The 72,089-nt window shown below is 35.6% G+C and overlaps 4 protein-coding genes and 1 long non-coding RNA gene across 11 annotated transcripts; 1 reads left to right on the top strand and 4 right to left on the bottom strand.

Moving 5' to 3' along the window:
- The first annotated feature begins 11,699 nt into the window (after positions 1–11,699).
- LOC122036318 lies at positions 11,700–14,050 on the top strand. 4 transcript variants are annotated; one of them, XR_006127358.1, is made up of 7 exons: positions 11,700–11,923; positions 12,055–12,122; positions 13,036–13,097; positions 13,188–13,249; positions 13,341–13,424; positions 13,575–13,667; positions 13,828–14,050. It is a non-coding gene; the product is annotated as an uncharacterized LOC122036318 (long non-coding RNA). The 4 variants fall into 4 exon arrangements; XR_006127361.1 differs by lacking the exon at positions 12,055–12,122 and having other exon boundaries at positions 13,541–13,667; XR_006127360.1 differs by lacking the exon at positions 12,055–12,122 and having other exon boundaries at positions 11,701–11,923; positions 13,566–13,667.
- A 3,915-nt stretch (positions 14,051–17,965) lies between these two features.
- LOC122036299 lies at positions 17,966–36,309 on the bottom strand. The gene is made up of 5 exons (XM_042595581.1): positions 36,166–36,309; positions 30,831–30,903; positions 30,434–30,754; positions 30,258–30,352; positions 17,966–18,221 (listed from the first exon to the last, which is right to left on the bottom strand). Exons 2-5 carry the CDS (start codon positions 30,879–30,881, stop codon positions 17,966–17,968), a joined length of 723 nt encoding a protein of 240 aa, XP_042451515.1. The 5' UTR covers positions 30,882–30,903; positions 36,166–36,309.
- LOC122036298 lies at positions 31,056–34,611 on the bottom strand. The gene is made up of 6 exons (XM_042595579.1): positions 34,051–34,611; positions 32,980–33,930; positions 32,347–32,867; positions 31,854–32,135; positions 31,298–31,767; positions 31,056–31,210 (listed from the first exon to the last, which is right to left on the bottom strand). The coding sequence occupies exons 1-6, from the start codon at positions 34,609–34,611 to the stop codon at positions 31,056–31,058; spliced, it is 2,940 nt and encodes a 979-aa protein (XP_042451513.1).
- Positions 36,310–37,335: 1,026 nt separating the features above from the next.
- LOC122036297 (zinc finger protein GIS3-like) lies at positions 37,336–38,085 on the bottom strand. Its single transcript, XM_042595578.1, has one exon. It carries the CDS (start codon positions 38,083–38,085, stop codon positions 37,336–37,338), a length of 750 nt encoding a protein of 249 aa, XP_042451512.1.
- A 16,651-nt stretch (positions 38,086–54,736) lies between these two features.
- Positions 54,737–58,912, bottom strand: LOC122036316 (proline-rich protein 36-like). Of its 4 annotated transcripts, XM_042595608.1 has the most exons (8): positions 58,756–58,909; positions 57,402–57,428; positions 57,234–57,314; positions 56,998–57,066; positions 56,579–56,905; positions 56,316–56,498; positions 56,143–56,217; positions 54,737–55,898 (listed from the first exon to the last, which is right to left on the bottom strand). In XM_042595608.1, the coding sequence occupies exons 3-7, from the start codon at positions 57,264–57,266 to the stop codon at positions 56,152–56,154; spliced, it is 678 nt and encodes a 225-aa protein (XP_042451542.1). In that variant the 5' UTR covers positions 57,267–57,314; positions 57,402–57,428; positions 58,756–58,909; the 3' UTR covers positions 54,737–55,898; positions 56,143–56,151. The 4 variants fall into 4 exon arrangements, with proteins under 4 accessions (XP_042451542.1, XP_042451541.1, XP_042451544.1 ...); XM_042595607.1 differs by lacking the exon at positions 57,402–57,428 and having other exon boundaries at positions 58,756–58,912; XM_042595610.1 differs by lacking the exon at positions 57,402–57,428 and having other exon boundaries at positions 57,234–57,302; positions 58,756–58,910.
- Positions 58,913–72,089: the final 13,177 nt, after the last annotated feature.

Genomic DNA, 72,089 nt, shown 5'->3' with positions numbered 1-72,089 from the left:
TTAAGTAAAGAAAGCAAGATAAAATTTGGCACAATCACATCTCAAATTCAAGATATATATACAAGTCACGAATGAAATCAAGGTGTCTATTCCGGTGTTCTCGGGAACACATTTCAAGTATACCTTTGTGAGTCTCGATTAGTTACTGTTTCTCTGAAATTCGTTAATCAGTGATTAGCTCCTTGATTCTTTCGTGTAGATGAGCAACCGTTTTTGCTTCTTCAAGTCAAAGATTGTTTATTTAGTTACGGAGCAAGTCTCATTTTGCTAGTTTCGCCTCCGAGGTTCCTTTGTGTAATTCTAGATATTTTTTCTAGAGTTCTTTAGCCAAGTCATAGCTACCGATTCTGTTTACTTCTTGGGGAGGAAGAACAATTAGCAGATAGAATTTTGTTTTGCCATTTGCTACGAAATCAATTTGCTCCTTTTTAGTCCATAGGTATTCCCCATGATAAGTGAGGTGAGTCACTGAAGGAGAGTGATCTAGTGCGGACGAGTCCCAATTAAGGACTTTAGGTGTTGGTCCGGCTTAGATCCATTTTAGAAGTCTAAGTTGAGATCATAACTAGATCCTAGTCTCAGGAAGATAGAATCTAATTAATAGTCATTTTATTTTATTGTGATAACTCTGTTTTATAGGTTATTTTTTGTTATTTGTGCTAACATACATTGTAGGAGTTAGTGTGCAAAAAATTAGCCATGAATGAACAATATCTGAGGCTCCTCGAAAGGTCAAGGAGGCGCCTCGGAGTGGCGCGGAGGTGCCCTGCATCCAGCGGAGGCACCTCGCATGGATGAACTTTGAGGATAAAGTTCTCACGGTGGGGAGGCGCCTTGGAGTGCGCTGGAGGCGCCTCGAACTGCATTAGAGGTGCCTCGGAGCACCTGGAAACTTGTGGGATAATTTTTGTAGCTGAAGACGCCTCTGGAAAGACTGGAGGCGTCCTCAACACTCCTTAAAAGGGTTGTTCGACCAGTAGAGCAATACAATTCATTTTCAAGTTACTACGACTCTTCTGCTACTCCTAGCACGTTGTACTGCCGCTGCGCTACTGCTCCAAGATATCCAACCGCTGTCGACAGATCGGCATCAACACACGAGCTCTAAATTTCGACAATCCAGTGTTGGTAAATTATAATTAAAGTTAGTTACATTGTTATTATTTAAAAGACCGTGTAGATTGTTACACTATTCTTTATTTTTGTACTCGTTTCACTCTTCCGGTAGTTCCAGAAGAGTTTTTTGGTAGATTACCGATCGATACAGTCCGAGTCATCGTGAATCTTAGAGTAAGAGTCAACAGAGATTCCGAATCAAGTAAAAAAACTACTGGTGTTCTTTTTCTTTCGTTCTTTCTTACTTAGTCTGTTTTTTCACTGCACTTTAATTCAAAAAGTTAAATTTTTCTAAAGACACGTGATTCATTCCCCTTTCACGTGTACCGATCCTGCAATATTGACTTTGCCTTATCGATCTCGTGAGCATCGTATATACTTCCACCACTTCGCTTGCATTAGTATTGCATGTTTATGAACAAATCTATAATCATATGCCCCAACATATATATCGAAATTAAACATCTTAAATATTGCTAGATTTACATCAAATAGAGGAATTATAAATTTTTAAAATAATAAATAGAAATATCATAAAAAGAACCATAGCTATCCCTATTAGTAGTGTACTCTCCGATTACCATATTCCAAATTCAATTGTTTCAATAAATTTCAAGGCAACAAATTTTACCTTTATTTGATCCAGTATTATTAAGTCAATCAACAAATCCCTCGGTTTATTCCTCAAAGCATTTTTCTTCATTTACGAGAAAAACTGCTTCTTGATTTGCATTATTATTGCATGTTTCCAGACCTATTTAATTAATTTTAATTACAGTTTATGATGGCCGAGAACTGAAATTTGATTTGCGGTTTTAGTCATGCGATCAATAGAAAATGATAAGTATATATAAATTTTTCTACTGTTCTTAAATCATATATATATCAGATTTATTTCAGTAAAAATAGCTAGAAATTAGAACAGAACCAATAGAAAAGCAGACATGCATAATTATGGAGCCAACCAACGTAACGACGAGTCTAAAGTCTAAGTGTCAAGTCAATAAAGTTGGACGAGTCTCCTGGCTTCGCGTTCGAATATGATCCTCCGCCTTCCCCCCTATCCATTGCCTCCCGATCGACTCCACTTCGAGCTTAACAGCCGGCGCCGGAAGTGCCAGCACTTCTCTCCACGCTGCAGGGTAGGACCGCAAATATCCGTTGGGGAGGAAGAACAATTAGCATATAGAATTTTGTTTTGCCATTTGTTACGAAATCAGTTTGCTCCTTTTTAGTCCGTATGTATTCCCCATGATAAGTGAGATGAGTCACTGAAGGAGAATGATCTAGTGCAGACGATTTCCAATTAAGGACTTTAGGTGTTGGTCCGGCTTAGATTCATTTAGTAACGACGAGTCTAAAGTCTAAGTGTCAAGTCAATAAAGTTGGACGAGTCTCCTGGCTTCGCGTTCGAATATGATCCTCCGCCTTCCCCTCCTATCCATTGCCTCCCGATCGACTCCACTTCGAGCTTAACAGCCGGCGCCGGAAGTGTCGGCACTTCTCTCCACGCTGCAGCGTCGAACTGCAAATATCCGTTGTGGCGCCTGTACAACAGCCCACCTGCAGCGGCGGACGCGGCCGGAGCACTGAGGTACGACATGTGGGTCACGGAGCGCACTGGTACGTCGAGCCTCCGGCCATCGTATTGCAGAAATTCCGTGGCGACACCTCGCATGGCCAGATTTCGCTCGCGCCTGTGAGCATTCTGATGCCCACCGAGAGCCTGAGGGCTGGAGAACGTCCTAGAGCAGTAGTTGCACGAGAACACTCTCGGCTCGCGCCTGTGAGCATTCTGATGGCCAAGGAGAGCCGGAGGGCTGGAGAACGTCCTAGAGCAGTAGTTGCACGAGAACACTCTCGGCGCGGGTTCTGGCGAAGCGGGCTCGTCCTTGATCGCTCCGAGCTTGCTTAGAAGGTCGAGCTCGAGGACCGACGACTTCGGGTACACCCTATCGCCGGCGTCCTTGACCCCGGTCATGCTCAAACCCAAGATGTTCTTTCCGCGGTTGGCATTCATCTTCTCCTCCTGAGCCTTGTCGTTCCAGATTGGTGTAGATACAGATACGGGACGACGATTTATATAGAGAGAGAGGGACAAGGCAGGAGACGACGATGAAGGTATGAAATCAAAACGATAAGAGCATATCTTACAATGGGATTTAGCTATTAATATAAACCCATTTATTTCCTTTGTTGATCTTTTCCTTTTCATTAATTTTTAAATTATGGCAATTTTTATTACTCCAATATTTTAAAACATGGTATATGAAACCATGATTGATTTCTTAGCTATTAATCTAAGTCTATTAATTTCCTTTGTCTCTTTCGTTTTCACTAATTTTTTAATTATGACAATTTTGATTACTCTAATATTTTTTCTAAAAAAATAACTATAAAAAATTGAGAATGCAATCAAAGCTTAGCATGTTGCATGTAGTGGTGAGTAAAAGTTTGACTAAATCGATTAAATTTAAAAATTCAGTTCAATTCAGTCGGAAATTCAATTTTTTTCTCTAAAAAATCGATTAATATGATTAATTCAATTTGGGTTCAATTATAAACTTTTTATTCGATTAAATCGAATTGACCGAATAGATTGAATTTTTTTATCAAATCGATTTTTTACATCATAAATTTTAGATCGAACTAAATTTTTAGAAAAAATCGATTTATTCGGTTTGTTCGATTTGATTTATTCGGTTTTATTGAAAATTCAGTTTGGTTCGATTCGATTTGGTTTTATCGAAAATCGATTCAATTTAATTTGAATTTGTTTGAAAAAAATCAATTCGATTCGATTCAATTAATTCGGTTCGATTCGATTTTATCCGAATATTCATTCGAAAAACATAGTATATGATTTTTCATCGAGCAAGTTTTATCAAATTTGGAGAGAAAAGAGTGAATAGAGCGTGCATGCTATAATTGCAAGATTCTTGTACGTGTACAAAAGCAATCTGTGTTAGATGTTTAATGTGGAATATATGATTTTTCCATTAGAGAATATTAAATGCTTTTCTTTGGAGTTAAGGTTATTCTTAATTATAATTTGAACTTATGTAATTTCACTAATAATATATCCAAAGGAGGGGAATTATATTTGTTATAATAAAAAAAATGATAATTCAGTGATAATATAGATGTCTTACTGTGGCACATGAGAGGATTATATTAATTATAAGGAATATATTTCGTATGAACCGACCGTTGACAAATTTTCTTAGGTTGGATTTATAAGGCAAGCTTTCAATGATCGCCAGTTATAAACTTTATTAGACCGACTTCTTCGACACACAATGACCAACATGCATGCATAATTTTCACTTGCATATATCTCGATTAATTTCAACATGTTTTGGAGGATTTTAAGGACTTTTTTTTAAAGTTACAATCACAAAACTCAAGCATTTCATTGAAGGTATGAAATCATTAGCTTAAATGGAGGACACTTGCGTAAGAGGGATTGGAAAAAAAAGATAAGAGCATATCTTACGAACTTAGCTATTAATATAATCCCTTTGATTTCCATTGTCTCTTTCCTTTTTACAATTTTTTTAATTATGTTAATTTTGATTACTCCAATATTTTTTTCTAAAAAAAAAATAACTAACCAGAATTGAGATGCAAACTAAGCTTGGCATGTTGGGGTGAGCAAAAATTCAATTAAATCGAATAAATCGATTGAATCGATCGAATTTAAAATTTGGTTCAGTTTATTTAGAAATTCGATATTTTTTTCTTCAAAAAATTGATTAATTTGTTTAATTCAGTTCGGGTTCGATTTTGAATATTTTTTATTCGGTTAAATCGAATTGATCGAATAGATCAAATTTTTTAACCAAATTGATTTTTTATACCATAAATTTTAGCATGAACTAAATTTTTATTAAGTCAAATTAAATTTTTAGAAAAAATTGATTTATTCGATTTGTTCGGTTTGGTTTATTTGATTTTTTTTGAAAATTTGATTAGGTTTGATTCAATTTTTATTAAAAATCGATTCAGTTCGATTTGTTTGAAAAAAAATTGATTCGATTGAATTCGATTAATTTGATTTGATTTGATTTTTATCAATTAGAAAAACATAGTATATGATTTTTCATCGAGCAAGTTTTATTAAATTCGAAGAGAAAAGATTGAATAGGGCATGCATGCTATAATTGATTGTTTCTTTTCCTTTCATTATTTTTTTAATTATGACAATTTTGATTACTCCTTAAAAAATATAAACTATCAAGAATTGAAAATGCAACCTAAGCTCAGCATCCGATCCGATTGTTTGAAAATATTCACGTAGGTCCACCTAAATAATCAGTCAAAATTAAATTTTTTAGACCGTAATTTATGATCCAGAAAATAAATCATATAAGTTGATTAGTTGATGAAGATGAATTTTATTATTTAATAGATAGAATGCATCCCATCAACTAATAAATATAGTGGTATCCTCTATCAAAAAAAATCTGCACTCCTAAATAATCAATTTTCATCCAACATGAGAAAAATCTATTTAAATCTTAAATATTTAATTAATAGTTCAGCATACTCAATTGGCATTTGAATCAAACGTAAAGGATAAACAAATAAATAAATAAAATCAAAGTTTTACTTTTGGGTTGTCTCTAGAAGATTTCATGTCAATAAAGATATCATACGTTCTTTTAATTTCATGATTTTTTTTCAAATCTTTCTAATATGAGATTTTGATTAAATCCCAATAATCCTCCCCACAAACGAAAGACTACCATTATTCTCTTAGTTTAGGCCTTTCCGTGAGCATCCAGTCACTTTTGATCCATTTCGGATCTCCCTACGAGCGTCTGATTACCCTGACCTACTCTAGGTCTCTCTACGAGCATCAATCACTTTTGATCTACTTTGGACCTCCCTGTGAATATCTGGTTACCCTGACCCGCTCCAGGCCTTCCTATGAGTATTCAGTTACTTTGACATACTTCGGACCTTCCTCGCGAGAATCTGATTATCTTGACTCACTCCAAGTCATCCCCGCGAGTATTCGGTTACCCTAATCTGCTCCAAGCTTATCCTCAACTTCGTTCAAGGCCATATATCCCACATTATATCTAGTCTAGAGCATACCTTTGATACTAGTTGTTGTGCTCAAAGGATATCCACATATCTTCACAATGACATAATATTGTCCACTTTGGATCTAAACCCTCATAACTTTACTGTTGATCTCTTTCTAAAATACTTCATACCAATAAAAATATCCTACATTATTTTAACCCCATAATTTTTTCTAAATCTTTCCAATATAAAATAAATCCCAACACTCTTTCTCCTCTTCCTCTTCCTTTTCATTCTCCTCCTCCTCCGCTTCCACTTTCACTTCACCTGACGACTTCTGCGATCGTTGCCCTTGAAATAAAATAAAATAAAATAAAGAAATAAATGGAAATTAAAAAGAAAATCAAAAGTGAGAAGAGAAGTATGTTAAAAGACACTACACATTAATCTTGTATAATGATTAATTTTTTCTTGCTATTTATATTGATCAAGAAACATACCACTATAAAATGATGGTTAAACTTATGAGCTCTTTTATTTTCTAATTGCAAAATCTAAATGAAATTATATAAATCGTATTATGTAAGTATGTTAAGTACATTTTATTGACCATACAGCAGTAGCATGTTCATATAATCTCTAAACATTCACGATAAAATATTTATATAGTCTCTAAACATTACGACTCAATTTTTTTTTCTCCAAATAAAAATACTTCAAAATTATCCTTTGGTGGCATCGAACTTGTCATCTCTTATAGAACTATTGACATTTTATTTATTATTTGCTTCAAGATTTTTTTGTAATTTTTATTTTATGATTTACAAATAAAATATAGAATAAAAATGGAACATAACAATTCTATATTTATTAGAGTAGATTGGTGTGAAAAATGTTAATCACAGCCTTAACATTTCTTTTATCGGTGATAACAATTAAGTAGGGGTTATATATATATATATTAAAAAAAAGTTGATGGTGTTATTGGATTAACATGGAGTAGATTAAAATCTAAATGGAAAATTAATTTTAGTTATTTAAGTATTTGAATATACTAAGGTGGAGAAGCTATTTGGCAATAAGGACAAGGAACATTATAGAATTTAACATTATAATAAAAAATTGATATAAAATTCATTAATAAGCATTGAACACGCACATTAATTGCGAAAAAAGTATAATGTTCATGACAACTATTTTAGATCTACTTGCTAAAAGTATAATGTTCATGATAACTATTTTAGATGGACTACATACAATATTAATGCATTATCAAATGGAAAATTACTCTCTTTTGGTATAGAATTAATGGACAAATAATTAAGTGAAACTCTTAAGCATGGGCTTTATAATTTTACAATTCAAACAAAATATTAAAAAAAAGAGTATTGAATACTAAGGATTTATGCTATCTAACTAAAAGAAGACTATATGGTACCTTGAAAAATTCTTCACGGTTATTAGTAAAGGATCAAATGCCTTCGCTATAAGCATGGGCTTCATTCCGGTTATATATAATTGGCAGTTCAATATTTGATGTCCTTGGTATGTGCATGAATGTTTAATTCAATGTCTTGGCCATTTGTACTAATGGTTAGTAGTCACCCGTGATTTATCTCCTCCATATTGGCCTAGGGATGGGTTGGCGGGAGCGCTGTGGGCGAGCGAATTACCTTTTACCACATGAATGTTTAATTCAATAAAATTTGGAGTTAATTTTTAAATTGTATAAAATAATTTATTAGGTGTCTAATTTTTTTCGATACAAAGGACCATATCTTTCGTATTTTATCTGTCTTTATATTTTAGTGTCAGTGTAATCTTACAGTGATATCATCTTTTACTCTTTATCTTTATATTACAATGTCAGTCTAATCAATGATATCATCTTTTACTCTAATGATTAAAAGTATATTTTTTTTTATCTATTTCTTTTAGAATAATTCATGTATTCAGTTTTGATATCTCTCGTAATTTTCTATCGATGAGTAAATTGGGAAGCGTTTGCAGAGATCCATCCAGATGGCAGTGTTATTAGAGTTGTCATCTCACTAAAAAAAAATTCCAATAGTGTAACGTAACTAGGATTTGATCTTTAGATGTCTGATTAATCGCTTAAACAATCTAATTATCACCAGTGCATTCAATGCTTTTTAAATTACTTTGCTCATTCCAATAGGCCTGTCAAACCAACTTTCTACTTACGCTACAAATATTCATCCCGTAATAATCAACTATAGATTTTTGATTTATCTCCTCACAAATAATCATGGACCAATTGTATGAAATTGTCAGGAGCGTCAATATTAATTGTCACATTGTATTAACCACTTGACTCGACTCCAAGGATACTTATTTTTTAAAAAATAAACATTTTAAAATCTAAAAATGATTTTAAAATAAAAGAAATATAAAATTATAATGTTATAAAATAAAGTATTTTTTAATTTAAAATTATCAATAATATATTAAAAATAAAAGAATAATATAAATTTAATCTAATTTTTAAGAGCAAAAATACTATTAAGCTTGATAAAATAAAAAACTTAAGCTCGAAGCATAGTTGTTTTGAAAGATCAAAGGATAGTTAAGCGAAAATGAGTTAGAAGTACTTATGTTATAGACATTTGGGATGACAGGTAAATGTTAATTTATCCTATAAAAATTTAGTGTTTTGCAGCAAACAAAAGATTTAATTTGTTGAAAAGAGAGAAACGTAACAATATATATTATATAGATAAGTGTGATTCTTTGTGATAGTTTTTTTGGGAAACAATATATACAATAACATAGTTAATTTATCCTTTAAAAAGGTATTGTTATTTTCTGAAACAAAAAATAATAAGGAAGTAAAACTAATATTTTAAACAGGCCTGTAATTATAAACTCCATTCTAAAATTTATCATTCATAACGAAAAACTTTAATAAAATCAAAATTGCAAAGAGACGATCGACTTATTAACGTAGAAATAAACACCCGCTGGTATATTAGAAAATTGATCACCCCTCACAGGAGCAGGTTGAGGAATTCCGGATTGCTAGATGAGACCTAAGGAACAGCAGCAGCCGCAGGAGTGGAGGAATAAGAAATCCAAACAGAATCAACTGTTGAAATAACAGTTGCACTCGTTTCAGTCTCATTTGATTAGCAACACTACTGTTCTCTGCCTGCTCTCGGGCTAGCTAAAATCAAAATGCGAGTAAAAATGATCTTATCTGCTTATATAAAGCCATGTTTAGCGATATATTGGCGTAAAACTATAACAGGATAAAAATATATATCAGATGAAATAAAAATGAAAAAGCTAGCTAAAACCTTAGGATCATCAGGAATTGCCCATTGGGATTGCTTTGTGGCCTTGTTATAGTAGTATCTACAACAAATAAAAATTATTTTACCACTGGAACAAAAACAGCAGTTCTCGATTGATGGAGGAACTTAGAAGACTAGAAGAAATAGTTAGAGCGAGAAATCAGTGCATACTTTTGACCATCTGAGGTAGTTAACTCCCTCCAGTCAGTGGATGCCCTCTGATAAAAATAAAAAATAAAAAATAATGTTACTGCAAAGACTACTGAGATTTCCAATAAAAGAATAAGTGAGGAGCAATAAATAAAGACCAATAAAAAATTATTTAAAGAGTAAGTTCAACCAGATATATTTATATTTAAGTAAAGAAAGTAAGATGAAATTTGGCACAATCACATCTCAAATTCAAGATATACAAGTCACGAATAAAATCAACAAATGTTTGAGGGCAGATCTAGAAGAAGAAGGATAGAAACACCATGCGTGCCTGATCATATAAAACGGGTAAGCAAACACCATGCTTGAGAAGAGTTGTACTTTAAAATAGGAGGCAAAGAATATATATCCTACTTACAAGCATAGTACGTCTTAGTCAAGAACACTTAGTGACAACTTGGTTAATTAATTATAGTACAATCAACGTGTTATTGGCCGCAGATGTATGACAAGATACGTACCGACAAATTAAATACTGTAGAAAATAATCATGTAGAGAAGATATATACCTTTGTGTGAGAATTTTGAAAAGTACAAATGTGATAAACTTTAAAATTAATCAAGTAACTTTATCGATATGACTATGCTAAACTTTTTATAACAAGGCAAACATGAACCTAAAGAGTTAAACCAAATACAATACAAAAGAGTTAAAGTGAGGATGTTGTGTTTAGCAAACCTCGCAGATATAATTAAAGACCACCTTAATTAGCAATATAATAGATCTTTTGTATAAATAAATATTTCTCGTTGGTCACATCAACTAGATGATACATATAACACACCGAAAAGGTGTCGCATATGTCAAACATGAACCAGACTAACCAAATTAACCACGATCAAAAAAAATAATTGGTGTGATATGAAGTCCGTACCAAAAATAACAAGAATATCAATGTTTCGTAAAATGACTTACCTCAATAGGCGTCATCAATTCAAAGGGTTTCTCTCAGACAGATTGCCTAGTCTTCTTATTATAATAGTATCTGAATCATAACAAAAAGGAATAATATACAAAACCAATGAAAGGACGACAAAGAATATATACCATGTACTAATATGAGACATAACACACCACTGACATTTTAATTAGTGGAACATTGACGGACGTCGATGAGAGTAATTTACCTCTAAGTAGCAATCGCAATCATAAATAGAAATAGCTAGTAACTTCATAAAAGTAAAACATAAAATAAGCATAATTACTCAATGCGCACCTTTTTCCATCGGTAGCAATGTGCTCTTGCCAGTCAGAAGATGCTTGTTCCGTAGAATTTGAGTGTACAGTTTGTGTCTTTTTTCATCAAAGGTAAAAAGTTAAGAAAGGAGATTACAATATTCACATGACAACTTTATCACTGAAAAATAAACAAATAAAGGAAGAAAAATGTAAAAAAATTAATAATAAAATAATAAAAATATCACTACTAGAAAAGTTAGTTTTAACGACGAAAATTAACGACGGTATCAAATACCGTCGGTATTGGTGGTTCAATAACGACAAGATTTTGTGCTCGTCATTGATGTATATATATATTTTAATCACGATATTTTTTCCCGTCGTTAATGCTTTGTCATTAATGATGGTATTTTATGTTTCGGTCTTTAATATCATACTTTTAACGACGGGATTTTCACTCGTTAACCATGATTTTTTTTTCTCATGAAAAAATGTTACTTTTTTGATGTTTTTTTATTGAACTAGAAATTTAAGCTGATTTTTTTTAATGGGCTGAAGTCTAAATTTTTTAAAACATAAAAACACGATTGTTTTCTAAATTTTTATTTTTATTTATTTATATATAAATTTAAGAGTCGGTTGACTTAATAAAGCTAGTGCACTAAAATAAAAATAAATATATCAATTTTAAAATTAGTGATCATTTATCTCTCACTTTTAAAATCATTCAAACAGGGGAATTTTGAAAAAAGAAAATTGAGGAATTTGAATTTAGAAATTTGAATACACAAAGACTTTATTCAGTCAATATTGATCATTAAATTTTTTTAATATATGTACATATCTATTAGGTTGCCCTAATCAACTTTTTTTCCTTTCCCTCAAATTTGCTCCTTTTCGTATCCGAGCCTCCTTCACTCGAACACGAGGTCGCGCGGCGAGGGCGCCCGGGCGACCTCACATGGCGATAAGGACGGTTACGGCGGCAAGGACGCTCGCGACCACTTCAAAGCCTCCAGTGCTCAACATCTCCACCTTCTCCAAGATCGAAAGCGACCAAAACAAGGTGTTTTTTTCCCCAAATCGCATTACAGAATCTAGGTTTTTAAATCCTAATCTTTTTTTTTTTCACTGATTCACAATGATTGCAATACTTGAGATGAGGTTAGGATCTAGGGTTTTGTTCTTATTGCATAGGGTTTTTTTTTCAACTGTCAAAGATGAGGCTATCTTCTTCAAATCGATCACCACAATACCACAAGAAGGTAACTGTACTCTAACAGCCTCACGTGAGGTTTATATGTTTATTCAAGAGAAGATTTGATAGCTATCTTCCACATCTGTTGTGTTGTGAATGTTAGAAATGGAGCAACCGAGTAACTAGCATGACATCTTCACTTTCTGATTTGTTGATTGATATTGCCTTTTGACTCTCAAGTTTATATTATTAATTATGGTTTCGCAAAGAAGTACAGGCATTTCCAAACTCATAAGCACATACCTTATAGGTAATAAAAACTTGATCTTGATATAATAATTCGGTGTTTTTTTAACTTCATAGCACGTTTGGCAAATTCTTCTTTGAGGCTGATGTTTCAATAGTGACAAGTATGCAGAATCTTAGATGAATTTGTATTGTTTCTCTTAGTTTATAATTTATTAATTTTTATAAGTTTCTTCATGTCCATACTAGCCACTGTTTGTGAGACTTTTCAACCCCTAAAATTAATCTGTACTATACATGCTTTTTTATGAGCAGCTTGACAGGAAGGGTAAAGAGTGAAATGGAGGGTGAAAATAAAATTTGAGATGTTTGCACAGTTTTTTTCTGAATCAAGAATATTTGATCAATTTCAGGGTTTTTGTCATTTCTGAAAGGAAATGATTTCTTTTGGGGGTTGAGTTATAGTAAACAATCAATTAGGCATAACACTTTAGGATCTTTGGTGACTAACGAGAAATGTACAAACTAAATTGAGTAGAGAATTTTGTCTTTTCCTAAGCAAGTTTTGTTTTATGACTATAAATTGACTTTTCTTTGGAATCTTTTTCTTGTTTTTATTTACTCCATCCAGCATAACAAATTTTGTTATATTTTACATCTTCCTACCATGGGATTTTGTTGAATTGTTTTATAGGCAATGTGTTTTTGGTTTCATATAGTGTATCCTTTTACAGGGAGAATAAGAATCGTACAGGAACTGCAAGCTATGCCAGTGTTAATACACATATATTGATTGGTGAGTTCTTGATCCTTAAATATTAATGTAAATATTATGTACTTGACATTGTTCATTTGTATTTATTAATACATGATTGTTTACCTACAGAGCAAAGCCAAAGATGATTTGGAATCTCTTGGTTACGTTCTTATGTATTTTTTAAGAGGAAGGTTAACATCTGTCCATCTACCGTCTTTCTTTTCATTTTTGTTTCAATTGGATAATTAATATGATATCCCTGGTGGTTTTATTTTGCTTCAGCCTTCTTTGGAAAGGGCTTAAAGCTATCAGTAAAAGGCAAAAATATGACAAAATTAGTGAGAAGAAAGTGCTTACCCCTTTGAGGTAATTCAAAATCCTTCTTTTACATACTTGAGAAAAATTTAGTCAGCCACTTTTATTTTTATTTCAATTTGCATAATGATTGTGAGAGATTTTAGATTTTTGATGATGTAAACCAGGCACTTTGTAAGTCATTTCCTTCAGAATTTACAGATTATTTCCACTACTGTTGATCCTTGAGTTTTGAGGACAAGCCGGATTATTCATACTTAAGGAGGCTATTCCGTGAGCTATTTATTCGAGAAGGTTAGCAAAATTATAATTATTGCCTATTGTTCTTATTCTTTTTTATTGAATTAACATTCCACTTTATACTCTGTCCATGTTAATGTGGTATACAAATTTGGTCCTTAAGAATTCTAAGTTCTAACACTTTTTTTTTTGTTTTTTTGTATATTTATTATAGGTATGGGAGAGTTGAAGCGAAATAGACTTGGAGCTTTTGAGAACGTCAACATTTTGCATATGAAGACTTTAAAGAAATGAATACTTAGCTTTTGATGTAAATAGATGTTAATTTTACTAGATGATTACTAACATTTGATATCTAGTTTAATGATGTGTAGAAATAATTGTCATAAATTACTGGATGATATTTTAATATATATGGTGGGGTTTAATTTTTAATATATTCTGTTTTAATTTTTATTAGTATTCATTAATATATTTATTAAAAATATATATATTTTGACAGGTCTGAATTAGTGATATTATCGTTGTCATTAATGATGGTATACTAAATTGTTCTTAAATAATTAAACGACATTAAATTATTAATAATGATACGTAAATCGTTGTTATTAATAGCGGTACATTTTATCGTTGTTGTTGTCATTAATGATGATTTTCAAATCTGTTGTTATTATCACCAACGACAGTAGCGTATACCATCGTTAATTAATTCCCAACGGGAGTTTTAACTATAGGAATTGCCCCTTTAACGACGGGAAATACCGTCGTTAAAGGGTCTTTTTTTAAGTAGTGTATACAATTGACATTATTACCATGTCCTTTCAATAAAATAGACTATATATTTATTTTGTTTCATTTGTTCATCTTAATTGTGGGATTGTAACCATTTGCCCTATATATAGGTCTATATTCATGATAACATACTTCATCACATCAAAAATAAACAAATAAAAAGGAAGAATGCAAAAAACAAAAAAAACAAAAAAACAAAATATACAATTGGCATTATTACGATGTCTTTTCAATAAAATAGACTACATATTTCCAATCTTCTTAATTATTAATATTACCACGACTCTTTTCCGTGCTCTACATTGGGCTGTACCAGTACAGCCTATAAAGTATAAGAACCAAGCAAAGAAACTTCCATGGAGAGAGATACACAAATCCTAAGTGGGAAAATATATAAATGTTAATGAAATGACATCGTGGAAATTAATCTTAATAGATTTATATATAACTAGAAGACAGGAAATGACTATTTAATTGCTTGGCACCATTAGTTCGCATACTTTCCTTCTAAGAGCATCCATAATGAGAAAATTACTTTGTTTGCTTTTTTTTTTTATAAAAAAAATGTCCGGTGATTTCAAATATCTCTAAAATATCCTCTTCCAATATGGGATATTGAGATTGATAGATATTAAGAAAAATATCCTTTCTAAATACTCTCTTACTAGAATTATGGTTAGAATATATGGAAATTTGAGTAATGATTTTACAAAGAAAAACAAAAAAACTTATTATATTTTATTTATACTTTCCATCTAACAATACTTTTTTGTGCATATTAATTATATAATAAAAAATAATATTTATTTTGTCTGCAAGAGACCACATGGGAGGTCACATCTAAATATGGCTTAAAATGACGACATAAGATAGTTTTTAAATTTGCCGGTGAAATGGGAGGCCACATGTAAGTGCAATTGTCAAGAGTGTAAGAACTCAAATTTACAGAACTTAGAATGACTTAACTCTTACTCAGCTTGAACTAATTAACTCAAAATGGAGTCCCTCGGGCCAAAGTAAATCAACTCAAATTGACCTTTGCGTTTAGAACATGTGGTGCTAGCATGATGGAGTTGTATAAGCTTAGCCAAGGACGGCCATATAATGACTATCCTAGGCACTAATTCAGCTCATACTCAATTGCACTTCTTTAATGGTGCAATCGAAGAAGAAATTTGGCTAAATTTAAGATTAGCATTAAAGCCCACTTCTTATTTAGCCCAGCCCTTCCATACCCCAAATGTCGATTGCACTTTTAATTCTTGAATCCATCCTTGAACGTAGCCTAGCTAGTGACCTCGGTATGAAAAAGCCTCCTAAAGCCGATGCGGTAGTTGGAAGTATTCAAAGCCGAGTTATAACCACAACAACATAGGCTTTTATGAGTCTGATTTTTGAGGCTTGTGTACTAATTAGTCAATTTTGTAATATGTAATATGCTATATATGAATAAGAAATGGAAAAAATCATATATATTAAATTAACTTATTTCAGAGAATTTGACACTAAAGCTTTGAGCTAAATATTGGAAAGGGTAGCTTCTTCCCTCGGTACGAAAGAGATATCTACATGTTGACTTTTGCTAATAGAAGAATCTCTTAGTTGGAGAGGAAGAGCTCTTGCGAGTAGCTAGACCATCAACTACCCTTATTTTAAGTTGATGAAAACATTTAAGGTTAGGGTGAACCCTTTACCATATATATATATATATATATATATATATATATATATTATTACTAATTTTTTTAATTTTTGTAAAAATCAACATAATAATTATCTTTTACTTCATTGCTATTAATATTTTATAATAATTAATTGATATCCTACCTCTATATATATATATAGTTTTGTTATGCTACGGACTCTATCCTACGGATTGCTACGGACTTTGCCATGTCTTTTTAATTTTAATTTTTTAAATGCAACTTTTCCTTTTTTTTCTCTCGCCGAAACCATGAACACCGTTCGTGTGCCAAGCGCCTCCTCGCTGCTCACTGTGCTCACCGCGCCTCCTCGCGCACTCGCCACACGCCCTACCACCGGCCATCTGGCCACCGCCGGCGGCCTCCGGCCGCCTGGAGACACCCATACTATAGACCAGAAGGTGAACCCGTCGGGGATAGCGTTCGGAATCCGGCCACATCTCTATTCCCGCCGCGATACAGGCGATTCCGAAAGTGTAGGGCAGGCGACTGTATTCCGGCGCAGTCGCATCCGGATTCCGGCCGTGATTGCGCCGGAATCCGGACACGCCTTCGTCGGAATCCTGACGCGGGCGCGTCGGGACGCCATCGCGACGGAGGCAGGTGCGGTTGCGATGACGATGGCGCGATCGCGGCCGGAATCCGGTCGCTGCCAGACTCCATCCGATTCCCGGCCGGATTTCAACCGGAATCCGGCAGAAATCTGGCCGCGTTTTGGCCACCACGCTAGCGACCGCAATCGCGGCCGGATTTCGACTGGGATTCTGGCTGCCGGCGGGTGGTGGGCGGCCGGAGGCGAGGAGGCGGGGTGACTGGTGGGTGGTGCCCAGCCGGCCAGCGTCGAGGAGGGCGGCGAGGCTGGCACATGCACACGGCGACGAGAGAGAGGAGTACGAGGAAGGTAAAAAAAAATTCAAAAATATATAAAAAAAAAAACCAAAATCTGTAGGTGCGGATGAGTCCGCACGGAGAAGTCCGTTATTATATATATATATATATATATATATATATATATATATATATATAATAACTTTAAAATATGTATAAAAGATGATGGCTCAGTCAACTAACTAATATATGTTTTTAATTTTTTAAATAAATTTAGAATAGCCTTTTTTTTAAAAAAAATTATTTAATTTGGAAACAGATCTCTCATTAATAAAAAAAATCCAATCATCGTCAGGGGTGATTCGGTACGATATACCGAACCACCAACTCCCATATCGTTACCATACCAAAAAATACAATATAAAATTTTTTTATACCGATACCGTACCAAAATTTCGGTATACCGAATTTCGATATACCGAATTTTTAATATTCATATCGTTTAGAGTAAATTTTCGGTATCGGTACGGTATACCGAAAATTTCACTAAAAATCATATACCGATACCGATATCAAAAATTTCGGTACGGTATTTTATCGTATCGAAATTTTCGAAATACCGTAAAATCGGTATAGTTCAGTCAATTCCAATACGATATTTGCGGTATACCGAAATTTCGATATTTTTTTCCACCCTATTCATCGTCATGCATGCATACATCCACAGAGCTTCATTGCTTCTTAAATATATATGAAAAAAAAACTACATCAAACCCAAAGCAGTGTAGATTGCATCTTCAACAACACCGTAATATCCATCACGGCGCGCTACCGATAGAACAGACATAACGATACCAAAAATGAATATCAGAAGAACAATGATCGGATAAATTACTTTGCCAACTTAATTCTACATAAAAAAATATTAGAAATATATAATCCAAAAATATAAATTATAATATTTTGGATTGTATTTATGTCCTTTAACAATGATAGTAAGGTATAATAAAAGAAAAGTATTTATGTCCTTTAATCCATCTTGGATTGTAAGGTATTTTGTGAGGAGCCTGCGTCCGAGGTAAAAACAGCTGAAGTGTTTGTTGCGGAGGCATAAGCATTAAAGGAGGTAAAAGTAGTCAAAGTGTTTGCTGCGGAGGCATAAGCATAGGCGGAGCCTGCTGTGGAGGCAAAAACGACGACGGAGCATGTAGCGGAGCCGCCGGCGGAGAATGTAGCGGAGCCGGTGGCGGAGCATGCAACTGAGCCGACGCAGGCTCCGCGTACTCTGCTTTATGCGTGAGGGAGGAGAAACATCGCGGTTACGGCACGTCGGTTGGGGAGAACGACGAGAAGGTGAGGAGAAGAGATGACTTTGATAGGCGGAGCATGCAACACTGCCGACGCAGGCTCCGCGTACTCTGCTTTATGCGTGAGGGAGGAGAAACATCACGGTTACGGCACGTCGATTGGGGAGAACGACGAGAAGGTGAGGAGAAGAGATGAGTTTGATAGTGTCGAGGAAAGGCAACGGGGAAGAGAAAGGGAAAAAGAATTTATATATATATATATATATATATATATATATATATATATATATATATATATATATATATATATATAGGTTTAAATTATTAAATTCTAAGTTGATTTCCACAATCAACTCCCACTAATTAGGTTTTCCCAAGAGGCTACCGCTTAGCCCATAATTTCACCCCATAAATTCGTCATACAAGCTCCGAAAAATTTTACGAAAATTTCTAAAAATTTCTTAAGGTTTTATTTAGGTGTCGTATTTTACATTTTTAGGGATACTTAACAAGAATTATTAGTATGCTAACATATTTTAGATATAATTTTTAAAAATATTCTATCTCTACTAATTAATCTTCTATTTCAAAAAATAATAATTTAGAATTATGTTTAATTGTTAAAAAAAAATAATTTGATTTTTTTTTTCTAGTGAAGCAGAAATATCTAAAGATGTAAAAAAAAATTCATGAAATGATGAAATTGACTTAATCGGTAAAAGTTTAAAATTTTTGAAAAAATGTTTAAAAATACTTTCAGGATATGGTCTATATGTTTGTCCCTACTAAGCTTACTATATTATACCTAGCTCAAGTAATACTTCCTCGTTCTATAGATTCAAATTACTCATACATGTGTACAACAGTCTCATACTCTTAACATATGATGCTTTGGCTAAAATCTTTGAATAATAATCCTAATGAGTGGTCATATGATACACGTCTCCTCACTATGAGTGGTGAATCCTCTATGGGTTATCAAAACACCTTCAGGCACTTCGACTTATACCCAATCATCTCGGGTCCACACCTCCCTCCAACCAAAAAAATAATAGTCTATCACACCTATTCAAGAAAAGCAAAAGTGGTAAGCCGATTGAATCAGTATTCATAGAATGGGAGATGAAAAAAGAACAACTAACAAGTTTGGTCAAGATCTGCTCAAGCAACACAATAGGATGGTACGGGATTCGAAGGAGAAGGATCGTGCTGTAACACCCCAAATTTCCTCAATTAGAGTCCTAAAAGTAATTTAAAAATATTTAAAAATGCTATAGAAATATTCTAGGGATTTTTAGAAATTTTTAGAGTATTTTTATGTAATTTTTGAAGGTCGTTTGGTATTTTTACTAAACGAAGGAAGTTTCGACTAAAAATGTCCAAGCCGAGAATTGAACCCACGAACTTTGACTTGGTCAAAACAGAGCTAACCAGGTGTGCAAACAGATTTTTCTGTTTAAAAAAGGTAGCGAATTTATTTAAGATAGTTAACAGAATATTGGATTATAAAAGGGATAAGTTGATCTTGGATTTGTTTGTTTAGAAAAGGTAGCGAATTTATTTAAGATAGTTAACAGAATATTATAAATAGGGATAAGTTGATGTTGGATTTGTTTGTTTAGAAAAAGTAGCGAATTTATTTAAGATAATTAACAGAATATTGGATTATAAAAGGGATAAGTTGATGTTGGATTTGTCTGTTTAGAAAAGATAGCGAATTTATTTAAGGAGTTAACAGAAATATTAAGTTATAAAAAGGGATAAGTTGATGCTCTTTTTTTTCCCGTGACTTAAACCATTCTCTCCTTCTCTTCTGTGTACGATGGCAGAGCTCGGGCAGAAAACGAAAGGGAGTAAGGGCATCATCTCCGGCAGCCGGCCAAGGTCCTAGAAGCTCTTTTTGTTCGGTTGTGAGTCTAAGAAGAAAGGTAAGTGCTTCTCACCTACAGTAGGAGTAGTTTCGGACCTTTGTTCTTCTTAAATTCGAAGCATGAGGAGCGCTTATAGTGCAGATTTTTAATTAAGCTCATATGCAGATTTTTATATAAGCTTATAGTGCAGATTTTAATTAAGCCTATAGTGCAGATTTTAATTAAGCTTATAGTGCAGATTTTAATTAAGCTTATAGTGCAGATTTTAATTAAGCCTATAGTGCAGATTTTAATTAAGCTTATAGTGCAGATTTTTATATAGGCTTATAGTGCAGATTTTAATTAAGATTATAATGCAGATTTTTATGTAAGCTTATAGTGCAGATTTTAATTAAGCCTATAGTGCAGAATTTAATTAAGCTTGTAGTGTAGATTTCTTAGGGCTTAAAATGCAGATTTCTTTAGAGCTTGTAGTGCAGATTTCTTAAGAACTTATGGTGTAGATTTCTTTAAAGTTTATAGTGCAGATTTTTGGTGGAACTTGTAGTGAAGATTTTTGGTGGAATTTATAGTACAGATTTTTTGTGGAACTTTTAGTGCAGTTTTTAAAGAAAAAGATTATAGTGCAGTTTGGTTAAGTATTATAGTGCAGAATTTATGTTTGCATAGTATGCAGAAATAGTGTAGCATAGAATGCAGAATCTTGATTAGTATAGTATGCAGAATTTTGATTAGCATAGTATGCAGATTTTTGTTTATGCATTTCAAAGTTAGAATTTGTTTAAACATTTCAGTTTTTAAAGAAGCATTCTTTTATTAGAGGTATTAACAAATATAAGAAAGATAAAGAAAAGAAAGAAAAAGGCCAAGGCCTTAAGTAGATCCCAAAGTCAAGACTTTAGGGATTTTGCCACACAAGGTGCTCGTTAAAATGCCGAGGCATTATATATTAGAAGTATTAAAAGATAACAAGTAGTTTACTTTTATCAGTGGCACTGTACTGGACTCTCAGTAGTTCTTGGGCTGGGCTCCCATAGTCAGTCCCTAGGTTTAGATAACCTAGTATGCAGGACTCTCAGTAGTCCTTGGGCTGGGCTCCCATAGTCGGTCCCTAGGTTTAGATAACCTAGTATGCAGGACTCTCAGTAGTCCTTGGGCTGGGCTCCCATAGTCGGTCCCTAGGTTTAGATAACCTAGTATGCAGGACTCTCAGTAGTCCTTGGGCTGGGCTCCCATAGTCGGTCCCTAGGTTTAGATAACCTAGTATGCAGGACTCTCAGTAGTCCTTGGGCTGGGCTCCCATAGTCGGTCCCTAGGTTTAGATAACCTAGTAACCCTACTAGATTCGGGACCAACTATCTCGGGTCTAGTTAGGGATGCGCGCATAGCAAGTACAGTTGCCGGGCCCAAGAAGAAGTTGATTATTATTTTGAAGTATTATAAGTATAAGTTTTTGAACAAAAGAAATAAGTTTCATATAAGTATAAAAGTATAAAAGAATAAGCTTAGAACAAATGAATTAAGTTTCACTTTGTTTCAGAATCAGCAAGTTTAGTTCCCTTTTATGCTAGCATGTTATTTAGATTAGCTTACTGTTCCTTGATATTAGAAGAGCATGAGTAGCTTTACTTGTTTCGCACTTCAGTATGTTTGTTTATTCACTAGTAGATGAGCATCAGTAGATTTCCTTTTGAGCATTCAGTTTTAGATTTCTGTATACATGCATATTCGTGTTTTTGTGAGTTAGATAGCGCTTATTAAGCAAATTTTGCTTATAGTTGCATTTCCTCTTACTGCAGATAAAGGAAAGGAAAAGTTATAGCAAAGGAAGGCGACAAGGAGGTGCGGATGGATGTGTGATGCCTGGACTATAAAAGCCTTGGGACCTAGTATAAGAATTTATTAAGATTGTCATTTATTAAGAATGTATTAGATGAGTCATTTAGTCTTCCGCTGCTAGTTAATTGTATGTTTTGAGTTCTCCGAGAGTTTTAGGAATTTCTATCAACATGTGAACAAGGATAGTTAAGTAAAGTTAGTAGTCCAGTAGCGCTCCGCCCTCACAGTCTAGTAGTGAGGAGGGTGGGGTGTTACACGTGCCCTAACTACATTTGTCAAAAACTACAAACTCAAATTCCATCATGGATCTGGTTATTATTGTTTGCTTAGAAGATTTTCATGAAATAACTTTACTTCCTAAAGTGAATACATATCCACTAGTAGACTTTGAGTCTTTTATTTCAAATATCCAATTTACATCGCTGTATCCTTCATTCACATATCTCATATAGTGTAGTCTATATTCACGAGTATTACTTAAATATCTCAATACTCTTGTTATCCCTTTCTAATGCTCAACACCAGGATTACTCATGTCTCCACTCAGTTTAGTTACTGCATAGGCTAAGTCTGGTCGTGTACAACTGATCAGGTATATCAAATTTTCAATCACTCGTGAGTAATCTATCTAAGAGATACTTTCTCCTCAATTCTTTGATAGATGTTGACAAGTATCTATCGGTGTTTGTGTTAATGCAATATCACTCTTCGTAATTATTCAAGAAGTTTGTCTATGTAATAAGACCGACTAAAAATAAGTCCTTTTGTTGTTCTAAGAATCTTGATTCGTAGAATCATATCAGCTAAACCTATATCTTTTATGTTAAATTTGAAGGACCAGGTAGGCCGGCTAGAGAGGGCTGAGATGCCTGAAACACTAAAACAAAAGCACCTTTCTTGACTTTCAACTTAGATTAACAACAATAGCATAAAAATAAACAATATGAAACTAAAAGAAAGAGACTCAGAATTTACTTGGTTACAACTGAGGTGGTTGTTAATCCAAGCTAAATGATAGTTCACTAAGAATCTTCTTCGGTGAAGGCGGACAAACCTCTTACACACTCAGACTATTGTTAGGAAATGAATACTCAAGTTGTTACGTCTTTCCTAGGTCCAGGGGTTTTTTTATAGCCCCTGGAAAAACTTATCCGTAGGCTGAAGGCGCCTTCCATAGGACTGGAAGGTACCTCCAGTGAGGCGCCAGTGGATAAAGTTTTATCCACTTGAATGGCTCAAACCAGCCTGGTCGAAAGCGCCTTTCATAGCCATGGAAGGCATCTTCCATAATGAGTTGAAGGCGCCTTCCTTATGAAGGCTTGAAGGCACCTTCCATGCACAGTGAAGGTGCCTTCCAGCAAAAGGCTTCAGCTTATTTTCTTTTTCCTCTCGCTCTTCCACTTGAGTGATTTCGGCCAACCGAAATATGGCTCACCCGAACCTAATTTCGGCCTTCTCCTTGAACAGCCTTCCTTCCCGGCTTCTCGTTCCTCAAGCCGCCGCGCACATCCTTCTCATCCACCCGTGTACTCTTCTGCAGCACCTCACCCCTCAGATGCATTGAGTCCGTCATCTCTCTCCCGTGTCGTCCTTCTCGCTAACTGCATCTTCTGTTCGACTTTTTGTGCTCCTAAGCTCCCGCACACTTAGACGCAAGGATCAAAATATAACAGAACCTAACCTAAATTGGTTTATCACACCAAAAACAACCTTGAGGTTCCGACAATCTTCCTCTTTTTTTATGTGAGCAACCTAAGTTAAGTTAGGGTAAACTAACCATAAAGTAAAGATAATAAAATTGCAATACCAACTAAAGATAATAAAATTATAATTATGTAATAAAGTGTAAAAATATTTTTAATTTTAATTTAAAATTTAAAATTTAAATTGAACTACTTTCCCCCAGACTTAATCTTTCCTTCTCCCCCTTTGATCACATAAAAAATTGGAGTACAAAAAAAAAATCTAAGGGTAAATTTTTCAGAAAAAAATTAAAAGAACTTATCAAGTTTTTGACATAATTTTGAAAATAATTTTAAAATTTTTGACAAACTTTAAAAATAATTTTGTTAAAAAAATAGCAATGTCAGTATTTTTAGAAACTTTAAATTTTTTGTTAAAAAAAATATAAGTAATGAAATTTTTAAACAATTGACAAAGATTAAAAATATTATCTTAATTTCACAATCTTACAATTTGTCAATTAAATATTTAATTCAGTAATTGACTTCTAGACTGTGTCGAGGCACTAGGTTTTCTTGGTTATTGGATCATCAATCACTTCTAGACAAAGCCTCTTAAAGAATTTAAACATTTAACTTTTCTGAAAGCTCTAAGTCCAATTTTACTTTAATTTATGCAAGTTTTTTGGAATCCAGTATAAGTTTCTTCCTATAGGATTAATCAAGAATTTTGGGGGCACATAACTTTTGAGAATGTTTCTAATTTGACCCCTGTGAAATCTAAGATATCAGCTTAGTCTTTTAAAATTTTGAGCTTTAATAGTTAAACATATATGATTTTCTAAGTTTTCTACTTGTGTCCTTAATTTATCATTTTCAATTTCTAATTTTTCAAAATCTTCTAACAGACAAGATTTGACCAAAATTATTTTTAATTATTTGTTTTCTTTTTTAAGTTTACAATAGTCTTTAGTTAATAATTTAACAAATTTAAACAACTTATCAGGTGGAAGAGATCATACCTGACTTACCTTGTCAATCTCATTGTCCCTAGCTCCCTTGAACTGCTGTTTTCTTTTTGTTGACGCTCCCCCTTCATCGATGCTCATTTCAGACAAGCTTGCTTTGTCTTCTGGTAGGTACTCAGCTATTAGAGTCGTTCTGACGATTTCCTCGGTTTCAGATTCTTCTGATGATGACTTGGTGTTCATCGAGGAGTTGGATTCGACTTCTTTTGGTTCTTCATGGAGCTTCAATAACCTTTCCCAAAGTTCTTTTGCACTTTGGTAGTCGTCGATTTTGTCGAGATCTTCAACCGATAGTACGCTTAAAAGATGAAATTCAGCTTTACCATTTGACGTAAAATCGTCACACTGCTTTTTTGTCCAGTGGTATTTTTCTTTACCTTTGGTTGCTACAAAACCAAACTCCATTATTAAAAATAAATCGAAATCAATTTCGAAAAATACCTCCATCTTCTTTTACCAGTTGGCGAACTCCCCATCGAGCTTTGGTGGGTGAATGCTTGATCCGGCCATTTCGTGTGTTTCGTTCGACGGTTAGTCCTCCTGAAGCTGTTTGACTTTGATACCACTTGAAGGATCGGGTAGGCCGGCTGGAGAGGGTTGAGTTGCCTGAAACACTAAAACAAAACACCTTTCTCAACTTTCAACTTAGATTAGCAGCAATAATATAAAAATAAACAATACAAAACTAAAAGAAAGACACTCAGAATTTACTTGATTACAACCGGGTGGTTGTTAATTCAAGGCAGATGAAAGCTCACTAAGAATCTTCTTCGGTGAAGGCGGAGAAGCCTCTTACGCACAGTGAAAGCTCAGACTATTGATAGGAAATAAATACTCAAATTGTTACGTCTTTCCTAGGTCCAATGGTCTTTTTATAGTTCTTGAAAACTTATCCGCAGGCTTAAGGCGCCTTCCATAGGGCTGAAGGCGAGATGTGGCACCGCTGGATAAAGTTTTATCCACTACAATGGCTCGAACCAGTCTAGTTGAAGGCGTCTTCCATAGCCATGAAAGACGCCTTCCATGCGTAAGGAAGGTGTCTCGATCCAACAAGTGGATCACATACAAATTAACTTGGGATATTTAGAATCTCTCCCGTTTTAATATGCATCAACCCGAGTTAAGTTAGAGTTAAAATAAAGTATTCTAATTAAAATTGCAATAGATATATCATGTTATTACAAATATGAAATGTACTAAAATTAATACAATGAAAAGCAATAAAACCTCCCCTTAAACTTAGCATCCATGTATTTTCCTTCTTTTGATCACATCAAAAAAAAAAAAAAAAAAAGAATAGGGAAAAAATAAATAAAAAAAATATCAGAAAAGTTTTCATGGGTGTTCTATACCAAAATTTCTATATTTTTGTATTGTCATTAAAATTATTTTACAGAGAAATTTTGAAGAATTAAGTCTTAGATTTTGTAAAATTAATTTTAAAAATTACTTTAACTTTTTGAAAAATCATGAAAATTGCTATCGCGGTCAAAGATGGGTTTCTGATCAATGCAAAAATGTTCATGAATAAATTAATAATTTTGAGCATAAAAATACATATTTTGAGATAGAAATATATATTTTGATTAAAAAATGGTTTTAGACTTTGAAAAGTCATTTTAATTTTTGTGAACATATAAGATATGATGTTTATCTTCAGAAAAATTAAATTTTACATGAATAAAGTCTTAATCAGTTTTAATAATAAAAATATTATTTTCTATAAAATATTTAAAATAATTCAGATGATAATGATTGGAAAATCTCGAAAAAATTTCTTGTGATAGGGAACATATAATAAAAAAAAAAATCAAAAATAAATCAAATAAAGTTTTTTAATTTAAAAATATGTTTTTCATTGAAAAATTCATAAAGAAATAATATAACCGTTATAAAATTTCAAAAAGTTTCATGTTACAGATAATATAATGTTTATCATTGAAAAATACATTTTTTAAAAATAGATCTGTGAAACATTTTTTAATTTTAATAGTATGAATTTCATTAAAAAATTCAAAACAAATCATATAACAGTTAAATATTTTGAAATAATTCTCTGTTAATAGATCAAATCATCAGATAGCATTGTAAAAAATTTTAACTCGAAATATTAATAGTAAGAATGATAAATAATTAATTTGTTTAAACAATGAGAAGAAAAAACACATTAAATTTTAAAGCATGCATAAGATTAATTTAAATTATACTAAGTATGATTTGAGAATCCAATATAAATTTTACTTATTAGATTTATCAAATAATTTTTAGGAATATAAGTTCTAGCTATTTGTGCAATTTTGTTTTTGTGAAATCGTAAATACTAATTAAGCCTAATACTATATCTAACATTTGAATTTCGAGAGGTATTTAAGCATGAAGAATTTTGTTTGAGTAATTCTATTTCTTCTTTTAATTTTTAATTTTTGATTTTATCAAATAATTGTAATGGACATACATTAGCTACTTTTATTTTCAAATCAATATTTTCCTTTTTAATTTATTATTCTTAAATTTTAGCTTATATAAAGATTTAGAGATTAATGCTTTTTATAATAGAGTTGATCAGGAGGTAGAAGGTGTACTTCACTTACCATATCAAACTCGAAGTTGTATACTCCCCCTTCTCTACTACTTTCCTCAGATGTAGCTTCCCCTTTATCGATACTCTCATCTTGGTGACTCGTCATGCTAGTCCGGCATACTCTTCCAGTTTGGACTCTGATGATTACTCGTCCCACATTGTCTTTAGATTTTGTGCTTTGGTTTACTTTGCCCTTTCTTTTTCTCTTTCTTTTTTGGTTTCGGGTAGTCATCCTTGATGTGTCCTTCTTCTTGACAGTTATAGCATCTTATTTTTATTTTCTCGGAACAAACTTCTTAGCCTGCGATTTGTTAAATTTATTAGATTAAAAAACTTAGAAAATTTTCTTACCATGAAAGCTGCTTCGTCTTCGATGAGTCTGAATCTGGTCCGCTCTTTTGAGCTTGGAGTGCTAGGTTCTAATTTAGTCCCTTTCTTTGTCATATACACTGAGACTCGTATAATTTGAAAGTAAAAAAAGATTTTCTAGTGTACTTACTTTGAGGTCCTTGGAGATATAATAGGAATCTACTATAGACGTCTATTCCGGTGTTCTCGGGAACACATTTCAAGCATACCCTTGTGAGTCTCGATTAGTTACCGTTTCTCTGAGATTCGTTAATCCAATGATTAACTCCTTGATTCTTCCGTGTAGATGAGCAACCGTTTTTGATTCTTCAAGTCAAATATTGATTATTTGGTTACGGAGCAAGTCTCATTTTGCTAGTTTCACCTCCGAGGTTCCTTCGTGTAATTCTAGATATTTTTTCTAGAGTTCTTTAAACAAGTCATAGCTACCGATTCTGTTTACTTCTTGGGGAGGAAGAACAGTTAGCAGATAGAATTTTGTTTTGTCATTTGCTACGAAATTAGTTTGCTCCTTTTTAGTCCATAGGTATTTCCCATGATCAGTGAGGCGAGTCACTGAAGGAGAGTGATCTAGTGAGGACGAGTCCCAATTAAGGACTTTAGGTGTTGGTCCGGCTTAGATCCATTTTAGAAGTCTAAGATGAAACCATAACTAGATCCTAGTCTCAGGAAGATAGAATCTAATTAATAGTCATTTTATTTTATGGTGTTAACTCTGTTTTATAGGTTATTTTTTTGTTATTTGTGTTGGATATAATTATCCCTATTTGGTGGGTTTATTTGTAAGTTGTACACGTGAATACGATCCAAACCCTTTAAAGTGATCTAACTTATGTCTAGTGGATTTCGGGCAATTGGATGTGGATCTCATATGTGTAGAACCTATAGTCCCGCATCTATTATCATCTATGGGCTGATAATAAATGTGCACTATATAATGGGTTGGTCCCCAAATAATTAGGGTAATCTTGAGACGTTTCTTCGTTCCCCATTGACGAAGAGAATCTGGCGCCGTCAACCCTAACTCCTCCGGAAGGCCAACCTTCTTCTCCTCTTCTTGTTCCGCAGGATTATTGGATCGACGAGCTTTGCACGAAGAACCATGACAATTCCGCTGCATTCAAGTTCTTTGTAATTACATTATTTATTTTCTTATGTCGTATTCTCGATGAAACGAAAATCCATGCTCATATGTTCTTGTTTTCCTATTCAAATTTTTACTTTGATTGTCTAGAATTCATGCGGTTTAGGTTTTACGAGAACCATCAATTTGGGATAACATACATTGTAGGAGTTAGTGTGCAAAAATTAGCCTTTCATGAACAGTATCTGAGGCGCCTTGAAAGGTCAAGGAGGCGTCTCGGAGTGACGTGGAGGCACCCTTGCATGGATGAAATTTGAGGATAAAGTTCTCACGGTGGGGAGGCGCCTTGGAGTGCACTGGTGTCGCCTCGAACTGCATTAGAGGCACCTCGGAGCACCTGGAAACTTGAGGAATAATTTTTGTAGCTGAAGATGCCTCTGAAAAGGCTAGAGGCAACCTCAACATTCCTTAAAAGGGTTGTTTGACCACCAGAATAATACAATTCATTTTCAAGTTACTACAATTCTTCTGCTACTCCGAACGCTGTACTGTCGCTGCGCTACTGCTCCAAGATATCCAACCGTTGATGACAGACCGACATCAACACACGAGCTCTAAATTTCAACAATCCAGTGTTGGTAAATTTTAATTAAAGTTAGTTACATTGTTATTATTCAAAAGACCGTGTAGATTGTTACACTATTCTTTATTTCTGTACTCGTTTAACTCTTCCAACAGTTCTAGAAGAGTTTTTTGGTAGATTACCGATCGATACGGTCCGAGAGATCGTGGATCTTAGAGTAGGAGTCGACAAGGACTCCGAATCAAGTAACAAAAAAATATTGGTGTTCTTTTTCTTTCGTTCTTTCTTACTTAGTCTATTTTTTCATTGCACTTTAATTCAAAAAGTTAAAATTTTTTAAAGACACGTGATTCATTCCCCTTTCACATGCACCGATCATACAATATTAACTTTGCCTTATCGATCTCGTGAGCATCATATATACTCCCACCATAGTAATACTATACTACTAAATTTGAAGGCAACAAATTTTACCTTTATTTGATCGAATATTATTAAGTCAATCGACAAACCCCTCGTTTGTTCCTCAAAGCATTTTTCTTCATGTACGAGAAAAATTAATTAAATATTTAAATATTTTTGAGTTCCTTCGCTTCTTGATTTGCATTAGTATTGCATGTTTATGTACAAATCTACAATCATATGCTCCCACCTATTACCGAAACTAAATATCTTAAAAACTAAACATCTTAAAAATTGCTATATTTACAAAATGGAAGAATTATAAATTTCTAAAATAATAAATAGAAATATCATAAAAAAGACCCATAGCTATCCCTATTAGTGGTGTAGTATTACCATATTCCAAATTCAATTATTTCAATAAATTTGAAGGCAACAAATTTTATCTTTATTTGATCGAGTATTATTAAGTTAATCAACAACTTGTTCTGCATTTTTCTTCATGTATGAGAAAAATTAATTAAATATTTAAATATTTTTGAGTTCCTTCACTTCTTGATTTGCATTAGTATTACATGTTTATGTATAAATCTACAATCATATAATCATATATGCTCCAACAAATTTGAAAAATTGTTTTCTTTTCCCAATCCTCAACTTTATAAGTCATCTGCACATTTAATAACACAAAAATATGTCTACATTTTGTTATAAAAATGGAAATGAAAAATTAAGTAACTAAATATATTACCTGAAGGCAACTCCACATCCTATCTTTCACTTCTTCATCAATATCACTCCATCCATCTAATGTATATGGCACAAATTCCTTTATCATGCAACCTAGGAAAGAAGCGTACTTCACTGAATTATCTCCAATCGGCTGACCAAACTCATTACACTCCAGCTCTTTGCACTTGTCTTGGCCACTAACCATTTTCAACTTTGACGCACCTCGTCCTTTTTTCTTATCAATTTTCTCATCAGCAATTGGTTCTTTACCATGCAAATCTTCTGATGAATTGGCTAAATTGTTAGAGTCCATTCTCGATAACTTATTAGTTATATTTTCCTGTTAAATAGCAAAAAGAGATATTGAAATGTCTTTAGTAAAATAAACCAAGATTTAAAATATAATACAATATCACCTGAATTTCAGCTACAGATCCTTTGCCACGTTTTTTAACCATTTTACTCATCCTTTGAAAGCTATGTAATGACCTGGTCAAATATATAATATGACATGATGCATTGCTGAAAATAAATAAGCAGACAAATATATTGAAACACTAAATAAAGAGTTATGCAATTATTGATAAGAACATGTATCAATCAAAATAAATAACTATAAAATATATAGTTGAAAATGTCCATCATGTCTCAATCACATCAATTCCCTCACACTCATTCCTTGAGTACGGTTCTTTCTCAGTAATGTTAATCTCAAGTTGGGATACATCAAGAGGTGTTGATGACGTATAAGCATCTTCTTCAAGCACGTTCATGTTATGAATACCTCGAGGCGGCGCTTTTAGCAACACATACCAATTTGATTCATCATTATCCCTAGAATAGAATACTTGCTTTGCTTGTGATGCTAAAATGAAAGGATCACTTTCAAAAGTTTTTAGTCCTTGATGTAAGTTGACCAGTGTAAAACCATCTTCAATTTTGATACCAGTTCCAGGATTGGCCCAATCACATCTAAAAACAGGCACTTTAAAAGAATAGTAATCTAGCAAAATAATATCTCGAATAACTCCATAGTATGATAATCTTCCTACTGTATGTGAATTGTCATTAGTATTAGATTGATAAATAGTATCGACTTCAATTGAAACACCACTATCTTGTGTCGACCTTCTAACATCAATTGTGTGGAACCGATATCCATTTACAATATATCCTGTATAAGATGTAACGTGCTTTCTAGGACCATGTGCTAGCCATTGAATTCGACCTGAAGAGTTAACAGAAACCTGTTTTGATAACCATTCGGCAAATGTTTCCATATGTTTCTTTTGTAACAATGTTTCATTACTTGAGAAACGATGATTTGTTTGTTTAAGCTCGTCAATGTGCATCCTATTTAAAATCATTGAAAGGAGATGTTAGAATACATAAGAAATGTAATAGATCAAGACTAACAATATGAAATTAACTACACTCACTGTAAGTAAGGTTCAACTTCTGCACTATTGAATAATATATATCGATGTGCAGCTTGCAACACGTGGTCCTCTAAAATCTTTTCTTTCCCTTTAGAAATTGGGCGACCTTCTAATAATCCATCTTCCAAATCATCATTCCTATTAGAACGAACACCAATACTATAAGCCTTTTTTATATAAGCACTACAAAATATCATTCGTTCTTCTGCGCGGTAACACTCAGCTATGCATCCTTCTGGTCTTGCCCGGTTCTTCACATACCCTTTTAGTGTTTTCATAAATCTAAATCACAAAGCAAAATTCAAATGAAAGAAGTGTTTAATAAAATATAAATTATTTTATAATATTAAAATTATCAAAAATAATAATAATAATTTATTACCTTTCAAATGGATACATCCAACGGAATTGGACTGGTCCACACAAACGAGCCTCTCTTGCTAAATGAATTGTTAAGTGAACCGAGATGGTAAAGAAAGCAGGTGGAAAATACCTTTCCAACATGCATAGAATTTCAGCAATATTCTCCTCGAGTTGTTCTAAACGGTTCCGGTCTAATACTCTTTGACATAATTCATTGTAAAATGCACCCAACATAAATATAGCATTACGTGGACCTTTCGGTAGAAGATTTCTCAATGCTACTGATAGCAATTGTTGCATTAGAATATGACAATCATGAGATTTCAGCCCAATAATATTATGATCTTCTACAAAAACACAGTTATCAATATTTGAACTATATCCATCGGGTAACTTTATTTTCTTCAACCTAGAGCAAAACACATCCATTTCTTTTCTAGATAATGTGTATGGTGCAGCGGGCAAATGATATTTATTTTCTCCTTTTTCTTGAGGATGTAATTCTTGTCTAATTTTTAAGTGTACCAAATCTTTGCGAGCATTCACACCATCTTTGGATTTTGTCTTCAAGTTTAACAATGTGCCTATGATATTCTCGCAAACATTCTTTTCAACATGCATCACATCTAAGTTATGACGTAGTAAGAGGCCCTAAAGGTAAACATCAACATGATTTATAGTTAGTTCAGAATATTAGAACATAATTTAGGAACAAAAAATAACAAATTGTAAAAGCTAATGAATACAGTGAAAAATAACTTACACTCCAATATGGTAGATTGAAAAAAATTGACTTTTTCTTCCACCTTTGAACTGGTTTTTGTACCACTTTTGAACTCTCATGTTTCTTCCTCTTTTTCCTCAAAGTGTTGACAGTCTCACCCTTTTTCTTTTTACCCCAGTCATTTTCAATATCTTTCAATACATTGATAATTTCTAACCCATTCAAAAGTCTAGGTTTCCCTTTACTCTCCTTTTCCCCATTAAACCACTTTTTTTTCTGACGAAATGGATGATTAGGAGAAAGAAATCTCCTGTGGCCTAAGTATGCAAACTTTCTACTATATTTAAGCCACATAGAACATGTGTCTTCACCACATATTGGGCAACCAAATTTTCCTTTTGTGGCACATCCAGCTAGATTTCCGTAAACTGGAAAATCATTGATTGTCCACATCAAAATAACCTTCAGGTTGAATATTGACTTGCTAAATGCATCATATGCCTCCACACCTGTGTCCCACAACTCCTTTAAATCCTCCACAAGGGGTTCCAAGTATACATCTATATCATTTCCCGGTTGCTTTGGACCTGGAATCAGTAATGTCAGCATAAGATTTTCCTTTGTCATGCACATCAATGGAGGAAGGTTATAATTGACCAAAATAACTGGCCAACAACTATATCTGGAACTAAGGTCACCAAAAGGATTGAATCCATCTGTCGCAAGACCAAGGCGGAGATTTCTAGGATCTGATGCAAAATCTGGCCACTTATGATCTATTGTATGCCAAGCCACTGAATCAACTGGATGACGCATCATATGATCTTGACTTTTGTGGTTCGAGTGCCAAATCAACTCTTCAGCCTTTTCTTTTGATTTAAACATCCTTTTGAATCTTGGTATCACTGGAAAATATCGTAGGACCTTCTCAGGAACTCCTTTAGAAACTTTGGTGGTGACTTTGTCTATCTTCCATCTTGAGGAACCACACTTCGGACATGAGTCCAAATCTTTAAACTCTTTTCTAAATAGACAACAATCATTTGGGCAAGCATGAATTTTCTCGTATCCTAAATCAAATGGTTTTAATAATTTTCTCATTGTGTAAACAGTTTCTGGAAGTGTATTGTTTTCTGGAAGCATGTCACCTAAGATCTTAAGGAGCTCATTGAAACTATTGTCGGTGTGACCATTAGTAGACTTGTAATTATATAGTGTGACGACTGCCGACAACTTTGTATAAGCTGTACAACCAGGAAAGAGAGGTGTTTCTGCATCTTTTAATAAATCATCAAACTCATAATCTTTTTCCCCAGACATAGTGTGTCCAACCATTTCTTCTGGCACCAAAACATCCTTATATAAGTGATATGCCTCTCTACATTCATCCTCTTTTTGAACTCCTTTTGAACTACCTTCATCTTGAGATTGTGAGTTATAAGTTTCCCCATGGAAGACCCAAGTAGTGTAAGTAGGATCAAACCCCTTAATAATTAAGTGGTCATACACTTGGTCAAATTTCATATACTTTTTATTTTTACAACGCTTGCAAGGACATAAAATTACTTCACGTGTTTTTGCATAGTTCCTAGCTTGTGCAATAAATTTTTTTACCCCTTCTTCATACTCGGGTACAAGCCTTGAAGGCAGATGCATCCATTCCTTATCCATCTCGTGAATAAACCTTTTTCATTTATATGAAATAATTATGAGATTTTATCAAAATATATGTATAAGAAAACACCACATAATAAATAAAAAAATTAAATATAAAAAATTGATTCCTACATCATAATATTTTAAACAAATAAATATCATGTGTCATAGTAGTATTTACTAGCCATGTCAAAGTATTATTCACACACTTTAAAGACTGATAATTTGTTTTTTTTCTTTTTTAGTTTAATATATTTAATCATTATTTTTATATCCATTCATTCATTCTTGTTACACGTATCAATCATTGTCTCTAATGATATACTCGTGTCAAAAGATCAAACAAAATATATCAATGGTGAGAACTAAATAATGTGGATTTCATGTAGAGCAAGGGTAGCATAATTAATAGAATTGTATTAATATATGCATGTAACACACAAGATCAGTTAATTCTAATCTAATTAGCGTATTCCAAATCAAGATAAGAAAATGGAAGGTGTTAAATTATACCATCAAGATAAGAAAATGGGAGGTGTTGAATTATACCATCGATAACATGCTTGTAAATTAAAACTAGTAAAATACTTGATCATTTTATAAAGAAGAAAGGCATGACTCTTGGAGCGCAAATATTGTAAGACAAATCGAAGCATTAAGCAATCGAAACTAAAAAATCTTTTATATAAATCGCTCACAAAAAGAGGATGCGAAATTGTAATTATTAATCCAACTCCTCCACTGCACTCTATAGAATTGATCATCCCTAACCAATTCTATTAAATCAGAATTAATCTATGCTGTGGAAAGAATTTAAAAGAAAAATAATAGTAACAATTTGAGACACTATACTCCAAAATAATTTCTAAGAAAAATAAGAGGAAAGAAAGGAGGAAGTAGCTAACATTCTTGGCTACCAAAGAAATACATCTCTCTCAATATAAGTCCAAAAAAAAAAAACTCATACCACTGGTCCGGCAAATCACATAATGCAATTTGTTGACTAATAAACCTAGAAGATCACATATATATCTAAAAAGGACAGGCAATAATATTCCAGAAGATCACAAGTCAAAGATTTGTCGACTAATAAAAGTGCAATAAATTACATAGAGATCAGCTCTAGGAAGTATGAAAAGAAATAGTCTAAAATATGAAACCCAAAAGTTTAGCAGGTACATTAGACAGCAGACAAACAGAATCACATAATGTAATTTGCTTGGAGGTGAAACTAAATCCTGGAAACACATATGATACAGACTAAAACTAGATGTGCATTAAATGTAACTACTAAATTCTAGCATACATGACCAGAGTGGCATGAAAACTCATGAACTGGGACTGGTCCACAATATAAATAGGTCAAACAGGAATGGGGATCAAAGAAAAAAATTGATAGAACAATGTAGTGCTGGCAATATGAACATGCAAGATTAAAATCTTCAATGTAAGTAGAATGAACACAAAATCGTAAAATATATAAATACACTCGAGCTCCAATTTATGAATAAAACTACTTGCTGTAGAGTGCCGCCCAAATAAGTTTAGGGACATAGAGATTAGGGTTACCTTTGCTTTGAGCTTTTGGCTTGATGTAGAGTGTGGAGTGGCTATCAAAGGGCTTGCTTACTCTTGCTGTGGTCCTATGGTACGGAGAGATGGAAGAACGTCTTGCAGCGACGGCGAGTGCGGAGAGGCGGGGTGGAGTCGTGCGGCCGGAGAGGATTCCTACGGCTGGTGGCGGTGAGTGCCGAGAGGTAGAGAGGAGTCCGGCGACGGCGACGGCGACGGCGACGGTAGTGAAGAGAGGCAGAACTATTGCGGAGAGGTTGCGGTGAAGGCTTCGGCGGCGAAGGCTTCGAGCGTTTTTTAGGCTTCGGGCGTTTTTTAGGCTTCGGGCGTTTTTAGGCTTTGTGCGTTTTTTTTTTATTTAGCATAATCTACTCTTTATTTAACCAAGTTATAATGTTTGGCTGTTAATTTTATTCGAAAGATTTGTTGACTTTTTTAACCAAGTTACAACAACTTTTTTAACCAATTAAGTTACGTTTTGTTTCATGTATTTTTTTTAATTTAATTTTGTTTAATATAACTTTATTTTTTTATTACTTTTTCTTTATTATTTCCAAACTAACTATTAAATTTTAATCATGTTTTTTTATTTACTACGTTTTGTTATTATTATTAACTATTCGCATCATACATTAACATGCATGCTGTTAATAATATATTATTGACGGCGTGCTTTTAATGCGCGCTGTTAATACCTTTTTTTATTTCAAAGTTCATACTATTAACAGCACACATCAACATGCACGCCGTTAATAATACTATTAACGGCATGCTTTTAATGTACGCTGTTAATAGCGCGCTGCGAAAAGTGATTTTTGTTGTAGTGTATGCTCCAACATATCTATCAAAACTAAACATCTTAAATATTGCTAGATCTACATTAAATGGAAGAATTATAAATTTCTAAAATAATAAATAGAAATATCATAAAAAGAGTCATAGCTATCCGTATTAGTGACGTAGTCGCGGTAGTTTGTCTTGGCCCAATCTAAAACTATCGCCAAGGATTTATGTAACTATAAATCTTATTTATTATACAAATCAGATTTATTTCAGTAAAAATAGCGAGAAATTAGAACAAGAACCCATAGAAAAGCATAGACAGCCAACGACGAATCTAAAATCCAAGAACCATTAGAAAAGCAGACATGCATAATTGTGGCTCGTCTAAAGTCTAAGTGTCAAGTCAATAAAGTTGGACGAGTCTCCTGGCTTCGCGTTCGAATATGATCCTCCGCCTTCCCCTCCTATCCATTGCCTCCCGATCGACTCCACTTCGAGCTTAACAGCCGGCGCCGGAAGTGCCGGCACTTCTCTCCACGCTGCAGGGTTGGACCGCAAATATCCGTTGTGGGGCCTGTACAACAGCCCACCTGCAGTGGCGGACTCGGCCGGAGCACCGAGGTACGGCATGTGGATCACGGAGCGCACTGGTACGTCGCGACTCCGGCCAGCGTACTGCAGAAATTCCGCGGCGGCGCCTCGCATGGCGAGGTTTCGCTCGCGCCTGTGAGCATTCTGATGCCCACCTAGAGCCTGAGGGCTGGGGTACGTCTTCGGGCAGTAATTGCACGAGAACACTCTCGGCTGGTTTCGCTCACGCCTGTGAGCGTTCTGATGGCCACCGAGAGCCTGAGGGCTAGAGAACGTCCTCAGGCAGTAGTTGCACGAGAACACTCTCGGCGCGGGTTCTGGCGTAGCGGGCTCGGCCTTGATCGCTCCGAGCTTGACTAAAAGGTCGAGCTCGAGGACCTTTTCGCGCTCTGTTTCGTCTCTGTTGGCGTTCATCTTCTCCTCCTGAGCCTTGGCGTTCCAGATTGGTGGAGATACAGATTTGGGACGACGATTATATAAAGAGCGAGAGACAAGGCAGGAGACGACTATGAATTGAATCCGATCTCTTAGGTATGAAATCATGATTGATTTGTTAACTTAAATGGAGGACACATATCTTACAATGGACTTTCCCTTGTCTCTTTCCTTTAAATAATTTTTTAATTATGTCAATTTTTATTACTCCAATATTTTTTTCTAAAAAAATAAATATCAAGAATTAAGAATGCCACGTAAGCTTAGCATGTTGAAAAAATAGTATATGATTTTTCATCGAGCAAGTTTAGATTCTTGTACTTATATGTATTTATTAAGGAAATACATCTGAATTGAATTAATTAGATATAATGTGTGTCCGAGTTTATTATGACAATATATGATTTTTCCATTAGAGAATATTAAATGCTTTTCTTCGAGGTTAAGATTATTCTTAATATTAATTTTAATTTCACTAATAATATATCCGAACGAGGGGAATTATATTTGTTATAAGAAAAAAAATGATAATCCGATGATAATATAGATATTCTATCGTGGTACAGGAGGGGATTATATGTTGGAAAAAAATTGAATGGAAACACGACGTGTGTGTTTCAATCCTACAAAGAAAGTGAAGTTTTCCGGCTGTTTCGGAACAAAGGGGGTGAGAATCCAGGGCCCGGATGACATCAACCCGAGAGGTCTTTTTTTGAATCCCATTGCTCATAAAATCGATCAGGACATGATATATCCACGTAAGTGTTGGTGCAATATTCCCCAGGTCAAGGTTGACCTAGTTTGACTGAGCTTGAATTGGGTCAAGCTCGAGTCTTAATGTTTATGTTTTGATGGTTTGACAATACATGTAAACAACACATGGAGATTGCAGGTGCAGTTGTTCATGTGGGGAGATTGTGTAGAAGAGTCAAGTAGGTCAAGGTTGACTGGATACTTGATTGGAAAATCCTGGTGAGTGAAGTCAGGCAGTTGGAAAGTCCTAATGAGTGAAGCTAGGCAGTTGGAAAATCCTAATGAGTGAAGCTAGGTAAATATCCTGGTGAGTGAAGCCAGGCAGTTGGAAAGTCCTAGTGAGTGAAGCTAGGCAAATGGAAATCCTAGTGAGTGAAACTAGGTGAAAGTTCTGGTGAGTGAAGTCAGGCAAGGGAAATCCAGATGGGTCAGGGTTGACCAGACATCTGGTGGAAGTCCAAGTAGGTCAAAGGGATTCACCGGATACTTGGCACGAGGAAGAAAAGTCCAAGTAGGTCAAAAGGATTGACCGGATACTTGGCAAGAGGAGAAAAGTCCAAGTAGGTCAAAGGGATTGACCAGACATTTGGTGAGAGAGTCCTAGCTAGTCAAGGGTGACTGGATGCTAAGTTTTATGTACCAACAAGTCATGGTTGACTAGATATTGGTTTAGGGGGCTTTGGACTTGGTTTTGGGCAAAAACCAAGATCTGGATCGATCAACCGATAGATTGGATCATGCCAAATCGATCGGCCAATCGATCAGGTGAGTCCTCGCGACAAAGCTCCTCCCAATCGATCAGTGGATCGATTGGGGAGAAGCATCGCACAAACAGAACACCTCTGGATCGATCGGTCGATCGATCCAGAGCCCCCAATCGATCAGTGGATCGATTGGGAGGTGCGACATCGCGCGATAAGCCCTGGATCGATCAGCCGATCGATCCAGGCATTTTTTCTAGAGCACAGAGGTGCTCTGAATCGATCAGCCGATCGATCCAAAGCCTCCCCGATCGATTGCGAGCAATCCAATCGATCGGGATTCGACCGTTGGCATCGTATTTAGCTGCAGGCGTTCGATTCTTTCGGTAGAACTTCACCAATTCATCTCAGATCTTCAGTGTGCTCCCAGAGCTTCTCCACAAAGTTCAGATCGCCAGTTCTTGAAGGTTCTTGGAGGTTTTTCAAGTCAAGAGGCGGATCTACAGCTGAAGAAGAAAGCTAGGGTTAGGGTTTTCAGTTGTAAAACCTGTAAGCTATTGTTTGTATTTGTTTTCCTTTCTTTCTTCTTGTACTGTGAGCTTGTAGGACTTCTCCGTCTTTGGTAGTTATCGAAAATGAGTGATTTCTTAGTGGAGGGTGCGTGAGTGGGTGTGGATTCTTGGATTAGTCACCTCTTGTGAGGTGGATACCAAGTAAACCCTCCTTGTTAGCTTTGTGTAGTTTTGTTTCTGTATTTTCCGCTGCACATCCTTGAAGAAACAAGCAACGCCGACCACGAGCACGCGACGAGCTATTCACCCCTCCCCCTCCCTCTAGCTCCATATTTGGTCCCAATAGTAAGAAGGTCGCCAACTTGCCTACACGGCACGTGGCATGCTTGTTGGCAACCTTGTATGCAAGCCACGTTGTGGCTTGCTCATTGGCAAGCATGCAAGCCACAATGTGGCTTGCTCGTTGGCAAGCATGCAAGCCACAATGTGGCTTGTTTGTTGTGCTTGCAAGCAGAACAGAGGTCTATATAAGACCATTGAGAAAATGAAGCAAGATAGAAAAACTCAAGTGATCTTTGTGTGAGAAGAGCACAAGTGAGCACGTGCTTCTCTTCCTCCTTGAATCCTCATGTTTCCTTCCCTTCTGTTGTGCACTTCTTTTGCTCGACAGAAATAGTGATAGTTTTCGGATCTAGTTCAGATCGTCACAACAACCAATGCTCGATTGTGCTCGTGATCTTGCCGTTTTATCCTGGGAAACAGACGTCCACCTAATCCTCTGAGCACCGCGGAGGGGTCGAATCTATTTTAAGGAGACAACGCTCTGCTGGACTCGGCATCCACTCTGAGTTTGTGTTGCAGCTCTCGACATCCTGTCAGCAACTCTCAGCAGCAACGTGGCGCCGCTCGACAACTCACTGTGTCCGCGACTCACCTACTCGGCGCGTGGCTCGGCTCGCTAGAGTCGACAGTTTGAGATTATCTGCTCAAACCTACTTGATTGTAAGTCCTTGTGACTCTGGTACGCACTCAGAAGCGTGGAAAAGAGTTTCTGAGACAATCACACAGATTGTAACGGGTTTACTCCCAACAAAACTTAAAACAGATTCGTTCTGTTACCATGGCGGCAGAAAATGTTGAGATGCAACAAGCTCAACATGTTCGCCCCATTGGGAATGTGCCAATCAATCATGGGGAAAAGCCAAAAAAATTCACAGGAGTGAATTTCAAGCGGTGGCAGTAGAAGATGTTCTTCTACTTAACCACGCTAGGTCCGACACGTATCTTGACCGAGGAAACTCCCAAGGTTGTTAAGGGTGTAGATGAGGTGAACACACTCCTTCTGATCAGCGATAGCCAACAATACTCGAATGGAAATTATTCTAGATACCGGAGAGTATGTATCGAAGTAATTAAGGTATTCTCGTTGTCGGTATCCTTTGATTACCAATCTGGCCTTGTATTTATCAATTGTGTCATCTGATTTTATTTTCTTCTTGAAGATCCACTTACACCCTAGTGGTTTACTTCCCGGAGGAAGATCCACAAGTTCCCAAGTGTGTTTTTGCAAGATAGATTCTATCTCAGAGGCAATTGCCTCTTTCTAGTGAGGTCCATCAAAAGAGCCTACAACTTCTGAGTAACTTCGGGGCTCACACTCCAACATGAATGTGATAAAATCTGATCCATAGGATTTTTCTACCCGAGCTCTTTTGCTCCGTCTAGGCTCAACCTCCACGGGTTTCTCGTCATCATCATCTTCTTCTTCGCCTGGTGTTTCGGTTGCCCAGTTTGAGGAGCTAGCTTCCTCCCGGGTCTTATACGGAAACACATGCTCGAAGAACGAGGCATTTCTCGATTCGATTATCGAGTTATTGTATATCTCCGGTATGTGTGACTTATACACACAAAATCTATACGCAGTGCTCTTTTGTGCATAGTCAATGAATATGCAATCAATAGTCTTTGGTCCTATCTTAATTCTTTTCGGATCAGGCACCAACACTTTGGCAAGACACTCCCATATTCGTGAATATTTGTAGGACGACCGTTAACACAGCTTCCCCCCACATGAACTCTGGCAGTCCAGAGCTTAATAGAAGAGCATTCATCATCTCCTTTAGAGTTCGATTCTTTCACTCAGCAACTTCATTTTGCTGAGGAGTATAAGGAGCTGTTGTTTCGTGTCTGATCTCATGTTCAGCACACAACTCAGCGAATAGTGATACATATTCACCACCTCGGTCATTTCGAACCACCTTAATCTTTCTATTACGCTGGTTTTCAACCTCATTTTTATAGAGAGCAAATTTCTCTATAACTTCATCCTTGCTTTTGAGAAGATACATATAACAGTATTTTGTGTTATCATCTACAAAAGTGCTGAAATATTTATTACCACCACGTGTTGGCGTACCTTTTAGGTCGCACACATCAGTGTGTATTAGGTCAAGTGGTTCATTACTTCTTTCAATATGTTGAAAGGATGACCTTGTCATTTTCGCTTCAACACAAATCTCACACTTGTGTTTTGGGTCAAGGTGGAATGTAAGTATGCTTTGCATGTTTATTAATCTACGCAATACATTGTAGTTAACATATCCTAGTCTACCATGCCACAAACACGAAGACTCAAGCATATAAGTGGAAGAACTTTCATTTTTATTTATTTTGGGCCTAATGGCCATTACATTGAGCTTAAACAATCCACCAGATATATAGCCCCTTCCTATAAACACTCCATTCTTGGACAGTACAACTCTGTCTGACTCAAAGACAATGCGAAAGCCATGCTTGCTTAACAGTGATCCGGATACTAGATTCTTTCGAATCTCCAGAACATACAGCACATTGTTCAGAGTGAGATCCTTGCTCGAGGTCATCTTTAGCACCACCTTTCCTTGGCCCATGACGTCCGAGGTTACTGAGTTCCCCATGAACAATTTGTCTCCAATGACTTCTTCGATCTGTAAAAGGCTAAAGAAGAAAAATCTGAGGCCAACCTGGCAGGAGAACAGGATATGAATCTCCGCGCCGTGATCTTTGAGGTGAACCTAATAGGTTCCAATCCTCGGCAATGGTGGATCGATACTGGAGCCACCAGACATGTGTGCTGCAACAAAGAGCTGCTCCACAACTTGGGAGTAAACCCGTTATAATCTGTGTGATCATCTCAGAAGCTCTTTTCCACGCTTCTGAGTGCGTACCAGAGTCACAAGGACTTACAATCAAGTATGTTTGAGCAGATAATCTCAAACTGTCGACTCTAGCGAGTCGAGCCACTCGCCGAGTAGGTGAGTCGCGGACACCGTGAGTTGTCGAGCAGCGCCACGTTGCTGCTGAGAGTTGCTGACAGGATGTCGAGAGCTGCAACACGAACTCAAAGTGGATGCCGAGTCCAGCAGAGCGCTGTCTCCTTAAAATAGATTCGGCCCCTCCGCGGTGCTCAGAGGATTAGGTGGACGTCTGTTTCCCAAGATAAAACGGCAAGATCATGAGCACAACCGAGCACTGGTTGTCGTGACGATCTGAACTAGATCCGAAAAAGCATACAAGCCACAACGTGGCTTGCTTGTTGTGCTTGCAAGCAGAACAGAGGTCTATATAAGACCGTTGAGAGGAATGAAGCAAGATAGAAAAACTCAAGTGATCTGTGTGTGTGAGAAATCTTCAGTGAGCTTTGTGTGAGAAGAGTACAAGTGAGCATGTGCTTCTCTTCCTCCTTGAATCCCCATGTTTCCTTCTCTTTTGTTGTGCACTTCTTTTGCTCGACAGAAATAGTGATTGTTTGTGGCATGGTAGAGTAGACATGTTAACTACGATGTATTGCGTAGATTAATAAACATGCAAAGCATACCTACATTCCACCTTGACCCAAAACACAAGTGTGAGATTTGTGTTGAAGTGAAAATGACAAGGTCATCCTTTCAACATATCGAAAGAAGTAATGAACCACTTGACCTAATACACACTGATGCGTGCGACCTAAAAGGTATGCTAACACGTGCCTCCATTTCTCTTCGAAGCGGCCTTACTTCTTTGTCACATAGGTGATCCCTCAAGAGTTGTCATTTACTCTTCTTGATCATTAAAAGTCTATCGGCTTACCCTGGTCTGGTCACTATTTTATTGGGCAACCCCCCACAATGTGTCTAGTCAGTGCAGATTATGTGTCCCTTTGAACCTAGTTCTTGGGATCTCCAATCAGCATAAGTTGGGTGTCCTCTGCACTGATCGCTGACTACGGCATCAAGCTCATTCCCTGTGATGAGCTTGCAACTAACTCTCAATTTAACCCCTTGTTTAACGGATCCGCTAGGTTATCCTTTGACTTCACATAGTCAACAGTGATAATTCGAGTTGAGAATAGTTGTCTAATGGGCACAATTCTTAGAACTTTTCACAGAACCAGACATGTTCATGGCCAAGAACGAACACACTCATAAGACTTGAGCTATATCAGGGAGAGTCGTGGGTAAAACTCTGTCCATGCTTACACCAACGACCGAACAGTTCAAGGACACCAGTGAGAAAACAGAGTTTACAAGGGAATGTTCAAAGGATAACACCTACCTATCCTATACTCGACTCAATTGTCGATGACTATCACACATCCTTATTTCCATTCATGTGAGGGATTGTTGGAAAAAAATTGAATGGAAACACGACGAGTGGGTTTCAGTCCCACAAAGAAAGTGAAGCTTTTCGGCTGATTCGGAACAAAGGGGGTGAGAATCCAAGGCCCGGATGACATCAACCCGAGGGGTCTTTTTGTGAACCCCATTGCTCATAAAATCGGTCAGGACATGATATATCCGCGTAAGAAGGTCGCCAGCTTGCCTGCCCGTCACGTGGCATGCTTGTTGGCAAGCTGTTGTGCACTTCTTTTGCTCGACAGAAATAGTGATAATTTTCAGATCTAGTTCAGATCATCACGACAACTAGTGCTCGATTGTGCTCGTGATCTTGCTGTTTTATCTTGGGAAATATATGTCCACCTAATCCTCTGGACATGCATAATTGTGGCTCGTCTAAAGTCTAAGTGTCAAGTCAATAAAGTTGGACGAGTCTCCTGACTTCGCGTTCGAATATGATCCTCCGCCTTCCCCTCCTATCCATTGCCTCCCGATCGACTCCACTTCGAGCTTAACAGCCGGCGCCGGAAGTGCCGGCACTTCTCTCCACGCTGCAGAGTTGGACCGCAAATATCCGTTGTGGCGCCTGTACAACAGCCCACCTGCATGCAGCGGCGGACGTGGCCGGAGCACCGAGGTACGGCATGTGGATCACGGAGCGCACTGGTACGTCGAGTCTCCGGCCAGCGTATTGCAGAAATTCCGTGGCGGCGCCTCGCATGGCGAAATTTCGCTCGCGCCTGTGAGCATTTTGATGGCCACCGAGAGCCTGAGGGCTGGAGTACGTCTTCGGGCAGTACTTGCACGAGAACACTCTCGGCGCGGGTTCTGGCGAAACGGGCTCGGCCTTGATCGCTCCGAGCTTGCCTAAAAGCTCGAGCTCGAGGACCTTTCCGCGCTCTTTTCGTCTCTGTTGGCGTTCATCTTCTCCACTTGAGCCTTGGCGTTCCAGATTGGTGGAGATACAGATATGGGACGACGATTTATATAAAGAGAGAGGGACAAGGCAGGAGACGACGATGAAGGTATGAAATCAAAACGATACGAGCATATTTTACAATGGGATTTAGCTATTAATATAAGGCCATTTATTTCATCTCTTTCCTTTTCACTAATTTTTTAATTATGTCAATTTTTATTACTCCAATATTTTTTTCTAAAAAAAATAAATATTAAGAATTGAGAATGAGCTTAGCATGTTTTGCATAAAAAACATGGTATATGATTTTTCATCGAGCAAGTTGAGAGACGAGTATGAAATCATGATTGATTTCTTGGCTAAAATGGGGGAATTGGAAAAACGACATATTAAGCGATTTCCTTTGTCTCTTTCATTTTCACTATTTTTTTAATTATGACAATTTTGATTACTCTTATATTTTTTTCTAAAAAAAATAACTATCAAGAATTGAGAATGCAATCTAACCTTAGCATGTTGCATGGTGAGCAAAAGTTTGATCAAATCGATTAAATTTAAAAATTTGATTCGATTTAGTCGGAAATTAATTTTTTTTTTCTAAAAAATCGATTAATTTAAATTTTTTATTCGGTTAAATTGAATTGATCGAATAGATCGAATTTTTTAACTAAATCGATTTTTTACACAATAAATTGTAGACCGAACCAAATTTTTATTAAGCAAAATTAAATTTTTAGAAAAAATCGATTCATTTGGTTTGTTCGATTTGGTTTATTCAATTTTATTGAAAATTCGATTTTATTCGGTTCAATTTAATTTTTATCAAAGATTCGATTTGAATTTGTTTAAAAAAAATCAGTTCGATTTTTTAATCGAATATTCATCCCTAGTTGCATGAAAAACATAGTGAATGATTTTTCATCGAGCAAGTTTTATCAAATTTGGAGAGAAAACAGTGAATAGAGCATGCATGCTATAATTGCAAGATTCTTGTACGTGTACAAAAGCAATCTGTTATTTATTAAGGGAAATGTTATTTATTAAGGGAAATACAAGAAGCTTACATTCTCTTACAATGTGTGTCCATTTATTTATTAGAAGAGTTTATTGTGGAATATATGATTTTTTTCCATTAGAGAATATTAAATGCTTTTCTTGGGGGATAAGGTTATTTTAATAATAATTTCAACTTATGTAATTTCACTAATAATATATCCAAAGGAGGGGGTATTATATTTGTTATAAGAAAAATAATAATAATTCAGTGATAATATCAATGTTTTAGGGGGTGTTTGGTTGATAAATTTGAGAATGAGGGAATGGAATGATAGTAAAAGATAGTATTTGGATTGTGGGTTTGGGAATAACATTTTGAGAATGATTACTAAATTTATGGGAATCAACTAAACTCATATAACTGGATTGATTTCATTTCAATTCTCATTCTCATTCTCATTCTCATTCTACCCTACTATCAAACCTATATCCACAGTGATTCTCATCATTTAACCAAACGCCTTGTTAGTGTGGCACAATCGATGATTATATTTATTATAAGGAATATATTTCGTTTGAATGATACAAATTTTCTTATGTTGGATTTATAAGGCAAGCTTTCAATGTTGCCAGTTATAAACTTTATTAGACCCACTTCTTCGACACATAGTGACCAACATGCATGCATACATCGATTAATTTCAACATGTTTTGGAGGATTTTAATGATTTTTTTTTTAAGTTACAATCACCATTTCATTGAAGGTATGAAATCATTAGGACAATTGCGTAATAGGGATTGGAAAAAAAAGATAAGAGCATATCTTACGAATTTAGCTATTAATATAATCCCATTGATTTCCATTGTCTCTTTCCTTTTTACTAATTTTTTAATTATGTTAATTTTGATTACTCCAATATTTTTTCTAAAAAAAAAATAACTATCAAGAATTGAGATGCAAACTAAGCTTGGCATGTTGCATGTAAGGTTGAGCAAAATTTCGGTTAAATCGATCAAATTGATCGAATTTAAAAATTTGGTTCAATTTATTCGGAAATTTGATTTTTTTTTTCTTCAAAAAATTGATTATTTGGTTAATTCAGTTCAGGTTCGATTTTGAATTTTTTTATTCGGTTAAATTGAATTAATCGAATAGATCGAATTTTTTAACCAAATCGGTTTTATACGCCATAAATTTTAGACTGAACCAAATTTTTATTAAGCTAAATTAAATGTTTAGAAAAATTTGATTTATTCGGTTTGTTCGGTTTGGTTGATTTGGTTTTATTGAAAATTCGATTTGATTTGATTCGATTTTTATCAAAAATTGATTCAATTCGGTTCGTTTGAAAAAAAAAATCGATTCAATTAATTTGATTCAATTCGATTTTAACAAATTAGAGAAACATAGTATATGATTTTTCATCGAGCAAGTTTTATTAAATTACTCTATTAAATTTGAAGAGAAAAGATTGAATAGAGCATGCATGCTATAATTGATTGTTTCTTTCCTTTTCATTATTTTTTTAATTATGGTAATTTTGATTAGTACTTAAAAAATATAAACTATCAAGAATTGAAAATGCAACCAAATGAAAATATTCACATAGATCCACCTAAATAATTAGTAAAAATCTTCGTAATTTATGATCTAGAAGATAGATCATATAAGTTGATTAGTTGATGAGGATAAATTCTACTATTTAATAGATAGAATCCATCCTCGTCAACTAATAAATATAATGACACATTCTCTAGATCGTAAATTATGATAAAAAAATCTACACTTCTAAATAATCAATTTTCATCCAACATAAGAGAAATCTTTTTAAATCTTAAATATCTAATTAATAGTTCAGCATCGTCAGGACTCAATTGACATTTGAACCAAACGTAAAGGATAAACAAATAAATAAATAAAATCAAGGTTTTACTTTTGGGTTGTCTGTAGAAGATTTCATGTCAATAGAGATATCTTACGTCCTTTTAATTTCATGATTTTTTTTCAAATCTTTCCAATGTGAGATTTTGATTGAATCCTAACAATCCTCCCCTCAAACGAAAGACCACCATTAATATTCTCCTGGTCTAGGCCTTTCCGTGAGCATCCAGTCATTTTTGACTAATTCTGGGTCTCCCTGTGAGCATCTGATTATCCTGACCTACTCTAGACCTCTCTGCGAGCATCAGTCACTTTTGACCTATTTTAAGCCTCCCTGCGAGCATCTGGTTACCCTGACCTGCTCCAGGTCTTCCTATGAGTATCCAGTAACTCTGACATACTTCAGACCTTCACGAGCATTTGATCATCTTGACTCACTCCAAGTTATCCCCGCGAGTATTCGGTTACTCTAATATGCTCCAAGTCTATTCTCAACTTCGTTCAAGGTCAGTCCACATTATATCTAGTCTAGAGCATGCCTTTGATACCAGTTGTTATGCTCAAAGGATATCCACATATCTTCACAATGACATAATATTGTCTACTTTGGACCTAAATCCTCATGACTTTACTCTTGATCTCTTCCCAAAATACTTCATACCAATAAAAATATCCTATATTATTTTAACCCTATAATTTTTTCTAAATCTTTCAATATAAAATAAATCTCAACACTCTTTCTCTTCTTCCTCTTCCACTTGACGACTTCTGTGATCCCTGACCCCTGGAATAAAATAAAATAAATAAATAAATGGAAATTAAAAAGGAAAGAAAAAGTGAGAAGAGAAGTATGTAAAAAGACACTAGACATTAATCTTGTATAATGATTAATTTTTTCTTGCTATTTATATTAATCCTTTGTATTGTTATTGATCAAGAAACATACCACTATAAAATGATGACATATGATGTTAAAGTTATGAACTCTTTTATTTTCTAATTGCAAAAACTAAATGAAATTATATAAATCGTATTATGTAAGTATGTTAACGACATTTTATTGACCATAGAACAGTAGCATGTTCATATAATCTCCAAACATTCACGATAAGATATTTCTCTAAACATTACGGCTCGATTTTTTTTTTGTCAAGTAGAAATACTTCAAAATTATCCTTTGGTGAACTAGTTATCTCTTATATAACTATTGACATTTTATTTATTATTTGCTTCAAGATTTTTTTGTAATTTTTATTTTATGATTTACAATAAAATGTAGAATAAAAATGGAACATAGCGATTCTATATTTATTAGAGTAGATTGGTGTGAAAAATGTTAAGGATAAATGTTTTTTACCATTTTAGATTTGAAAATTAAATAAAAAGTTTTAAAAAAAATCATATATATATATATATATATATATATATATATATATATATATATATATATATATATATATATATATATGATCCTGTCCAAGCACTGAGTCGATAGACACTGGGGACGTGGCGTTCTCCGCTATCCTCTGATGATGGTGTAGACCTCCGGCGAACCTGCAAAGAAGTCGAGCCGGGCGGGATTTCCCGGCGACGACCCTCCGACGCTCAAGTCAAGCAGTGAAGAAGAAGAAGAGCAAAGTAACACTACTGTGACTACAGTGATGAGAATCGCCTACCTCCGTCGAAGTTTGGAGGGTCCTTATATAGGACCCTGGGGAGGCAAGGACACGCTTCTCGATGCATGCACGCTTCCCTAAACATACCTCAGTAGGGTGGTGTCAGAAAAGCATGTCTGACGTCATTCTACAATCATCCGAGCTTATCCCTGACGTGACGGTGGAAACTTCCACCGTACGATACTCTGTCCGTTCCGGCCGCCGACCATGCTGTTTGTCGGCGGCAGGTGTCTCGAGGATGATGTTACAAGCGGTCCCTTTTGTCCCTTTGCGCCTCTTGCCTGTTCTCGGGCCGAGCGGACCGGTCGCTCAGCGCTCATGGCCTCCGGGAATGCGCATACCTTGGACCGGGCGGGGAAGCCCTGCTCATGTGCTCGGATGGGATTGCGCCTTATTGTCCTGTGGCTTGGCCAAGCGGCCTGTCTGCTTGGCCAGAGACTCTTTTACCTTGAGCATCAGAAACCCGACTCCTGGTCGGACTGTCTTTCATCCGACCTGGGAGACCCCTGGCCGGATGTTCGGTCGGCTAGATGCTCAGTCGGCCCGCCAGTCCGCTCGGCATGACCTCTGTCTGCTTGGCACGACCTTGGGGTTGACCCTCTTGACCATTGACCTCCACGTGTTGTTGACCTCTCGCCAACGAGGGTCCTCCGTCCTTACCACCGGATATATATATATATATATATATATATATATATATATATATATATATATATATATATATATATATATAAAAGTTGATGGTGTTGTTGGATTAACATGGAGTAGATTAAAATCTAAATGGAAAATTGATTTTAGTTATTTAAGTATTTGAATATACTAAGGTGGAGAAACTATTTGGCAATAAGGACAAGAAACATTATAGAATTTAACATTATAATAAAAAAAATTGATATAAAATTCATTAATAAGCATTGAACAAGCACTTTAATTGCGAAAAGTATAATGTTCATGACAACTATTTTAGATTGACGGCTAAAAGTATAATGTTAATGAAAACTATTTTAGATGGACTACATACAATATTAATTGCATTATCAAAAAGAAAATCTATATGGTACCTTGAAAAATTCTTCACGGTTATTAGTAAAGGATCAAATGCCTTCGCTATAAGCATGGGCTTCATTCCGATTATATATAATTCGCAGTTCACTATTTGATGACTTGATGTCCTTGGTATGTTCATGAATGTTTAATTCAATAAAATTTAGAGTTAATTTTTAAAGGTATAAAACATTTTATTGGATATCTAATTTCTTCACTACAAAGGACCATATCTTTTATAATTAATCAGTGATATCTAAATTCTTCACGGTTATTAGTAAAGGATCAAATGCCTTTGCTATAAGCATGGGCTTCGTTCCGATTATATATAATTCGCAGTTCACTATTTGATGACTTGATGTCCTTCGTATGTTCATGAATGTTTAATTCAATAAAATTTAGAGTTAATTTTTAAAGGTATAAAATATTTGATTGGATATCTAATTTCTTCGCTACAAAGGACCATATCTTTTATAATTAATCAATGATATCATCTTTTACTCTAATAATTAAAAGTATATTTTTTTATCTATTTTTTTTAGTATAATTCATGTATTCAGTTTTTTCAAACCGACTAATCTTAAAGATGATATCTCTCTCAATTTTCCATCGATGAGTAAATTGGGAAGCGTTCGCAGAGGTCCATCTAGATGACAATGTTATTAGAGTTGTCATCTCACTAGGAAAAAATTCCTATAGTACAACATAACTAGGATTTGATCCTTAGATGTCTGATTACTCACTTAAACAATCTAATTGTCACTGATCCTGTCCAAAGGCTGAATCAATGGACGCTGGGCACGGAGCGCTCTTCGACTGCTGACGTGACTCTTCAACTGCTAGAACGAAGCTCCGGCAAACCTGCACAGAAGTCGAGCCGGGAAGGGGGTTCCCGGCGGCGACCATCCGACGCTCAAGTCAGATAAGCAACGATGAAAAAGGTGGCTCCCAAAGTCTCAGAATGCGTACCTCCGGCGAAGTCTGAGGCTCTTTATATAGAGTTGCGAAGGGTTAGGGCATGCATACCGAGGTGCATATGTGTCCTCTGTCCTTTCCTCGGTATGCGGTTGTCAGAAAGCTCACCTGACCCATACCGCTACAGTCAAAGCATGTCCTCGATGGGACAGCAGAATCCCCTGTCACAAGATTTGGAGCATGGCCTACACGTGAAACATACCTGCTGTCAGAAAAAGACCTCCCTTGTCCTTTTCCCCTTTGCTCCAGATCTAGCGTCCGGGCGGACAGCTCCCTCAACATCCGGCCGGACATATGCGGTGGTTTACTTGGGGAGATTCTCCATCACATGCTTTATGGGGACTATTAGCAGTGTTACCTTATGGCTTTGGCCGAGCGTGGGATCCGCTCGGCCCACGACCTTTTCCCCTAAGCGCCGGAACCCTGCTTTCGACAGGGCGCCTTTAACCATCAGCCGTATATCGTCCGACCGATCGGACCCATCCCTCTCCGGGTGTTCGATTCCATCGGCCGGTCGGACGTCCGGTCGGACCTTGCCCTCTCCAGTCGTCCGGTCGGACCCGGGTGGGCGGCTGTCCCGGTGACTTCCACTTAGCGTTGACTTCACAAGGGGGGGGGGGGCCCGCTCTTACTACCGGATCAGTCACCATTACATTCAATGCTTTTTTAATTACTTTGCTCATTCCAATAGGCTTATCAAACCAAATTTCCACTTGCGCTACAAATATTCATCCCGTAATAGTCAATTGTAGTTTTTCGATTTATCTCTCCACAAATAATCATGGGACCGATTTTATGAAAGTGTAGGGAGCGTCAATATTAATTGTCACATAGTATTGGCCATCACATAAGTTTGCAAATCCTTTGAAAATTAATTTGTATATATAGTGAAGCACATAGGTGGAAAATACGAATTATATTGATGTTAACTGGGATATATATAGTATTAGCATGTATACAATGCTACCCAATAGAGATGCCAAAATAAGTTGGCCCAACTAATTAAGCACGACGGCCTAAGCATGTTATATTAATTTTATATATGGGCTAACTAATTAACCACTTGACTCGCCCCAAGGATACTTATTTTTTTAAAAATAAACATTTTAAAATCTAAAAATGATTTTAAAATAAAAGAAATATAAAATTATAATTTTATCAAATAAAATAAAATATTTTATAATTTAAAATTATCAATAATATATTAAAAATAAAAGAATAATATAAATTTAATATAATTTTTAAGAGCAAAAATACTATTAAGCCTGATAAAAAACTTAAGCTCGAAGCATAGTTTCCTTCTAATGATACTTTTGTGTACATATATATTATATAATAAAAAATAATATTTGTTTCGGTCTGCAAGAGATCACATGGGAGATCACATTTAAATATGGCTTAGAATGACGACATAAGATAGTTTTTAAATTTTGTCAAGGTAGGTGAAATGGGAGGTCACATGTAAGAGCAATTGGCAAAAGAGTAAGGACTCAAATTTGTAGAACTTAGAATGACTTAACTCTTTCTCAGCTTGAACTAATTAACTCAACATGGAGTCCCTCGGGCCAAAGTAAATCAACTCAAATTGACTCGCCCTAGAGTGACTTGGCTTGGTTGGACCTTTGGGTTTAGAACATGTGGTGCTAGTATGATGGAGTCGTATAAGCTTAGTCAAGGACGGCCATATAATGACTATCCTAGGTGTTGCTAATTCAACTAATGCTCAATTGCACTTCTTTAATGGTGCAATCGAAGAAGAAATTTGGCTAAATTTAAGATTAGCATTAAAGCCCACTTCTTATTTAGCCCAGCCCTTCCATACCCTAAATGTCGATTGCACTTTTAATTCTTGAATGCATCCTTGAACGTAGCCTAGCTAGTGACCTCGGTATGAAAAAGTCTCCTAAAGCGCATGACGAAGTTGGAAGTATTCGAAGCTGAGTTATAGTCACAACAACATAAGCTTTTATGAGTATGATTTTTTAGGCTTGTGTACTAATTAGTAAATTTTGTAATGTGTAATATGCTATATATGAATAAGAAATGGAAAAAACCATATATATTAAATTAACTTATTCCAGAGAATCTTACACTAAAGCTTTGAGCTAAATATTAGAAAGGGTAACTTCTTCCCTCGGTACGAAAGAGATATTAACTTTTACCTTTAGAAGAATCCCTTAGTTCGAGAGAAGAGTTCTTGCGAGTAGCTAGACCACCAACAACCCTTGTTTTAAGTTGATGAAAATATTTCAGATTAGGGTGAACCCTTTGTTATATATATATATACTAAATTTTTAAATTTTGTAAAAATCAACATGATAATTATCGTTTACCATCATTGTTGTTAATATTTTATAATAATTGATTCATATCCTACCAAAAAATATATATATATATATATTTCAAAGTTAGTTTAATAACTTAAAATATATACAAAAGATGATGGCTCAAATAATTAAAACAGTCAACTAACTAATATATGTTTTTAATTTTTTAAATAAATTTGGAATAATCTTTTTTTTTTAAAAAAAATATATTTAATTTTGAAACAGATCTCGTCATGAATCAAAAAAAAATCCAGTCATGCATACATCCACAGAGCTACATTGCTTCTTAATTATATATGAAAAAAAACAACATCAAACCCAAAGCAGTGTAGGTAGCATCTCCAGCAACTCATCATGACGCGTTACCGATAGAACAGACATAACGATATCAAAAATGAATATCAAAAGAACAATGATCAGATAAATTAATCTACCAACATAATTGTACATAAAAAAATATAAATTATAATAATAAAAGAAAAGTACTTATGTCCATCTTGGATTTGCTATCTGCATTAGTGCAGACAGAGGAGCCTGCGTCCGAGGTAAAAACAGCTGAAGTGTTTGTTGCCGAGGCATAAGCATCAAAGGAGGCAAAAGTAGCCGAAGTGTTTACTGAGCATGCAGCGGAGCCTGCAGCATGGCAGGGGCCAGGACAGGCCGAAGCATCTCTCGCCGTTGATTCCTAACACATGGAAAGAAGGGGTGGGAGCGACGGAAAACTGCTTAGTTCTGTACCGAGAATGATGGCAAACTTCTGAAGTGTACCAAGGACAGAGTTGAAGGTGTTTTATCCGACATGGATGAGACAGATGACATAATATTATTGAAAAGGATTTATATAAATATTATACTGTGCTCCTTATCCATTTCAGTTTCGCTTCTACTCGCTCTTCACTTCCTCAGCTCCCTCAATGTCTGAACGACGAATTCCCAGATGTCTCTCTTTCAACTGTTTTACTTGTGAACTAGGTCATCGTCGTACTCCGCCGCAGGCTCCGTGTACTCCGTCGCAAGCGTTGTCGTACCGGAGTACGAGGAGCCTGCGCTGGAGTACGAGGACGACCTAGTCCACAAGTAAAACAGTTGAAAGAGAGACATCTGGGAGCTCGCTGTTTAGACATTGAGAGAGCTGAGGAAGTGAAGAGCGAGTAGAAGCGAAACTGAAACGGAGAAGGAGCACGGTATAATATTTATATAAACTCTTTCCAATAACATTATGCCATCTGTCTCACCTATATCGGACAAAACACCTTCGCCTCTACCCTTGGTACACTTCGGAAGTTTGCTATCAATCCCGGTATAGAACTAAGTAATTTTCCGTCGCTTCCACCCGTTCCCTCCATGTGTCAGGAATCAACGACGAGCTGCTTCGGCCTATCCTAGCCCCATGCCATGCCGCAGGCTCCGCTGTCGGCTCCGCCGCAGGCTCCGCTACATGCTCCGCCGCAGGCTCCGTTACATGCTCCGCTGATTGCCTAGTCTTCTTATTACAATAGTATCTGAAAAGAAAAAAAAATGACGAATCATAACAAAAAGGAATAATGTACAAAACTAATGAAAGGACAAAGAATAAGTACATGAGACATAACACACCACTGGCATTTTAGTGGAACATTGACATACATTGATGAAAGTAACTTTAACTCTGAATAACTTTAATTTAAGTAGCAATAGCAATCATAAATAGAAATAGCAACTTCATGAAATGAAAACATAAAATAAGCATAATTACTCAATCCACACCTTTTTCCATCAGCAGCAGTGCTCTTGCCAGTCAGAAGAGCTCTGTTTTGTAGAATTTGATTGTACAGTTTGTGCCTTTTTTCATCAGACGTAAAAGGTTAAGCTAGGAGACTCCAAAATTTTCATCTAAGCAGAATTAACAAATGCAAAAAAAAAATTAAAACAAAACTTACTGGAATAGTCACAGAGGTAGCCAAAGGTTGTTGGGAAGTCTGATGCAAAGGTGCAACAAGAGGTACACTCTGAGTTCCAGGTGTTGCCCAGGTTTGTGTCCTCGAAGGGGTCACCTGTGTTGCTGGTTGATACTGAACTGGAGCATTTATGGTATTTGGTGCCTGAACATAAGATGTTGCAAACTGCAATCCAATACTGTAACATCAAACAACCGATCAACATGAAAGTATGCTAGCTTTTCTTTGTAGCTTTGGGGCCTTACCGTGTATGATGAAGAAAGGGGCATTGCTGCACCTGGAAGATTAGGCACATTGTTTGGCACTTGAGCATTTTGTTGAGGTGGCAACGGCCCAGATGAGATAGGTCTACTTGCTTGAACATATGACATTGGAATTGCTTGGAATGATGGTGGCACTTGACCCGGTTGGCCTGATATTGGAGGCAATTGCTGTGTTGATTGAGAAAAATGAGGCATTTGAGTTTGGCCAGTAGGCATGGCAATATTTGGCGCTGGCATTCCTTGGGGGACAGGCCTAAATTGCTGAGAGGCAGCTGGGACAAATTGAGGGGCTGGAACCATTGTCCTATACTGCAATATTCACATGACAATTTGATCACAGAAAAAATAAACAAATAAAGGCAAAAAAAATGCAAAAAAAAAAAAAAATGAAGCAGACTTACTTGTACAGGCATGGAGGCACCAAAATTTGGTGGTGGACCAGCAGAACCCACTACTGGAGGTCTAAGGGGCTAAAATGGCATGTGGCATAATTATCATGATGCAATATTGAGAAAAAAGAAACAAAATAAAATAACTAGAGAGACATCAAGGCACACAATAGGCCTACCACCAAGGAAGTGAAAAACGAAACAGGTAAAAAATGCAAAATAAAAGCAAAGACATGTGGAACATGTACCTGTGCCCCTGAAGATTGTGGATTGCTAATCATTCTCTTCTGTGATTCCTGATTTGAGTGGCAATTATCCTTGAACAAAAGCTGAATATCAAAATAAAAACATCAAAATCTACTGTGTTTGAAAAAATGACACGAGAAGACCAAAAGGATCCTACCAAATCTACTAACCTGTTACACCCATTAAGTTCCAAGAACCAGCTGATTTTACAAGTTAACACAAGGTATTGCAATGAGAGTAATGTGAATTAAAAAATCCATGATTGTCACCCCAAAAAAGGATAACTCAGAAATATAACCTAAGGCCCAAATCAAGTTGACCATGTACAACAAGCATCCACTTTCCAAAAATCATAGAGTAAATATGGATAGGCAGCTAACTAAGCTCAACTTCAGAAGTATGGAATCAACAAACATAATGATGAAAAGAAACACTCAAAAAATGAATTATTTCCCACTTACTTCAACTCAGATGCTAGGGATTTTGTTGAGTGAGCATGATGACAGAAAACAAATGTTTATTGCCACATTTTGGTATTGTATCACTATATATGGATAATTCAGATCCAACTCCTTAAAAACCTGGTAACATGCCTTTATCTCTTTGCACGTCCTTACAAAGGATGAGCCCATTACTGATATGTTTGGTTTAATTCAATTTCTGGCCTCTCGGTACATAAGAAGAATTCATTCTTCAAACCAAATGATTGGCCTTTTCTTTAATAGATAACTATGAAACTGCAGAAGCTAAGCACATCACTTTGATATTGATACTAGTGTTAAATAATTGTTCCCAGTTTAGCAGTACCTCCCTACATGAAATTGTTTCACAAAGAATAAAAGAGCTTTATCACCAAATATTTTTAAGCACTGTCAGTGTGATGGGTAGATCTAGAACAAAAAATTGTGAATACAAGTTTTCCCGTGGGTCAACAATTATAATAATAAAAGGGAGAAAAATTCTCCTTTGACCTCATTGTACAATTAACTGGACATTAATCACAATATGCTACAAGTGTTTAACATACATGATCTTTCAACAGATCAAGTCGTTGTCATCCAATCCATGTACTGAACACGAAGGTACGTGCTTATAGGATTAAGATTAGGTAATGAAGCAAGTACACAGTATTAAGGCCTAAAATGAAAAGAACTAATTCTCCATAAAAACCACAAACATCAACATTTAGTTCTAGATGTGTCAAATTATTCGATAATATCACAATTATCTATCCTAAAATGATCAAGATAACAGGAGATCAAAATTGCCATAATTAGTCCAGACATGCCCATGCCACTGAAAAAACGAAAATGTCCTCAAGAATCTATTCTTGCCGTCAAATTTTCAACCGTTTTAATTGAGTATGAGAAATGGAAATACATGAGCTTGATAAGGCAAGTGGACGAGGGAAAATGCTTTCCATTAGGGAGCCTCCGCGGCCATCGCTACCATGCTATACTACCGTGTCAGAACGACATAGGGTTTTCAAGGATCACGAGCAAGCAATTCAAAGAAAAAAAATACCTGTTTTTGGGCAAAGAAATCGTGAGGTAGAGGATGGATTCGTCTCGTAGCTTTTCTCCTCGCTCTTCTTCACAGGGCTGCAACGAGAATGGGGCGAGAGGGGGAAGAAGGAAGAGGGCAGGGTTTTGGGCTGCCGAGATTAGCAAACCCACCCAGATGCGAATCACTAGGTTTAGGTTTGGGTGTTGGGTTTTAGATAGATGACGAAGCCCGCCCCAATCCTGGTCGGACTCTCCGGCCTGGTTCGAACCGGCCCATTTTTACCAAAATTAAACAAATTTAAAGCCACAAACAATAATAATTAAGGCATTTTAAGATTCTGTTATCCAAATTTTATTATCAGTGTATTTTATTTTACTCTCCGCTGGATAAAATGTAATTTTTTTGGACCACGCAATTATGATTTTTTTTTATGATACTGTGAAATATACAAATCTAATTTGATCAACTTGCTTGTTTCAGTTGACAACCATTTTTCTTTTATTTATTAAAGTTTAACCACAAACTTGAGAGACTTCTCTTTTGAAAAACCATCACAAGTCTACTATTATTCGAAATTGACGGTTAAATTATAAAAAAGTACAAAACATGTGGCTGTAATCGTTCTACGCGCACTCGGCCCAGCCCTCCTCCGCGTCCGCGACTCGAACTCGCCGGGCGATCCTCCACTCGGCGGTCACAATCAGTCTCGCGGGTACGCCGGAGCTCGCCTCCAGCCCTCAGAGTGCCTCTGCTCCGGGCTTCGACTTTGCCTCTGTCGGCTCGATCTCGAAGCGCTTGATGGACGACCACAGCGCGACCGCGAGGGCCACTTTAAGAGGCAGTGTCGCTTTCGTTATACTGCACTCGGCAGCCATCCGGGCCGCCGCTTCGGTGTTAAATAGTAATTTGTAATTGATTAACATGAAGCATTAATTATGTTTATAATTCTTAGGACAAGTTGAGTTGAGTATTAAGTTAGCTACAGTTTATATTTTTCATGCAATCAATATAATTCTAAAGCATATCTCTATAAATTCATATACTGCATAACCATGAATGAAATGGGAAAGATCAAAAGTTAGTAAGCAGATTTACCTCTTCTCTTCATTTCCTTTCCTTCTTCTCCTGTCTCCAACAAATTTGGTATCAGAGCAAATTATCAGAAAAGATGTCTCTATCAAATCCAAACTATGTTTTCTCATACACAGCAAGTCAGATTCTAATTTTCAACGGAGAGCATTATGATTATTAGAATTCTCAAATGGAGATCATCTTTCTTTCACAAGATTTATGGGACATGATTGAAAAAGGTTATATGGAGAGACAAGACCAACAAGATTTTTCTTTTCAACAAGAGAAAAAGAGAAGGAATACAAGGAGAATGTGAAGAAAAATGCTACAGCATTGATGATCATCCAACAAAGGGTAAGTAAAACTATTTATCTCAGAATTTATGGCATCAAAAAGGCCAAAGAAGCTTAGGAAACTCTAAAAATAGAGTTTCAAGGATCAGAAAAAGTCATCTCCATCAAGTTACAAAGCTTATGGAATGAATTTGAAAACTTATCAATGAAAGAAGGAGAACTTGTTAAAGATTTTTCCTCTAGAGTTGCTGAGATTGTCAATCAAATCAAGAGTTGTGGAGATGCTATTCCTGAAAAGAAAGTTGTTGAGAAAATCTTAAGAGGGCTTCCTCAAAAATTTGAGCATATAGTTGTTGTTATTGAAGAAACAAAAGATCTCACAAAGTTTACACAATATGAACTTATGGGATCTTTAGAAGCACATGAGAAAAGAGTAAGCAGATACAATAATCAACCCATGGAGCATGCTTTTCAAGCAAAAGTGAACAACTCCAGAAATTTCAAACCAGAACCAAAAGGAAGAGAGATCTCAGTTCATGGACAGTTTGACAATAGAAGTCGTGGAAGGTATTTTCAAGGTAGATGAAGAGGAGGAAGAGATTCTTCAAGTGGAAGAGAATCTTCATGGCAGCAAAAAACTAGTAATTCTGATTCTTCGTGTTTCATTTGTAAGAAAGCTGACCATGAGTTCAAGAATTGTTATTTGAAGTGTACTAGATGCAAAATTCCTAATCATTCATATAAGGATTGCTCGTATAAAGAAAAGGGAGAAAATCAAAAAGGTAAAAAGGTAGTTAACTTTTCGGCAGAAGATGATAATATTAAATTGTTCTTTTCTACTATGGATGATGAGAAATCTGGTGAAATATGGTATTTAGATAGTGGTTGCAGCAATCACTTAACTGGAAATCAGTCAGCATTTGAAGAGCTGGATAAAAATTACTCTTTGCATGTTGAACTTGGTGACGGAAGGTAAGTTATGATCGAAGGAAAAGGAGTTATTGCAGTTCATACAAGTGGAGGTAACAAAACACTTATTCATGATGTGCATTATTCTCCTAATATTTCCTAGAATCTTTTGAGTATTGGACAAATGATGAGAAAAGGTTACAAGTTAATCTTTGATAATGATAGATGTGAAATTTTTAACAAGAAATCTGAAGAAAAAATAGCTATCGTGATGTTGACTTCCAATAACCTTTTTCCTTTTCATATGAAATCATTTCAAAGTACAGCTTTTAGAAGTGAAATTGTTAATAAATCTTATCTTTGGCATTTGAGATATGGTCATTTGAATCTTAAAGGCCTACAGTTAAGAATATGGTTGTTGGACTTCCAGAAATAAAGTAGCAACATGAGGTTTGTGAAGGTTGCGTTTATGGGAAATACATCGGTTTCCATTTCCAAAAACAGCCTAGAGAGTTCATTTCCCTCTTGAGCTAGTACATGCAGATATTTGTGGTCCAACTAGAACTCCTTCTCTTAGCAACAAAAGGTATTTTCTGCTCTTTGTTGATGATTTCACTAGAATGATTTGGGTTTATATTCTTGAGAAGAAATCTGAAGCCTTCACCAAGTTTCTACACTTTAAAGCACTAGTTAAAAAGCAAAGTGGTTGTCTTATAAAGACCTTAAGAATAGATCGTGGAGGAGAGTTCATTTACAAACCTTTTCTCAATTATTGCAAAGAACAGGGCATTCAAAGACAACTTACAATCAGACATACACCACAATAGAATGGTGTCGCCGAAAGAAAAAAATAGAACAATTGTAGAAATGGCCAGAAGCATGTTAAAAGGCAAAGGACTTCCTAATAAGTTCTGGGCTGAAGTTGTAAATACTACTATGCATATTCTCAATCGTTCTCCTACCAAAGCAGTTCAAAATAAAACTCCTTTTGAAGCAAGGCATGACAGAAAACCAATTGTAAGTCAATTTAAGGTTTTTGGGTGTGTTGCTTATGCTCTTGTTCAAAATAGAGAAAAGTTTGATGAAAAGGGAGAAAAACTTATTTTCATTGTTTATGCCGATGAATCCAAAGGTTATCGACTTTTCAATCCATTAACTAATCAATTAGTGCTTTCAAGGGATGTGATTTTTGATGAAACAGCATCATGGAAATGGGAAACTCAAGAAGTTCCTGAAGTACATATGGAAGACTTATTTCTTGAACCAAAGGAATCGGTTAAAGATATTGTTGGTTCGTTAAGAAGTAATTACGAAGATGATTCAGATTCAGAAACTCCTCCAAGAAGGTATCGTTCCTTGGCAGATATTTATAAATCCTGTAATGTTGCATTTTTTACTTGTGAACCACAATATTTTGAGGATGTTGTAAAAGAAGAAGTCTGGAGAAAAGGCATGAATGAAGAAGTAAGGAGCATTGAGAAGAATCATACTTGACAGTTAATAGATCTTCCAGAAAAAAAAAAGCAATTGGCTTAAAATGGGTCTATTAGACTAAGTATAATGAAGATGGTAGTGTGCAAAGACATAAGGCAAGGCTAGTGGCAAAAGGGTATTTTCAACAACTTGGTGTGGATTTCAATGAAACTTTTGCTCCCGTAGTACAAATGGAGACTATTAGAATTTTTCTTGCCTTGGCAGCTCAATTAGAATTACAAGTATTTCAACTTGATGTTAAATCAGCTTTTCTGAATGGAGAGTTAGAAGAAGAGGTTTATGTGAAACAACCTCAAGGATATGAAATAAAAGGGAAGAAAGAGAAAGTTTATAAGCTACAAAAAGCACTTTATGAGCTTAAACAAGCTCCAAGAGCATGGAATAGCAAAATCGATGCTCATTTCCTACAAAATGGATTTGTGAAAAGTCCATCTGAACCATCGCTTTATGTGAAGAAATATGAAGGTGATTTTTTAATAGTTTGTCTCTACGTTGATGATCTGATTTATGCAGGAACTAATGCTAGAATGGTGCAATCATTCAAAGAGACAATGATGAAAGAATATGAAAGGACAGATCTTGGATTGATGATATATTTTCTTGGAATTCAAGTAAAGCAAACAAAAGGAGAGATTTTCGTTTCTCAAACAAAATATGTAGCAGATTTGCTCAAAAGATTTCAAATGGAAAATTGCAAACCAACAGCAACTCCTATGGCCTTCAATGAAAAATTACAGCTGAATGATGGAATAGAAAAATGTGATCCAAATATTTATAGAAACCTTGTTGGTTCATTGGTTTATTTGGCCAATACAAGACCTGATATTGTTTATCCTGTTGCCTTAATATCTAGATTTATGACTGCTCCAAGTAAGCTTCATTTTGTAGCAGCAAAGAGGATACTTCATTACCTTCAAGGGACTAAAACATTGGGAATCAAATATTTGAAAGAAGAGGACAACAAGTTAGTTGGCTTTTACGATAGTGATTGGGCCGGAAGTCTTGATGATAGAAGAAGCACTTCAACATATGTATTTTGTTTGGGATCTAAAATCATTTCTTGGAGTTCAAAAAACAAAGTTCAGTTGCATTATCATCTGCAGAAGCTGAATATATTGCAGCAAATGAAGCTGTATGTGAAGCAATCTGGTTAAGAAGAATTTGGTTGATTTACAGCAAAAAGGAACAGATCCTACTCAAATTTACTGTGATAACCAATCTGCAATTTCAATGGCAAAAAATCCAGTCTTTCATGCAAGATCAAAACATATAGAATTGCGGCATAATTACATTCGTGATATGGTTCAAAAGAAGGGAATTCATTTGGATTTTATCAAGACCATAGATCAACCAGCAGATGTTCTTACCAAGGCAGTATCTATTGAAAAGCTTCAACAGTTCAAGGATATGATGAAGATTACAAATTAAGGGGAGGTGTTTAAGCATTAATTATGTTTATGGTTCTTAGGAGTCAAGTTGAGTTGAGTATTAAGTATCTTTTCCTTTCCTAGGTAGTCAAAGTTTATTTCCTAGGCTAAAGCTTAGCTGCAGTTTATATTTTTCATGCAATCAATGTATTTCTAAAACATTTCTCTATAAATTCATGTACTGCATATCCATGAATGAAATGGGAAAGATCAAAAGTTAGTAAGTAGATTTACCTCTTCTCTTAATTTTCTTTCCTTCTTCTCCTGTCTCCAACATTCGGAGCTTGCGGCGGAGCATGCAGCGGAGCCTGCTAGGGGTGAGCAAAAATTCGGAAAAACCGAATTAACCGAACCGAACCAACCGAATTTAGAAATTCGGTTCGGTTAATTCGGTTTTCGGTTTTCGATTTTTTTTTTAAATTCGATTCGGTTTTAGATTAATTCGGTTCGGTTTCGGTTTTGAATTTTGTAATTCGGTTAAACCGAATAAGAATATTATTTTAATTAATTTTTATTTTAAAATATAATTAATTAAATAAAATCTTTATTTTTAAAGGTAAAACCGAATAGAGTTTTAAAATTCGGTTAATTCGGTCTATTCGGTCGAAAACCGAATTAACCGATATTTTATCGGTTCGGTTTCATAGGGAAATTCGGTCGGTTCGGTTGGTTGAAAAGATATTCGGTTTATTCGGTTTTCGGTTTATTCGGTTCGGTTTTGACCGAATGCTCACCCCTAGAGCCTGCAGCAGAGCTTGTGGCATGGCAGGAGACCAGGATAGGCCGAAGCAACTCTCGCCGCTGATTCCTGACACATGGAGGGGAGGGGTGGAATCGACGGGAAACTGCTTAGTTCTGTACCGGGAATGATGGCAAGTACCGAAGTGTACCAAGAGCAGAGGTGAAGGCGTTTTGTCCGACATGGGTGAGACGGATGACATAATGTTATTGGAAAGGGTTTATATAAATATTATATCGTGTTCCTTCTCCATTTCAATTTCGCTTCTACTCACTCTTCACTCCCTCAACTCCCTCAATGTCTGAACGACAAGCTTCCAAATGTCTCTCTTTCAACTGTTTTACTTGTGGACTAGGTTGTCCTCGTACTCGGCGCAGGCTCCGCGTACTCCGCCGCAAGCGCAGCCGTAGGCTTCATTGTCATCGTTTTTGCCTCCGCAACAGGCTCCGCCTATGTTTATGCCTCCGCAGCAAACACTTCCGCTTCTTTTGCCTCCTTCGAGGCTTATGCCTCTGCAACAAACATTTCCGTTGCTTTTGCCTCAGACGCAGGTTGCTCAGCCTCCGCCTCCTCTGTTTCTATCGGCATGCATGCGGTGGAGCCTGCAGCGGAGTACGCGGAGCCTGCGGCGGAGTACGCGGAGCCTGCGATGAAGTTCGAGGATGACCTAGTCCACAAGTAAAACAGTTGAAAGAGAGATATCTGGGAGCTTGTCGTTCAGACATTGAGGGAGTTGAGGGAGTGAAGAGCAAGTAGAAGCGAAACTGAAATGGAAAAGGAGCACGGTATAATATTTATATAAACTCTTTCCAATAACATTATGCCATCTGTCTCACCCATGTCGAACAAAACGTCTTCGCCTCTGCCCTTGGTACACTTCGGAAGCTTGTCATCATTCCCGGTACAGAACTAAACAGTTTCCCGTTACTCCCACCCCTCCCCTCCATGTGTCAGGAATCAGCGATGAGAGCTACTTCGGTCTGTCTTGGCCCCCTGCCATGTCGTTGCCTGTACACACATCGATCTCCTCGTCACACCCTTATTAAACAAGCACATCACAAAAGTATCGAAGTAATTAATATTAGGTTATAATTACAGTGTTAGATTACATGGCATATATAACAAGCTCATTTCATGCATCTTGCTACAAGCAATGTTATGTCTCTGGCAACCATTTTAAATAGGGCATGCATTCATGTGACGCAAGCAGGTGCCCAAACACATTAGATAGCTTTAGGGTTAGAAATACCAGTAGCCGTGCATTAGCGTTACTTGACATTCTACCTTTTCCGGAGGAGTTTTGGCATGGTCTCGCTATAGTATTAGCTAGTGCGTACGGTAGGACTGGAGGGCATGCAGCACACTAGCTAGTGTATCTTTCCAAATAGTAATATGTTATTTAGAGCAATGGTGTTCAGATAGATGTTTTCCCTAATTTCTTTTACTATTATTTTTTAAATGGAAAAAGATAGAATTAAGTTTGAAAATTGTTAAAAAAATTATAATGAAAATAGATTCAATCGATTACAAATTCTTTTATCTTTTCTGTTTCCTAAAGTTGACCAAGTATATGCCTTTGAGCCAAAACCATGCCTTCCGGTGGCAATGAGAAGGCTTCATCAAAGTCTCTCCAAGCTGAGCCTGTTAGAAGTAAATCAGCTTATGATGAGAACATTAGTCATTTGGTAACATCAGTGTCGTGGTCAAATAGATACTTTTTGGGAAAATTTACATACAGTCCATATTGGTAAATAAATCTTTGCATATAGTCTTCATCCATAAAAATCTTTATTTCCACTCCCTAGTCAAACATATTTACCTAATTGCTCATGATACTTTTAGGTATAAAAAGTCCAAAAATCAATATAATTCCTCTTAAATTCAGTACATTAAATTAAAATCTAATATATTTTCTATCAAATTGAGTATGATTCTTTTTTCAACTCAATTGGATGAAAAATATACTAGATTTCCTTTAAATGATACTCGATGGGAAATATACTAGATTTTCTTTAAATGGTACTTAATTGGATGAAAAATATACTAGCTTTTCTTTAAATAATAAATGATGCTGAATTTATAAGGAATTATATTAAGTAGGAAAAAAGTCGTGCTCAATTTAATAGAAAATATACTCAATTCTAATTTAATGTGCTGAATTTAATAGAAATTATACTCATTTTTAGATTATTTGTACCGAAAAAAATATGAGAATTAATTTTGATAGAAATATACTCGATTCTAGTATAAAGTATTGAATTCTAGTATAAAGTGCTTAATTTAATCGGAAATATACTTATTTTTAGATTTTTTATACCTAAAAAATCCGAGGGGCAATTTAGGTAACAATATTTACATGAGGGAGTTGAAACAAGTAATACTTTGCATGTAGTGATGTAGAGAGTGGAAACAAAATTTTTTGTGATTGGGGACTGCATGCAAAGTTATAATTATGATTAGGGATTTTTCTCTACTATGAACTCATCTAGACCTAACTCGAGGCATCTGAAATTGACCCAAGCTCCTCAAATGAAATACACAATTTTTTTGTTTATTTTTTTTAGTTTCGAGGTTAAGCTAATTAAATTTTACCTTTATGGTTTAGGGATTGAATTATAACATTTAAGCTAAAATCATAAAACAAAAAAAAATTTATGTGCTTACAGGGTATAATATATGTATTTAGGATGTTTAGGGTTTAAAATTTAAGGAATTTTTTGTTGGATTGAAAGGTGTAAATAAAGTCCTACATTAAAATTACATGATAAAGATCATAGATTTATAAGGGAAAAATATCTCTATTGGTATTAGACCTTTTGGATAAAGCCTAAAAATAAAATCATGAGGGCTTAGGGCCAAAGTGGACAATATCATGTCATTGTGAAAATATCTAAATTCCTTTTGACCCTACAATTGGTATTAGAGTCCGAACTGCTAGAAGGTTTAATTGCAGGTCTACCGACTGTGTACAAAAGTTATAGTCTAATTGAGTCATGTGAGTAGAATATTAACCTCAAATAAAGAAAGCGAGAGCTCCCGTGACTGAATCAAGAGGACCAGACACCAGATAAGAAGTTCTTGTAGGTTGGATGGACTGAGAGTCATGAAGACTCAAACAAATCCATGAGGGCTTAGGCTCAAAGTGGATAATATTATGTCATTATGGAGATATCTAAATTCCTTTTGGTCCTAAATTTTTTTTATTTTTATAAATAAAAAAAGAATCGAGATGTCTTGATTATTCTAGGCGCCTCAACTAAATAATAATAATAATAAGAAGAAGAATAAGAATCTAGGAACCTGGATCAATTTTAGATGCCTCGACTAAACTATCAAAGACCGTTCCACAACAAACAATTTGCAAGTAGCTACTATAAATAAAAGGTTTGATACCTTGCACACTCATCTTGATAAATCGGGAAATGCTCATGGTACGACATCCAACGGCTAGTGTTCTTAGGGCTATCATTCAACTAAAAGAAAATCACTCCTGCAGTATCCTAACCCTGTCTGAAAGTTACAGAGATGACACGTTGGGCACGGTAGCTTGATGGTAGATTGGTAGAAGACCTTTTACTTCAAAAAGAAGCTTTTTTCCGATCCTGTGCACACAAAGACGATCAAAAAAATGTTAGCGCCTAGAAATCAGGGGGAAGTCCCTGGCAAAGACCCTCCACGCTCAAGTCAGTACAAGTCCAAACGGGTGAATGAAGAACAATGGAGAACGTGTGCACGAGAGTAGAGTTTAGGTGTTCAGAGAGCATCTCTTGCAAACGGAGAGATTCCCTTTAATTTATATACCACCTCTCATAACCTCTGTGATCATAAGGTGACAAAGTGTGTTAGAGATTGTTAGATAAAAGAGAGTTTACAACCTAGGCAATGTGCAATAATTATTTGAGGAATCTTCCATTAACCCATATCCATACCTCTTTTGTCGTTTATAGCTTAGGCCGTTGTTAAGGCCATTAAAGGAATATAATGTTCTAAATGGTCGGCTAATGGAAGACACCATAATCATTAAAAAAATGTTTTAGAAGAATATTTGCTGACATATAGTTGTTATTCTGATAGGTTGTTGGGATTCTCTGCTTATGCTATCGGCCAACTATATTCTGGCTAGCCTTATGGGTCGGCCGCCTTTCTGCACGTCTTCACACCATGTTGTTTTGTTATGTATGGAAGGCTATTAGGAACTCGCTAAGAGAATAATATAATGCCCTGGGTATGTATCGAAGGCTTAAGGGCCGACCGACCCTCACCGACTGGCTTGCAATCCGGTCTGGCTGGGTCTGATAGCCTTAGCACTGGGTGACCAATCAGAGCCAGGTTAGGGATCGGATGCTCTCCTCCATTGACTTTGACCGCCACATCAACTTGACTTTGATCATCACGTCACCTTAACCTTGACCGCTACGTCACCTTAATTTTGATTATCACATCATCTTCTGGGTATACTTGCTACAACTCGCATCAACCTCGTAACTAGAAATCAAACCTTAAATTTCTGATTAATTGTTAGAATATTTTACGATTGTACCATAGCCCAATGACCAAGGTATCATCCGTATGAATTATATGATCAATACATATTATGAAAATAAAAAAATTAGTTTATTTATGCATATAAACAAATTATTTATAACATCAAAAAAATAAATTATTAGGATGACCAAAATAATGATCAGATGAAAATGCGATTAAAAAAAGACATACAAAAAAATATTATTAAATCACCAACCTGATACGTTGAGTTCCACTAGAAATTACTATATACGTAATGTTAGGTTAGAGATTGTACCATTTGCACAAAGAATACAACCAAGAAGACCATGCTGAGAAAAAGATATTTTAAATATGTATATTCAAATTATGTAGTTATCGTTAAAGGAGTCAACCAAATGACATTGTCTATAAAACAGTTAGGACATGGTCTATAAATATGTGAAGTTAGGACAAAATTACAACAAAAGAAAACGAAAGAGTATCATCAACTTAATATGACATCAAGAGGATAATTAGATTAAATTTGCAAGGAAAACAGAAGTAATTAAACAGCACTTGCCAACAGATAATGTAATTAACTTGTATTGGGACATGGTAAAAATTTTAATGAATAAGAGATTGCTACTGTAAAATCCACCCACATCAACAGATAAAGTTGATGACTACACTATGTTTTGATAGCCTTTGTTTGTTATTGAAAGATCCACCATTGTTCTGTACAAGCAAGTGAATTCTAGGTCGATTAGTTGGCTTCAATTGAACTTCTTCGTGTTTGCAGGTTGGATTATTTTTTTTCAACATTATATATCTAACCTTGTTCCCAATAATTAAACACATGGCCTAATTAGACACTTCAAATAAGCTTCTAAGGCATTATTTAGTGGTGGTTGGTAGTTTACCACAAAAGGTTAGGGGATCAAACCTCGGGACGGGTAGAATGTAAATTCTTGCACCCCGAAATAACTCACCCTCCCCATCCTCTGTCAGTTATCATAATTTATTTTCTCTATATTAGTTCTGAGATAGATTGATGGGGTGCTAGGAATGAGCGCTTCACCTTTTTACCACAAACGACATTATTTAGTAGGTTAGAATAATTCAAGATGACTCTTTACAAGCCAAGTCTTTCGGCCATTTTCCATCCTTTTATGTAGTGCTTATGTATCACATAATTTACTAATTGAGTAACGGTTGCTATGACTACCAATGTTGAATGGTCTTAGGGCAGTTCTAATTATCAGACCTCTAAATGAGCTTTTTTTATACTTCTAATTTACCACATCAATAATATGAAAGTTTATTGAAAGACACTGCCTATATGATACAAGCCCAACCCATGTTGAAGTCCAATATGAGTTTTCAAACTTCAAACGAGCATAATTTTTGACTTGAGACTCGGAATCAGACTTTGTCTGTCATCACACGTGCAGAATTCGAAAACCTACATTTGTTACCGGTATAACTGTAACAGTCAATTTTCCACGCCAAATTCCAACATTTAAATCCATTTTAGGCTATTTTTGCTAAATTTGGCAATTTATTTTTTTAGTATTTAGAGTAATTTTCATATATTTTTGGTATTTTTTAGAGAGAATTTGTCTTGATATGCGTCTTTATTTGAATTAAGATTGTTAAGTTAATTCGGGTAAAATTTTATTTATTTCTTTACAGGATTGGATTTAAGATTTATTAATTGTAATTATTATAATTTATTTCTTTAGTTGAGTCTTAGGTTATGGTCTATAGTTATATTTAGATATTAAGGAATAACCCTTCAAGTTTTAATAAAAAATTTAATTCTAAAAGATTACTATTCTTGTCTTCTCCTATTTTTTTTTTTTTCATATCAATTCACAGGATAATCACTATCTATATGATAATACTGTACAAATAAACTTAAATTGATCTAAATTTCACCCAATACAATGATTTAACTTTTTATTCAATTTTTAAATTTTTAAACCTCCCAGGAATTTTACATTGAAGCTTATTAAAAAGGTAGATCGGTAGTAATGCCCCACCAAAACTTGTAGGGCATAGAGGGATCAGATCGTCGTGCGACTCGTGCCCCACCAAACATGGAGTCCCCGTACGCACTTACTTCTGTGCAAAGAGAGAAAGAGGTCTTGTCGGTGTGATAAGCCTGCTCCCAACTCCCGTCACGGAAGCTGTCATTAATAATTCCAAGCTCCGCCCCTGCACAAAGATAGAAAACATTGTTTGTCACGCCATTGTCAACCCGGAAACTGCCTTGCCAACTCCTGCAGCAGATTGTTTGGGTAAGCTTCTTGTTGTTTTCTTTTTGAATTTTTTGATGTCGTTGGCATGTGAATCCAACTAAAGACATTGTCTAATCAGATTAATTTCTAATAGCAAAACTAATGAATCTCATATTCTCATGCACAAGATCCACCATTGTTCTTTAGTGCAAGTGAATTCCAGGTGGGAAACAATTAGTTGGTTTCAATTGAACTTCTTGCAGTTTAAGGTTGGATTGTTTTTTTGAGCATTGCCTAACCTTGTTCCCGATAATTCAACACATGACCTGATTAGACACGTACTTCAAGTAAGCTTCTAAGGCATTATTTAGCAGGTTAGAGCCGTCCAAGTTGACTCTTTCCAAGCAAGTCTTTCTGCCAATTTTTTCCATCCTTTTCCGTAGTGCTTCTATATTCCACAATTCACTGCTGCTACGACTACCAACGCTGAAAGGTCTTACTGAATAGGAAGATAGTCGTGCCCCACCTAAACTTGCAGGGCATAAATTAAAGAGATTGCAATTATTGGAGCTTGAAGAGTAACTTTCTGAGGTTTAAATGATTAGATTATGCAACTCTTCTTATTTAGCCCACCCCGGCCCTTTCGCACCCAAAAGTCCAGTCCATTTCTAATTCTTGATGTGGTAGATCAGGT

The sequence above is a fragment of the Zingiber officinale genome, unplaced genomic scaffold (genome assembly GCF_018446385.1).
Source record: "Zingiber officinale cultivar Zhangliang unplaced genomic scaffold, Zo_v1.1 ctg136, whole genome shotgun sequence".
NCBI classification, from domain to species: domain Eukaryota; kingdom Viridiplantae; phylum Streptophyta; class Magnoliopsida; order Zingiberales; family Zingiberaceae; genus Zingiber; species Zingiber officinale.
This window is presented reverse-complemented; position numbering and strand designations above follow the sequence as displayed.

Coding starts and splice junctions, on each gene's coding strand:
- LOC122036316 (XM_042595607.1), bottom strand. CDS start 57,266: ATGATTAGCAATCCACAATCTTCAGGGGCACAG. Junction 56,906..56,997: donor GTGCCTCCATGCCTGTACAA/GTAAGTCTGCTT, acceptor TGAATATTGCAG/TATAGGACAATGGTTCCAGC. Junction 56,499..56,578: donor CCCTTTCTTCATCATACACG/GTAAGGCCCCAA, acceptor ATTGGATTGCAG/TTTGCAACATCTTATGTTCA.
- LOC122036299 (XM_042595581.1), bottom strand. CDS start 30,881: ATGAGTAAAATGGTTAAAAAACGTGGCAAAGGATCTGTAGCTGAAATT. Junction 30,755..30,830: donor GATCTGTAGCTGAAATTCAG/GTGATATTGTAT, acceptor GCTATTTAACAG/GAAAATATAACTAATAAGTT. Junction 18,222..30,257: donor GTAGATTTATACATAAACAT/GTAATACTAATG, acceptor CGCATAAAGCAG/AGTACGCGGAGCCTGCGTCG.
- LOC122036297 (XM_042595578.1), bottom strand. CDS start 38,085: ATGATTTCATACCTAAGAGATCGGATTCAATTCATAGTCGTCTCCTGC.
- LOC122036298 (XM_042595579.1), bottom strand. CDS start 34,611: ATGGATAAGGAATGGATGCATCTGCCTTCAAGGCTTGTACCCGAGTAT. Junction 33,931..34,050: donor ACAATACACTTCCAGAAACT/GTTTACACAATG, acceptor TCATGTCCGAAG/TGTGGTTCCTCAAGATGGAA. Junction 32,136..32,346: donor ATTCTATGCATGTTGGAAAG/GTATTTTCCACC, acceptor TTTGTGATTTAG/ATTTATGAAAACACTAAAAG.